This window comes from Anoplopoma fimbria, chromosome 9 (assembly GCF_027596085.1).
Source record: "Anoplopoma fimbria isolate UVic2021 breed Golden Eagle Sablefish chromosome 9, Afim_UVic_2022, whole genome shotgun sequence".
NCBI lineage: Eukaryota > Metazoa > Chordata > Actinopteri > Perciformes > Anoplopomatidae > Anoplopoma > Anoplopoma fimbria.
In genome coordinates this window covers 26,295,179-26,364,719 of record NC_072457.1, presented here as the reverse complement: position 1 = coordinate 26,364,719, position 69,541 = coordinate 26,295,179, and the positions used below count along the sequence as shown (strand labels likewise).

Sequence of the window (69,541 nt, the reverse complement as noted above, 5' to 3'; positions counted from 1 at the left end):
TATTGGAGTGGTGGCTGCAAAATCTTACAATACATACACAGAGGTAATCTGTAATAGATAATGCAGCAAGGCAACCAACAGTTTTGTTTACCTTTTTTTAATAAATTACTTCAGACATCAAAAAATGCTGTCATGATTTCAAATTTAGATGAATGGATATAAAAATGAAACCATTGAAATTTAACTGAATATCACAAGATGCAGATTCAGCTTCAAAACAACAGTATTAGATGGCAGAGTAGTTGGACAGCTTAACATTTAGATACAGTTTGTCATTCAGTAAACACCGGGCAGTTTGAGGGCAATAACTGCTCTGGCAGCTCAACACACTTAAGTCAATTAATCAATCAGTTTGGGCTTGTGGGCAATACAAAAAAAAAAAGTTCACTCAATATTATGGATATTACAGAGATCGCAGACAGAAGGTGAAAGAAAATTTGGTTGTGGAGGGGAAAAGGGGACATGGTTAGATTCAGTCAGTCAGTTCCAGTGTTGAGTTTTAAGGGTGGAAAACAGGAAGGGCACCCTCTCATTTAGGGGTGGGGGTGTAGTTGACTCCTACAAGCGGGGAGAGCTGAATGGGCGAGGAAGCAGTCAAGGAGTCCTCTAGAGGATGAAGGGAATGATGGGTGAGCGAAGAGGAGGGTAGTCGCGGAACTCCTTCAGGTAGCTGCGGTGTTTCCCCTTTGCCCACACAGTCATCTGGATGAAACCCACCAAGGTGAAGAAGGCCACCGGCAGGCACTGGGTCATCAGTGTGAAGCCAAGCCAGGCGCCCAGCTGAAAGAGGAGGAAGAGGGATGTTACACACAGATTCATACCACAAGAGGGCAGCAGTAGGAAAAAAAGGTGCAGTGCAATAATACAATAAAGAACCCGAGACATCAGACAATGTAATCAGGTGGATGGATTCCCTCAAAGATTAAAAATCCCAAGCTGTTTAATAAGTGTTCATGCAGAGAAATCCCGGCCATCACTTATTTAACTTGAATTACAGCCTTGTAGTTGTATGCCTCTGCCAAACAGTCATGTTGCAGTTTACATCCATGTCCGTCCAAAATGTCACACATCCATCATTCTATCGATAGACCTATGAAATCTGTTTAGTTTTTTCCCAAATTCCGTTTTATAGCGTCTACATTTTTCTTAATTCTGTGTTTTAAGCCTTTAAGCACATTTTGTCATAAGAAAAGAATGTCTCATCATGTGGGTTTCATGGTATATAATGTTGTATACTAGAATTACCGCCTTGCGGTTGTCTGCCTCTGCTGTCAGTTTACATCCATTTCTATCATCACTTCATCAGTTTATCCTATTATACATTTGTGTAAAAATGGTCATAATTGGCATATGAATTCTTGTTGTTTTTTGAGGCCACATTGATCTTTGACCTTCAAATTATAATCAGTTCATCCTTAAGTGCAAGTGAATGTGCTATATTTGAAGAAATTGGCTCAAGGCGTTCCCTGAGATATTGCGTTCTAGAGAATGGGACAGATGTGAGGTCACAATGACTTTGACCTCACGTATGTATGTATGTATGTATGTATGTATGTATGTATGTATGTATGTATGTATGTATGTATGTATGTATGTATGTATGTATGTACACAGACGGAAAAAACAAAAACATAATGCCTACAACCGCGGCTGGCGCTGGAGTGGAGGCTTAATTAAACATGTTACCTCATAGGTGTAGTTGGGGCAGGAGACCAGCAGGAAGATCCAGGTAAAGGGGTTCTTGGTTGGATAGGGAATCTTCCTGGTCTTAGACCCTGGACGAAGGAAGCAAAAATAAAGGGGATGTCAAAGAGATTTATTATATTTCAAACCATCTACTCGTTCCCATATTTACATTTTCGCCCAATTTCAAAACTAAACAATTCAAAATTGACATTAAATGCTTTGAAGACCAATGATCTTAATTATCTTTAGGGGCTTTCCTTGAAACTAAATTTGGCTGGGGCATGTTTAGTCATACATATTTACTGTTATAGGGGCAAAGATGTGAAATATTGTTTTCTTTAATTGAAAAGCATTCGAATATATTTTAATACAAACTGATTTGAATCCTACTTTGTAGTTCACAAGCCATGTGCAGACAACCCAAGAACTACGTTACAAGATCAAATCGTGTATTCTTTAAATACATTAAATAGTAAAGTATTGATGTTTATGTACCTGGTGGACGGAGGTTCCGAAGAGCAATGTGGATGGAGAAGTTGCCGATCTGACAGAACTAAGGAAAAAAACACAAGTGAATTAATTGAGAGAGTTTGTAGAGCAAGAGAATGAACATTTTAATTCAGGGCCTGTCTCTGAAATAACATTTTTATTGTACAATTCTATTAAGCAAGATTAATTACAGAACTAAGTGTCAAGGTAGAAAGGTTCTTACCAGGAACATGATGAGGGCTAGTCTGATTTGTTGCTCGCCGTAGACTTCAACATGAAAAAAGAAACAGGAGTAATTATGAAAAAGAGTTCCATTGACACATTGGTAAATCGGTGTAGAGTGTATGGTGCATGCATACTCACTGGGTGGTGTGTACAGCGGGTGGTTGATGTAATAGGCCATCCATGCTGCAAAGCCCCAGTAGTAGGTACAGTTCTGAAACGGTGAATAAGACCAGAACATTGTCACTTTGAGACGTCATTCTGGTGGTTGAGATCCACTTTTTTGATGACTAATTGAAAATCATTCACCTTTAATCCATAAAAAAAATCTATGTGACACCTTTGCCTATGTTAATGTAAGGAGGAATAGGTCAGAGCATGAGTGGTACAGTGCATCTCACCTTGAAGATGTTGCGTAACGGCATTGTGCCATGAGAGAAGCGGTGGACAAACAGCGTCTCCAGCAGCCTCTTGACGAAGTGGAAAGAGTGACACATGCAGGCGAGACTGGAAAAAGCACAAACGCTTGTGTTAGCTTTTCTATACGACTCAGGTACATCTCTCCCAATGAGAACAAAGCACTGACAGATTTATCATCTCGTCCCAAAGCTCTGTCAAGATAGGACTTTAAGGGTCATTTTACACATTGATATGGAAAGAGCATTGTTTAAAGGAATAGTTAGGGTTAAGGAAAAATGCTAATTCGCATTCTTGCTGAGAGTTAAATAATCAGAACGATACTACTCTTGTGTCTGTACGGGAAACATGAAGCTACAGCTAGCAGCCGATTAGCTTACCTCCACTTAAGACCGGAAACTTTTGTTTTATGCTACTTTATATTCCTACTCTACTACATTTACTGGAAAATTATAGTTATTAGTTACTTTGAATGTTAAGATATTTCATTTTAGTCATTTTATTTATTTTCCTCAATAAAATTAAAAAAAATCTAATGCAGCAACTTGCCTCATCTAAACATATAAAGCTTGTGAAGGCATGCTGGAGACACTCACTGTACGACCCAGTGTTTACTGGTGGTAAAGTCATATTTGGCTGCGTAGATGAAGGGAACTCTGAAGTAGAACATCAGATAGAGGACCAGAGGACCGGTATACTCCGTCAGAAAGACCTGAAAAAATAAAGAAGGACAGGTTAAATAAGAGACTTAGAAAATCAGTTCCATAGTAGCCATATTATTGATGTATCCGTTTGGTGCTGTGTTAAAAGATAAATATATAATCTATACTGGCCTTGTTCTGTCTCTCACACACCTGCCTCTCCCAGCACACACACAGCCCACCCACAAACACACACACACACAATCTTTTTACCCAGTGGGAAATCTCAATATAGCTGCGCTTGATCCCACTTGTAATCTGGTGCATGTTGGCTCGTCAGGACCGTTAGACTGACAGCACGACGTGTCCCTGTCTTTGGACGGCGTCGGGTTGTACTCACCGTGACCCAGCTGATCTGGGCTCCCAGGTCTCTGAAGTAGAAGGTTGCCGTGGTTCCCACAGGGAGATGCTGCAGAACATCCTCATCCTTCAGAGACTTCCCCTCTGAAACACACACACTTTTACTTAATGGGATGTACAGTAAAGTATGTGTTGCTTGTAGAGGGAAGTAGTACTACATTCAATTTAAGTATACTGGTAGGCGATCACACTTACTGGGGTCGAGGCGAATGGACTGTCTGGCTGGGTACCACTGAGGATCTGAAACAGATAAAAACACCACAGACATCTCAGACATAAAGTGAGTATTTCTATGTGCAGCTTGAAGATTTGCTTGATGTTGAATCACAATTTATGAGGCTTTAGTTGCATGCAGAGAGATGGCACTCACGGCTCTTGTGGAACATAGACTTGATCTCTCCGATAGTGGCATTTGGCTCGACCTACAATAAATAACACCACAATAAATAAGTGGAGGGACATGTACACACACACACACACACACACACACACACACACACACACACACACACACACACACACACACACACACACACACACACACACACACACACACACACACACACACACACACACACACACACACACACACACAGGAACATTTAAACCCTGTTTTCCATTCATGATGGTGATTAGTGGTAAATTTAGATCACATACTCCATGGACGTGGTTTATTTAACAGCTGGTACTAGGGTTTTAAAGAGCCACACACACACACACACACACACACACACACACACACACACACACACACACACACACACACACACACACACACACACACACACACACACACACACACACACACACACACACACACACACACACAGCCAAAGTACACGACCTTGTGCCAGGCTGCCAGCAATGGACCCAAACAACTACCCCAAATATAAACACGACAACAAAACAGACACATGACGAGCACACAGAGGCAAATCTGGACACGCAGTTGTTAGCGGCAACATGATGGAGCAGTGAAACCTCCTGTTCTGAGGCGGAGTAAGGTAACTTAAAGCCATCACCACATTCAAAATATCTGATCAAACAGCTTTACCTGTTTGGAGTTGAGGCAGCTTTCACACTACATACTATCATGGACTAAGAAAGGTGGAGGATCTCCACCTTGAAATGTTGTACATCTGAGCACTGAGATTTGGCCTGTATACTGAGAATGGTGAGCTGTCCGTCTACAGGCAGCACTGTGAAATGAAGTTATCCTCTTTGAGGATTCAGCTCAGTGACTCTAGGGATGCATGAATGAGGGTGCTGACCTCATTAAGCATATCATGTGTCGGCCGTGATGTGACTGATCCAAATTAAATACAGTTTATTTGTCGTTGTCATTAGAAAATTCAATGTTCGATTCAATCAGTCACAGGGGGCCACAGGCTCGGTTTCAAGAGTAAATTAATCTTACATTAAAAACATTGTAATTAGCTCCATGCAGTCAGGTATGCAGCTTTTTCATTTGAAAAAAAAAGACAAAAAACAAACAAAAAGTGATATTGGATCAGTACGGTATTGGCACATATCCTGAGTTCATCATTCCATTCATCATGTTTTTGCACATTTAAGCCCATTAACTACATATGGTAGTAGTGACTTTATATTGATTTTTAGATTTGTAAATGCCAACTTATCATACAACCACTGACATCAATTCATTTTGTAAGGTTATTGAAACAAACCTTAAGTGAGACTTAAATATGCTTGAAAGAGGTGAATATTACATATTGTCTATCTTATACACGTTTTAAGTCAAGTTATTGAACTGAAATAACTGGAAAAACTGGAAACAAATCAGACAATTCCTTTATGGTAGGAAACAGATTCAGCAATACGATCTGCACATTACATCATTATAACATCTCAGCCATCCACATTAAGTTTCTCTCTGACATTTATTTGAAGTTGGTGACAGGCTTTTCAAAACTTTTGAGCAGTAATACCATATTTCCCTGTTGGCCTGGAATAGGGGACGGAGATGCTTTTGTGAAATGTATACGTGTATGCAATCCCACTGTCCAAGCAAAGGTGTGGCCAACGCAAGAAACAATGAAAGCATATTCTTCTTCATGTGTGCGACTCTGTGGCTAAGCTCCCTCAAGATGAGCTTATTAAAAAGCCGTTATGTAGCTGTTTGAAAGCCAAGATAGCACTGAACAAAATAATATAGATCGTAAACCTTCAGTTTGTGTCACAAACATGCGATTGCAAATTACGATCAAGTGCTTAAACCTTTGAACTGCATAGGAACTTGAGCCACAAGGACACATAGAGTAAATGTTTTAAGTTTTATGTTTGTTGGAGACCAGTTGAGTTTAGCTGTAACGATCTAAGGCCAAGAGATATATCTGATTACCTAGGCCAGCATTGTTCAGCATAAACAGTGTGGTAGTGCTAGATTATATTAGCAACTCTAGAATTTAAAGAACTAGTATTTTCTGTGAGGAAAATAAGTTGCTCAAGGATCATGTGACCCATCTGAAGCAGACTGAAGAGGTATCCTGCTGCTGTAATAGACTTGGCTTCTAGAGGACCACAGGCCATTTTCAGCAGGATGACATCACTCAGAAACAACCCTCTCTGTGACCCTGCTGCTGCCCCCTCTTTCTACAGGCTACACCCGGTCTGTCCTATAAACCCTGACATGATACATAAACCAGTCCCCCAAAGGGCCCTCTGTCCTGATCCACATCTATATCTGTCAAACCTGAGAAACTTCCTCTCCAAAGGTGTTAAGATTCTGCATGCTATCGCCATGGAAACTCTGCTAAACCGACAACAGGGTATAATCCAACAAGGATAGCACTTTATACTCTGTGGTCGTGAGGAGGAGCCTTTGATAAGATGAGTCTGGCCGGCTAACAGACTAACACCACTGTAAACTTGGCTAATGCACACACCAACAATACACTAAACCCTCCTAATGCGTAATGTAACAAATGAAAGCCATCTAACGCAATAACAACAAAGTACAGGCCGGTACAAATTAAAATAAATATAGAATTTTTAACTGATAAAACAATGAACCTAATCGTCCCATCAAAATACAACAGTTGGAATCCTAAATGCAAAACTTGTTGTCACATTTTTTACTCTTTACTCTATTTCCAAAACAGAGAATAAAACATTAGTTACATAACAAAGATAAATTCTCTCTAGTACTGCTATGAGGGACTTGTAATGACAAAAACATCTGATTGTTTTGCCTGACAAAGACCTTGCTGGTTAAAAAGTTGCCAGCTGAAAAGTTGTACAGTTGACATTATATTGTGTGCTGCTTTTGTCCTGCACCTGCAACTAAATCGGGTTGATTCTTTGCAATAGCCAAATTTGCTCCTGGTAATGGAATTATTATTGATATAATATGGATATATTGCCCTAATGTAAAGTGATGTACCTTCAGTCTTTCAGGTGAACAGTATAATTCGTGTTTGACTTGAAACTGTCTACAATATTTGCTGCATTGTTTACATGATGTATTTTACACAGGGATTTTCATAAATAATATATTATGGATGATATAATGCCACATATTATACAAGATCGGGAACATTATGTAGAACTTTTTGTCTTATGTAAGGTGAACTGTACTCAGTATACTAGTGTTTATGATGTTGTCTTCCTCCCTGTATGTGTGCGCTCAAAAAAAACCTTCATTACCCAGATAACAGATCACAGAAATGGGTGTTGCCTGCTTGAAGGGGGCTCCTGTGTGTGTGTGTGTGTGTGTGTGTGTGTGTGTGTGTGTGTGTGTGTGTGTGTGTGTGTGTGTGTGTGTGTGTGTGTGTGTGTGTGTGTGTGTGTTTGTGTGTGTGTGTGTCTCATTTACACACACCCACTGACTGACAGCCAGGAATACAGCCGCTCGACAATGTTCTAGAAAGAGCCTGTCTCACATACACACAGGCTTTTTACAAAAAAATAGGACCGGACATACTGCACCTGTTGCATTTAGTAAACATCTAGACACAAGAACAGTTGCATGTGCACATACAGTAATTAAAAAATACTTTTTGCAGAGATGATGTTAGAAAAATGTCAACTTAAACTGAAACTAAGATGAAACTAATAGAAATACATGAAGAAAATAAATGTGTTCTCACCTTGTCCAGGAAGCAGAGCTTGTCCTTGGTCTTGGCATCCAGAATCTCCACCTCAAAGAAAACAACAGCCTTTTTAGCTTTTTTAGTAGGTTTGCGTTTGACGGGGGCTTGAGCCAGAACCGGGACGGCAACTGCTACCGCCCCGTTTGCCGGCTTTTTGGTGCTGGTGGCCTCTAGTGCTAGGGCATCCATGTCCACAGTCCTCCTCCTGCACTCGGTTTATTTTTCGTTGTTTCCTCCTCACTCTTCCTCTCGGTTCTCTTGTCACTCCTCACCCCTCAGCTGTCTATCCAAGATCCACGCCAAACCATAGAGGAGAGGGGCCGCACTCAGCTGTGGAAATAAATCTGTCTCTCCCCTGCTCCTCCACCCCTCCCTCCTATACCTCATTCTCTCGTTCTCCCTCCCCTCTTTGCCTCTCTCTCATTCCTTCACTTCTGGTGCGTTGCTTTATTTAACTGCTAACCGACCCCTGCAGCGTGGACATACAACACATGTGTGTGCACAGTTGCATACACAGGAATGCCCAGCATCCCCCTGGCAAACTGTCTGCAGTAGATCATCTGTGTATATCTCATGAGGGAAACTTATAGAGCGGGGAGAGCTATATTTCAGTGCTGCATTGACTTGGTTTTGAAACATAACTCCTCCCTAAAAAAGGACACCTGATGGCCCCCGACACCTCTCAACCCGTGGCTAAGTGGGAAGACGGAGGAGAGATATTATGACAAACAGCCACACTCCTTTCCTAGTTTGTCCCCCTCTCTTCCTCTCCAGAGCTAAATATAAATGTCTACTGCTAATTCTGCGTGACCAACCCTCTCCCTACAGACCCCACCCGTCTACGCCTATGTGATGATGTCATGGGATCGTTGTTTAGGACTATTTATTTGCAGTACTGTCCATCTGTCCAGGCCCAATGTACATCACCAACCTTTGATCAAACACCAAAATGAACCAGTTCAGGGTCTCAAGCACAGAAAGCAAACCACATGACATTTTAAAGAGTGTATACCTTGAAACCAAACTCAGCAGGCAGATCTCTCAGACACTCGCATGGGGAGTCACTTTTTCCTGCCACGAGGGGTGATAATACTCCAGATTCAGAGGGATTAGTCGGGGCATTCCCCTTGGTGAAGACCACTCCTCACCCTTCCACTCTCTAATGATGCTAGTCGGGTTTCCATAAAGAGTGAAAGACATATAGTCACAAGTGGCAACATGAAAGTTCAGGCCGGACATATTAAACATTTTCTGTCATCTAAAAAAGGTCACCCTAGCCTCCATCAACTTAACTCATACACCCAATTTAGACAGGAGCCTGGACCATGTACAACTGCCACAAATGTGGATGTTTTTTACATGCATGTCGTACGGCTCACAAATCTGAGACTAAAGGTAAAAAGGGGCTCTCTGATGATTTGTTTTTGGGGCCTGGGATGCACACACATTTTGCCAATTTCCTTATTTGTGTGTTTCAGGCTTGAATTTGTTTTTGCCCAAGCAACTTGCCTTCCTAAAACATGAATCAGGGCTTTGTAGAAGAATACATTTAGCTGCCTTGTTACTGTACAAACTAAACACTCACGTATGCTTAAACGAAGCAGGACACATGACACTGCCGTTGAGACTTCGGGGAAATAACCCCATCTCACTCGTCCCCCTGCCAGGCAAACCCTCTGCCACTGTACCTCCCCCATCTCATCTATATAAAGCTTCTGTCTTGCAGTGACTTTCTGTACTGGTAGGGCACTCTGGGGTGAGGGTGAAGCAGGGAGAAATAGGCTTTATATATGACAGTGGACTTTTGCGGTTCTTTACTGGTTAGCCTGTACCTCCTATCGCAAGGTAAGAAACCATTTCTGAAATCTGGAACGATTGTCTGTTTAGGCAGATAAACAGACAATTTGGTTATTTTTCTTTACACCATACGTGTTTTTGTACACAATTCCAGATACCGGTTAGTTTATAAGTAACACAGATCACTGTTAAAGTGAAGCAGCTCTCTGGTGACTAATGACTATCAATCTAATGACACAAATGGACAACATTTACAGTTTGATTTATGTCCCAGGATATTGTGGACACATTGTAACAAAGAAAAGTAACAATCAGCTGTTTTAGTTTGTTCAAGTACTTCTGTTTAGCTTTAGATTGCTAGTTGGTGCCATGTAAAGCATGCACAAAGTAAATAATAAAATCCACTGTGATTGAATCCATAAACTTGCTTTTAAATGTTTTACTTTATTTGTTAAAAACATTAAAGGAACATATATATAAAATAATTAACTCAAAGAGCACCTGCACTGGTGTTGGCATTTATCTTTGAACATGTGGACTGGTTATGGTGTCAGTTATAGTCCACGCCCAGCAATGCCCATGTTTGTGACTTAAGTAAGCATAGCTGTTGCACAGTAGATAATATTGTAACAATGCCAACTTATTGGCCTTCAGTTTCATTGGCCACATACACAAAAACCTTTGCACCCACATGGTTGCATACTGGTGTAACACCACATTTTGTGACCTGTCAAATTCTCTGACCTGAGTATGTCAGGTGTATGGCAACTGCAAAACTTTGTAGGCTCGCCATGGGCGTGGCTGATAACTCAAGAAACCTCCTGCAAGAAAGCCTAATTACTGCCTTATCATACTGTTTCAATGGCTACGGCCATGAAAGGATTAGTCAAGCAGAGGGATTGGGATCACAGGAGTGGCCTATTACTGACACACCGGCCAGTGACAATGAACGCTTACGCCTATGCAACCACTGAATGAAAACATGGCACACACACACAGTTGTCAAAAAAAATATCTTTCATAACTTAAGTGTTTTCACCCCTCATAGGTTGCAACAGCCTCATCTGTGATCAACATAAGGAAGGAGAACCGGAGCAGCCACTGGTTGGGTCAGTTTCTGTTGAGACTACTTCAAATCCAGTCTGATGGGTTTTTTTTACATTTAGAGAAGCTTCCAGTGGCTGCAGCAGCAGGCTTAAGACCATGGTTAAACTGCATTGGAAACCTTTCACATTAATGATAAAAGAGTTAAACAGTCTGTGTTAAGAGTATGGAGTTGTTTCTGTTTTTCTTTTCTTTCTTCTTTCTTTCTTTAAACTTAGGCTCTAGCTAATGGGACGTCAAAAAACCCTCATATCCCATTAAGGGATATGAGGGTTAATCTCTTAACAAGCCTTGCACGCTTGACTGTTCACATGCATTATTGGGTAATAACAAGATAAGAAGCGTCATGCGTCATCCCAGCCACAGAGGGCGATGATCCCAAACAGACTGCGTGATAAGATGCACCGAAATCTCGACAAATACACAACACAGGTTTAATTCATCATACATGTGGGCGCAGCTGGACTTTTATGAACGACATCAACCGAGTGGACCATTCATTTCCGTGCACGAAAGGCCTCATATGGCCGGTCATAGCAGCCCATGACAGGCAGCGGTGCACAGTGTGCGCTGCTTACTGTGTACAGCTCTACATGTGACTGTTTCTGGTGCAGTTCATCCTTATAGAAACCACAGAAGAAGTCCAAATGAGTCTGATTAATACAATGCTGGCCCCATTAATCGCTCCGTTGATGGTTTACAGTTTAACAAACACTACTTACCTCGTAGTGCTTCATCTTGGCAGTCTGCACCCCTTTCCTTGATATCCCAGATGAGTGACAGCGCTGTCTCCAATCAGAGGAGTAATCTGCGACTGCTGAGGCCACGGTGGGCGGGACCAACCTCCGTGCCGCAGCCAATCAAAACTGACGGCGCTCAGCAATCACGTGGACACTATCAGCGACGGGAGCCAATGAGATTTGAGCAGATGGCTAACCTTCTTATGCACAGGCTGTGATGTTAACATAATTGGATTTAGCTTTAGGATGTATTGCTCTTTGAGTAGCAGCTCTGTCTGCTTGTAGGCAGGCTTACTGATCCAACCAGAAACTACAGACAGAAAACAATTTCTTAATCTGGTGGTTTTTCCCAATTTAATTGCTAAATGCTATTATTTTCCAATTCATTTTTGTAGTTTCTTTCTAAATGTTATGCTCCTACATTATTTATTTCCCTCCCCCACCACTGCACAATTTATAATCTCTTTATTTGCTTTCTCTTGTTTAAATTACTTTATGTGCAGATTGTGTTTTCCTTGTGTATAAATTGTCCAAAATAAAGTTTGCCATTTGCCTGGTATGTTGTCATTTTAATTTCAAACCAAAGTCAACACTTATTCTAAGGGAAACTGTCAAGCTATGAAATGCTTATGTTGGTCAGGCACACTGACCCAAAATCATCACCAGCACCATTATTGTACCGTTGTATCGTTGTCCAGTACGCTGACATACACAGGGACATGTGTAAGTAAATACTTTGAATTGACAAGCTAAAATATGCAAAAGCAGGGGGCATAACTTGGAATAATAGCCTTTCCAAAAAAGGGCCATAATTCTGAGTTATGTTGTGAACTTAAAAAACCTACTGTAGTTTCTGTGGGTCTGTGGAACTGTTAACACCTGCAGAGATATTTCAAATTTAAACTGGCAACGCCCCTGAAAAACTGGTTTTGCTTCACTTGACAGACAGAGACTGGGCTGTAGTCACTATTTTAACAGCTAACTTCAACTTTGTACTGCAATTTACTGATTCATTTGAAAATATCCTAAATTACCAGAATTGTTGTAAAATGAAACACAGGACTACTGAAGAAAGCCTACTGGGGTTTATTGGTACATCCAAATGCTTCATATGTTAACGCTGAACATATTTTCTGAAAACATGCCATTACCCAAAGAGTGTACAAAGATGTGTGATTGATGCATTATTGTGTTTTTTTCAGTAACTTAATAGGCACATTGTTACGATCCCCAACAAATCTCAGCGTGTCACTTCTGAAGCCTGTAGTCTACGTGAGTTGAATCTGAAATGCTGCCTTCAAGTACTACTCGTGCTCTTGTCACTTTTTGTAAGGCATGCAAAGCCGTACAGGACATGAATCAAAGTAAATGGGAATTTTGTACAATAAAACCTATTTCAATTTTTTTTTTTGAAAGTATCACCCATACTGTGCTTTAAACGTGTTTTCTCCTGAGTCTTAATTTGGTAATATTATGTCATACTGCATTAATTAAATCAGCTCGTAAAATAAGTTCAAACAGGGGGACTTCAAGCCTGTAGGCCCAAAGCACAGTAGTGTCAGACTTAGTGTCCTCTAAGTTCTACCAAGTTCAAGGGCTGTTTGTAATTCAATCAGAGATGATAGCTATCTTTTGTTCTATGTAACCTATTGGAAGCAGGTAAGATAAGGTAAAGTGCCACAATATTTAATTTTGTTATGAGAGGGGAGTATTTTTTACTATTATTTAAAATTAGCAAAAAGACTTGCAGGAGTATTTCTATTGTTGTTGTTTATCCATTGTGCATGGGGTTAGCTGGGACTACTTGTGATATGATCTGCCAACTCGTTGATGTAGATGCACATGTACATTTAGGAATGAAATCGTTGATATACTTGTACTTAACTTGAGTATTTCCATTTTAGTTGACTTTATATTATTACTCCACAACTTCTCAGAGAGAAATTTTGCACTTTTTACTCCGCGAAAGTTATTAGACAGATATAGTTATTCATTACTTTATATATTAAGATTTCACATAAAAAACACATGATCAATTCCTATAATAAAATACATTGTTGAAGATTAAAACAGTAGTTTTCAACCTTGTAACGCCTAATAATAGGGGTGGGAGTTATTAGCAGTTCCACCAAAGAGGGATTTTCACTCTAAACACTGGACATTGTTAAACTAACAAACTGTATATAAAATAGTTAAAACTAGCTGCAACGCTATCAACTATCTATTAATGTCCTATTAAATAATACATCAGCCAGTGGGGCAAAACAAGTAGCTGCATTTGGCTGATAATACATCTGTACTTTTACTCACGTAGGATTTTAAATGACGGACGTTTACTTGTACTGCAGCACTTTCACTCTGTAGTTCTGTTACTTTTACGGTACCAGTCAAAAGTTTGGACACACCTTCTCATTCAATGGTTTTTCTTTATTTTCATTTTTGTCTACATTGTAGATTAATATTGAAGACATCCAAACTATGAAGGAACACATATGAAATGATGTGGTAAACAAACAAATGCTCAACAAACCAGAATATGTTTTATATTTTAGATTCTTCAAAGTAGCTGAATGGTGTGTCAAAACTTTTGACTGGTAAGTAAAAAGATTAAAAAACTTATTCCACCAATGTTCATAGACATGGAGCCCTACATAGGCAAGCGGGTTGGTTTGGGGAGACTGATAAGGCATGGTATGTTACAGTTCATGAATGTTTCCGACAGCCCCTGAATGCAGCACGACGCGACGTCCTGGTGGGCGTGTCCTGGCTTAACTCCGTCTGAGCTTGTTCGGGCTGTGTATGGAAAACTCTGGAAGTTTCCAGGCGGTTTATAAAGAAAACACCGAGCAGACCTTTACGCACAGCTGTCACACTCACCCAACAGGCTTCTAGGTCTTCTAGATGGTCAAAATGGGCAAAGACTACTACGACATCCTGGGAATTAAGAAAGGAGCGTCCGAGGACGATATAAAGAAAGCGTACCGCAAACAGGCGCTCCGCTTCCATCCCGACAAAAACAAGTCACCGGGAGCCGAGGACAAATTCAAAGAAATCGCCGAGGCTTACGACGTGTTGAGCGACCCGAAGAAGAAGGACATTTATGATCGTTTTGGTGAAGAAGGTAAGACATGACTTGTGAATCACTAGACAGGTAATTGACTCTGACGCGCTCAATAAAGACGCACGAACAGGTAGCGGACGAGTGATGGCGCACACTTGTTGTTTCTGAGCCAGGAAAGAAAGGGCGTTACTGTGAACCCAGGAAAAAAATCCCACATTTACATGTTTCCACAAGAACTGACAAGTATAATAAAGAAAAACACGCGAACGTGATGACGGGAGAGGAGCGGGGAGGTCGGGGTGTGACGTCAGGAGGGGGCGGGGCTTAGCTGCTGCGTGGATGTTTGGATGGTGGTGTCAGAGTTGGTTTTGGTGCATGGAAACCAGGGAGGTGGGGCAGCGTGACAGAAATACTTTTATCTTGATTGCTCTTAATTGTTTAGTAACCGTGGTCACTTTAGGAATGACGTAGACCTGTAGATGAATGTAATCAAACCGTGATTTGTAAAAGTCTTCATACAAAATTTCAAAATTGAACTTGAGATCATAATTTAAGGCTGGAGATGATAAGGTCATTTCTTGGGTCCGTTGTTGTTGTTGTTTTTTTTAGGTTTAATATGTGTTTGCACACCCTCTTGTTCTTATATGGGGCAGCAATCAGTTATCACCCACACATATACTTATAGTATCCAGTTTTTGTTTGGATAAAATAAGATAATCCTTTATTAGTCCCGCAGAAATACTTTTATCTTGATTGCTCTTACCTGTTTAGTAACCGTGGTCACTTTAGGAATGACGTAGACCTGTAGATGAATGTAATCAAACCGTGATTTGTAAAAGTTTTACAAACTGCAATTTCAAAATTGAACTTGAGATCATAATTTAAGGCTGGAGATGATAAGGTCACTGTCATTTCTTGGGTCCTGTTTTTTTAGGTTTAATATGTGTTTGCACACCCTCTTGTTCTTATATGGGGCAGCAATCAGTTATCACCCACACATATACTTATAGTATCCAGTTTTTGTTTGGATAAAATAAGATAATCCTTTATTAGTCCCGCAGCAGGGAAATTTACAGGATTACAGCAGCATAGATATAGTGCAAACGAGGTACGTAGTAGAAAAAACAAACAAGTATTTAAATAAGTAAGTATGGGAAAAAAAATCCACAATAACTAAAAAAAAATCTTATAAATACAGACAGAATAATTATAGTCATAGTATTGCACATAAGTGGTTGACTCTCCGGCTAATAGGGAATAGATCTATTTTATGTGTGTTTTATTATGTCAATGAATTTACAGAGCACCTCACAGTAAACTCTGATGCCCGTGTTGTCAGTCTTTAAGTTTGTAGCATGTTTGCAGATTAAAAACTGATAAATAAATAACAATATCTAACGAGTAATTTCTTAAAAAAACAAAACATTGTCTTTATATCAGTGAGCTACTGTAGTTTATAACATAAAATATGCCATAGTGAGAATTGCAATACTTTTGTTGTAATAGCATTGTAGTGATCTCAGTCTTTTTTTTGTGATAAATGTATTAATTGATTGTGTATCTCACTCAGGTCTGAAAGGCGGAGCCCCCCCAGGTGGTGGTGGTGGTGGTGGTTGTCCTGGTAACTTCAGCTACAGCTTCCAGGGCGACCCTCATGCCATTTTTGAAGAGTTCTTCGGTGGACGTAAACCCTTCGAACAGTTCTTTGGTGGCCGCAACGGAGGCATGGATGAGGATATGGAAACTGACGACCCTTTTGCCCGCTTTGGGATGGGTGGAGGTGGAATGGGAGGTTTCCCTCGCTCCTTCAGCTCTGGTATGGGAGGAATGGGCCCTCACAGTAGCGTTGTGAAGAAGAATCAAGACCCCCCAGTGGTTCACGATCTCCACGTGACCTTGGAGGAAGTTCTGTCGGGCTGCTTAAAGAAAATGAAAATCTCTCGTAAAAAGCTGAACCCCGATGGGCGAACAACAAGGACAGAGGATAAGATCCTGGAGGTGCAGATAAAGAAGGGGTGGAAAGAGGGAACGAAAATCACGTTTCCCAAAGAGGGGGACGAGACTCCAACTAACATTCCAGCGGACGTGGTCTTTGTGTTGAAGGACAAGACGCATGCGAAATTCAAACGTGAAGGCTCGGACATCGTTTACACAGCAACAGTTTCACTCAGAGATGTAAGTTAAGATTACATATAACTGAGAATTATTTAGTCACCTATTGTTCTTTAAAGACTTTGTAAAAGTGCTTGAAGACGAACCAAAAACTTTTGATCAACTGAAATCTAGGAGTAGAATAAAGTTTCCATTGCTGCCTTTTCATGATCTTCAGTCATTCTTATTTTTCTCTGTTGTTTTCTCTTCTGTCCCATCAGGCCTTGTGTGGCTGTACAATCAACGCACCCACACTGGAAGGCAAAACAGTGAGCGTGTCAACAACAGATATCGTGAAGCCAGGGATGAAGCGGCGCATCAATGGCGAGGGACTGCCTTATCCAAAACGCCCTGATCGTCGAGGCGACCTATTAGTGGAGTATGAGGTCAAGTTCCCAGAACGGCTCAGCCAGAGTGCCCGGGACACCATCGCCCAGGTCCTCCCACAATCTTAAACAAGATCAACGGACAAACAGGACTTTAAAATTATCACACTAAGCTGCCAACTTTTTTTTGTCGGTCATCGCATTGACATTAATGTGGCGTTATAAATCACATGAGACCATAAAGGACAGACTCGTGAGACAGATGAGTGTAAACTGTTACCCAGAGTGTAAAAACACCTTGGGAAAACGCCTTTTGTGAATGAATGCAACATTTCACAGGGTAAAATGTAAATATGACCAATGTCGTTTGGTGTTTGATACTGAATAAGATTATATTTTGATGGCAATAAGTACAATGTGTGCTGTATTATATGATGAAAAATGTATGTGAATATATATTCTGTTGGAACGGTTTTGTTGGTATTAAAGGTTTTCCTTAAAAAAATAAGGATTGAATGGTTTACTAACTTATGATGGAACGCTTATGAAGCATGATGAAGGATTATATTTCTGGACTGAGAAACCAACTTTTCAATTAAAAGTTGTTTGTTTGTTTGAATGACCAGCATTGCAGCTCATGCAGTGCAAAAAATACAACTTTGCTTTCAAATAAAAATGTGTTTAGTGACGGATGTTACAACAACAGGCAGTACTTATTGTTGGACTGAATTTTCAAGCATCTTTATGAAAGAAGAAATGAAAACCGGTGCTGGAAAGATTAATCATGTTAACACATCAACTTGTGCATAAAGGACCGTGATTGACTTCCAAACTGGTTGTGATGTCTCAAAACATAAAACGACACAAGATAAATGCCTCTCTCATATCTGTATCAAAGAAACAAGATCTAATGCGTTAATTAGTGAGCTTCAAAGATGCTCATAGGCAGATTTTTTTTTAACCTTTGAATAAAGCCATGCTAGCCGTGTCCCCCTGCACTCAGTCGTAATTTTAAGGTAACAATCTTAGCTAAAGCTTGGTAACAATTTTATCATCTAAATCTCTACCAGAAATCTACCAAGACCTTGAACCTGTCCTGTCAGCTGAGCACAGAGAAACCTCCCCTTCAGTTGCTGAATGTGAAAACTTCTTTCTGGTGTTCTTCTGCACCAAGAAGGTCAAACATACAAGTGAAGCAACAAGGAGAAAACATATTAATAATGCTGAGAAAATTCAGTCCTAACGCAAATGATTGTCCCACAGTCCCTGAGGACAAAACTGTCTGGCTGATATATTGTCTGAGGTCAAGCTACATACTAGCCTGACTGGAGTGATGGGGTTTCCATGGCAGCTTAGAGCAAACTAAACATTTTTGGAAAATAACCCTGAGCTGCTGCAGCTGCCCTCAGGCTCTGATCCCCGTGACACAGTCAATAGATATGTAACTTGTTTGATTCCCTCCAGCTTCATGTGCTGTGGTTGCACTGAGGCGCACACACACAGCCAGCTGCTAGAGAACAATAAATGTAAACACGTATGTTTAAAGAAAAAAAGAGGCAAAACACAACTACACAATCACAGCTTTGTTGCTTCTCTAGATCTTTAAGGAGCTTGATTTGTATGGCCCTTAATCAGATGACAAATTTGGAGCAGACTGCTTTTCCTACTTTTGCCTCTTTCTCTGAAAACTGCTAGATACAATTTTTCATTTACTTGGTTTTTACCCTGGATAAAGAATGAAGATTCTTTATGTCCTCGTGTTTTGCTGCTTCTCGGGTGAGTTTTGATTTATCTTCATATTAACATTTTTATCGGCAGGTTTTGTTTATGTTCTTAATTTACTATTAACTTACATGTGAATGAGATGAAATCTTCAACCTCACATGGTTTATTTGTTATTGCTACATAACTTTGTGTATTTGTAATTGCACCGACAATAATCAGTTTTCTTTTTTAGATGAAAATTGGTCTTTCTAATTTTGGGGGTTGTCACCAACAATTGCCTTATTGACAGAAAACAACAAGTCACCATTCTATTTAGTTAAACAAGTTGGCTATGATGTTTAAGAATGTATTGATTTAAAGTGCCTTTTTTTGCGTAGTAGTATTAGTGGCTGCATATTTTTTCAATTTGTAATAACCTACACTGAGAGTTGTAGCCAATCAAAATAAAAGTTGTAGCCGACTCAGACTGGGGCTGGATACATGTCATCCTCCTCTCTCCATGCATTTCCTGTCTGTATCTCTACTATTCTAAATCAAGGCAAAATGCCAAAAATGTCTAAAAAAACAACACATTGAGACAATTTGAAGAACAAACAAAGGAGCATAATTGTGGAATTGATAATTTGTATAAACTGCTCATTGCACATACTAAATCAGGTAATTTGAAATAGGTCAAGAATATTGGGTGAACCCAAAGGTGGAAAGCCACAATTCAAATCAACCAAGAAGGATGAAGAGTGTGAACCCAGGAGATACGATATGTACTGTGTGCATCCCTTCACAGAAACATACGTAATACATTTGCAAGCAGACGAACAGTAGTAATGTGTTAATTCCTTTTAATCTGCTTCCCTGTCAAGCAGTTCATCCACATTTCACCCTTGATTTCAGTAGATACTGTAGTCCACAGCTGTAACCAGGGACTTTGCTTTATGCTGCAGTTGTGTGTTCAGAGGCTTCGGCAGTGCTGGAAGTGACCGGCCATGTTGGAGCAGAGGTCTCCATCCTCTGTTCTGGTAGCTGGACCACAAACAACAGCTCCGAACACCACAACATGTACTTCTGCAAAGGAGTCTGCTCCAAAGAAAACATTCTCGTTCAAACTGAGAGCAAGATGCTGGCCATCACACGGCAAGGGAGATACCGCATGGAGGTCACCGGAGGAGATGGCGCCTTCAGGGTGACCATAAAGAGGCTGAAGAGCACGGACGCAGGGACATATCACTGTAGAGTGGAGGGAACTCTTAGTGTGTTGCACCAGGAGGTCAATCTCATAGTTGTAGATGGTGAGTTTATGGTTAGATGCTTTCAAGTTCCTGCAGGTAATGGGACGTTTAGAGATAACAATGAACAATACATCTTCTATTTAGGATTTTGTATGAAACTAATCTCAAAATGTTGACTGTAGGTTCCCCTAAAATTATTGAGTCATGTTGTTGCTGAAAATATGAAATGTACTGTGTATCTTGTGATTCAACAATGTCACATGAGCACACATAATTTATTGCCACTCAAATTTGTCCTGTTATTCCAAAGCTTCCACTGTTCCTCTCGGATCTCCTTCCTCCACCACCACCCGTCAGACCGAGGCAGAAACTCTGCCCCAAGGCAGCTTTGCATCTGGCACTGAGTCATCACCAGCAGCATCAACCCTGCCCGCTACAGAGGACAAGACAAACCAGCCAGCAGCAACCATCCTCAAAGGTATTTACAGTCAGCAGTTGTTCACTTCTAGCAAGCCAAGGACATGGCAAAAAACGAATCATTAATTATAATTAGTAATGGCTTGATCAGTTTGGAAAATAACTTAAATTGTTACTTTACTTTTACTGACAACAGAGGGCTGTTTTTCCAATTGATTTGCTGAAGGTGGAATCTTAAATTTTAAGATTTGATTATTTTTAGATGTATGCCTGGAAGCCAATGTGTAATGTGGAAGCTTTCCACATCACACATTTCTCACATTTCCATTTGTAGAAGAGGCAGAGTTTCCGTGAAAAAAAGTTGCTAGATATGTTGTGAGTAAGGGGCAAACAATTTATTTCCACAACTGTAAAAAAATATGTTGTTGTCTTGCTCTCACCCTAACCCACATGTTCACTGAACTCAGTATAAGAAATCATATTTCTATGCAGAAAATCAGCTGAAAATGAGTCAAAACTGTTAAGAATATAATTATCAAGGACTATTTTGCCATTTTGTTTGGGTGACCTGCAGACACCATGGTGGTCATCATTGTTTCGGTGAGCCTGGCTCTACTGGTGTGTGCCATCATCCCTCTAATATTCTACAGACATTGGTGGAGTAATGCAGGTGAGGTGACACATACACACATACACACATGCGGACACACACTGTTTTCATTCCATATTGTGATCTTAAGCCAAAACAGATTATTCACATGTGATTTAATGAATCCTGTTGCTTGTTTGTTTCAGAGGGTCAGACCAAGGGCGAGGTGAGTGATCATTCTGTCATTAACCAGCTTTAATTTTGATTACAATGTTCATCTCTTATGACTGTTTCAAGCAATAAGTTTAAAGCTCAGATAAAATCCTTCTTAATGACAATTCTTATTTATTTACAGTCTGAATACCCAGAGGAAAATGCAGATGTGGCCTCTACTCAGGCTGCAGTGAGGCTGCAGCCTATAGATGCTGATCCAGAGTCCAGTATTCACAATTCCTCCCAGTACGCTTCAGTCTACCAGGCACTCAATCCCAAACCTCTGGACTGAACAGGGTTTATTCTGTCAATGAGCTAACAGCTAAACTCAAGTTCTTCTCTGTATTATGAATCAAATAAAGGACGATTCTTTGTATATCTGTGCATATATTTCCTTTGGATGTCTGTAAAGTTAATTCTCAATGATAAGCATCAGTGACGTCATCTTACAGAATAGGAATAAGGTCAGTTAGATTTTAACATATTGAATACTTCTCAGTTAGACACATCTGGTGCTGCCGGATGAAAGTGAATAATGCGTCGTTAACGGGGCCAGTAGATTTGCAGGACGAGGCTGGTATGTGGCGCACGCAGGTAGGGAAGATTTAGAATGTCTATATTATAACAAATTAGAAAAAATAAGTGGAATACAATATATACATTTAATGTATCATAATATGATGAAAAACATATGTAAAATGACAATAATTTAGCTTTTTGTCCTTATAAATGTCTTTCATTGTGTCATGAACATTCTACGCTGAACGAATGGAAGAGGTGTTATGCATTACATTGTAGACCAGCAGAGGGCAGCCTAAAGGTGCGAGGGTCCTATCTTTTGGAAAATAAAATAAATAGGAAATGCATATTACAATGCCTATAGTAAATAAGATAATGGTACAAAACAGAAAAATAAAAAAATTAAGCACACTGCACAGAAAACACTACTGGACTTGCGACATACGTACATTTGTGCTGTTGGCAGAGTTTGGGATTCTGAGTTTCATCAAACTCAAAGCAGTGGTGCAGTTAGACCTGCAGAGGGTGCGATGCACATTTGATCTCACTTTGGAATTGGACCTCATAGGAGGCATTTAAAAGCAACCATAAATATAAAATGATTTGGTGTTGAAAATGTCTTGCTTTCATCAGATCCACCAGTGTCTGTTTAGAAGATCTATTTTCATGTTTAAATGAAGGCTGTGAGTTTACGGAGTGACATTAATAATTATTTATCACACCTCTATTTTCTTGCACATGCCTGCAGAATGATGTTGCTTTTGTAGTGTCACTCTGAGTCACTAACTTTCCAAGGAGGGAGTGAGAAGGTCAGAGAGATTATATCAACACCTCCACCTAACCGTGGATAACACATCAAGCTCAAGTCTTCTTGCTACAAAATTAAAGTCTCCACGTCTGTCACCTGTTCTTTAAATAACATTAGAGTCTGCCTTTCACACTTAGCCTTCTTGTAACTGAAGGCCCACTCGGTGAGTGTTTTGGCCATAAACAACTATAGACACAGCATCAAAAACATGAACGACTCACTTTTAGATGTCCTCAGATGCACTATAATAGAACTTGTGATTTTGTGGTATCCTTTTATTTACATTTAGATCAACTTTAGATCAATACTTATAATTGTTTGTAGGTGTTTTAAGTTTAGTGAATTAACTACTAAAGCAGTAGTTTAGGATATATGCTTTATGGCAGAGAGTTGCTGTGTGTAAGGCTACGGCCAGTTAGCTTATCATATAGACAGGAACCAGGGAGCAACAGCTTACAGTCTCTGTTTGAATGAACAAAATCCACCTAACAGCACCTATAAAATGAATAACTACAGTACCAGTCAAAAGTTTGGACACACCTTCTCATTCAACTAGGGGCTCTGTTTGAATGGTAGTTCTCCAATCAGAGGGTCGGTCCCTTGGGCAAGACACTTAACCCCAAGTTAACAGCACCTGTGGACTAAATGTTAGTTAGAATCTGATGGTGGCACCTTGCATGGTAGCCTGTCATCAGTGTGAATGGGTGAATGATATGTAATATACTACTGACCTTCTCAAATGACTTAAATGTAATGTAATGTAACTACTTTGAAGAATCTAAAATATAAAACATATTCTGGTTTGTTGAGCATTTGTTTGTTTATCACATAATTCCATATGTGTTCCTTCATAGTTTGGATGTCTTCAATATTAATCTACAATGTAGAAAAAAATAAAGATAAAAATAAAGAAAAAACATTGAATGAGAAGGTGTGTCCAAACTTTTGACTGGTACTGTAAAGACTGACTGGAGCTTCATATTTAACAGAGAGTTATGTGTATCAACCACCTTGTCTTTTTCTGTAAGCACAGCGAAATGTTTAATTCCTTGCCAAATACTGACTTTTCTTTATTTAAAAAATATATATAATTTACAGTCTGTCACCAATTGTATACATCCTTAAAGAAACAGTGTGGAGGATAAAGTGGCATCTAGCAATTTTGTTGCAGATTGCAATCAACTAAACATTATTCTGTCTCTTTTAGCTCTGTTTTGTTCTCTACAAACAGTAAGTTGCTAAACGCTCCACTATGTTCACCAGCTAATTGCAGGTAGTTTACATCCGGTTTTTAGAGCCTTTTCCGCTGATTACAGGTGCCTGCTGCGGCTAAAAATGACGCTATCAGAGGTGTGAGCGTGATCCAAAACAGTAATGGGCTGGACAGCTGAACAACTAGCCGAAACTCACTATAAAGCTCCATAAAGCTGAGCGGAGCAGCAGCTTCAGGTGATAACTCTGTACTGGGTTCATCATTACGAGTGAGCCCTTTCACAGTGTCATTTAATATATTGTTTTATGTAAATTATAGCCTCTTTAAAACAGCTGTGCCAATGCAACTGCAACTTTTTACAGTAGCAAGCCTACTGTCATACCAAATGGAACTGAATGTTTTTATTTTTACTTACATATGCTTAATTTGAATTGTTTGTTAACGTTTTAGTAGTAGATACGAAGAAAAAAAGCGTCTGTACTGTGTTTCAGTTCTTTGCTTTCAGTTCTTTTGCTGTATTGAAAAACAGGTTACACATGATACCAGAAATTGATAGCACTGAAACTAAGTGTGGGCTTGAAAGTATCTTCTCACTTCACCTATGCCCACGCATGTTTCTCTTCTCTTGGGTTAACGTCAGTCCACACCTCTTGTCTTCCGCTCTCATACAGTCAAAACCACAGGAAGGAGGTGGATAGTTGAGAGCTTACCTAGATGTTATTTAATTTGCACAAGGTTGTGCAGTGGTAGAGCATGATGTAACGGTCATCTACACTTTAGATTTTTAAAGAGACAGCTTTTAAACCAATGTGCAGAGCCTGGAGGTACTAATAAGAAACTACTACACAGCCGGCACATTATTTATCAGAATGAAGACCATTTCTGTCTTCTGCTGTCTTCTCTATGGTAAGTGTGTTAATTAAACACATACAAGCAATGTAAACAACTCAAAGATGCTGTAACTCTTGTCACATGATTACATTTTGGCAGCTGCTGGGATTCAGGGTGCAGACATCAAAGTTGAGGGATTCGAGGGGGGAGAAGTCTCATTCCAGTGTTCACACAAATTGGCGTCGACAGCACAAAAGTACTTCTGCAAGGATCCATGTAAAAACAGAGAAGATAGACGGGTAACTGTAGAAGCTGGTGGACGAGCGTCGTCAGAGAGGATAACTCTGGTGGACTCGGGGGACGGAGTCTTCACTGTGACCTTCAGTCACCTCAAGCTGTCAGACTCGGGGAAATTCTGGTGTGCAGTGGAAAGGATTGGTTTCAATACGTACACTGAAGTACAGGTCACTGTAAAAGAAGGTACGTGCATGATCTTTTCACTCTTACCTTCTTATAAGATGTATCTTTACACTGAGTGCTTTTATTTTTGTTTCAGCATTCATGATTACAAATTGCCCGATCAGCGGTGGAATGTAACATTACTTACATCAGTACATTAAATCAAGAAATACTGTAGTTTTAACTATTTTTTTTTTGTATAACATGCCAGTTCCCCATTTTGGGGGGTTTTCAACACTTTAGAAAAAAAAGCAGTGTTTTGTTAGAGTTCCACCAAAGAACGATTTCCTCTTTAAACTTCTTCGAATACTTTATTGAAATAACTGTTAAAGGCTCAAAGATGTGAGACTGTAATAACATTTGGTAAAAAAAATTATAACAAATTTGTGTTTGTTTTTTTCTTCTTTCCATCCCCATTAATGATCTCATGAACCTCAGATCCAACTGCACTAAACTACCTCACTGTATAAAAAGTAATTTAAACCAGTTCCACCTCGACCTGCTGCGACAGTAAAATACTCTTTACACAATTATGAATAAAAATGTAATAAAACTAATAATGTTATTTATTTTATTACATTTGTAAAGTTTATAATACTTTAACCTTAAAGGACTGGTGTGTAGGATTTAGTGAATTCTAGCAATGAGGTTGCGGATTGCATCAGAGTGAATACCACTCAACCATCTCTCAATCTCAAGGGGTATGTTAGGCGTTATTCTGAATGCTGCCGCTATCCTCGGCAAGACCTGCCCTGCGTAGCTGGTTGAGGCAAGGACGACTGGTTAAGGTTAGAAATTAACCTCAAGTAGTAAGAGTCAGTATAGGAGTCATGTATAGAAAAACAGTGGGATTCATAATAATGCTTGTTAGAGAACTACCGTGACCTTCATGTCAAGTGAAAACATGAAAGCTCTCTTTAAAGCCAGCGTTTGTTTTTGTTTTTTTATCGGCCCATGCAGAGACATGGCAGACCCGGGGAAGATATACATATGAAGGGTTAATTCTAATGTAGCAAAATTATTCAGTTAATTATCACTAATGACTGCTGAAAGCTCCCCCTAAATATTACACACTGGTCCTTTAAGTAGGTTTTTGACTTTTACATTTTTTGAATAGTTGTATTGGTCCTTTTATTTAAGTAAAGGCTCTAAATACTTCTTTCACCACTGTTCCCTTAAAGCTGTTGCCAATGAGACAACCACCACCGCACTTGAACTTTCTTCCACATGGATATATCCAAATATTTCGAACTCAACAGAAATAACATCTAGAATGGATGCCAGTAGGCATGCAAACCTTTTGACAGGTAGGAAGAAAATACCATCAAATTTGAAACCTTTGATTAGACAGATATAAATGATAGATTATAAATGAACAAGTAATATTCTATCCAACCTCACAGCTTCTAACAGCACCAATGGAGGAAAACAGAAGAGCAGCACGGGTGAGCTTCTATCTTATCATTTGAAGTGTCCATGAAAATCAGTCGCTTGTGGATATGTAAAATTGTTGAGCCATATCTCTTGTTTTTGGTCAGGCACCGTGGTGTACGCTACAGTCGGGGCTGTTTCCATGCTCACTGTTGTGATTCTGGCAATAATCGTCGGGAAACGCAGAGTAAACTTAAAACCTCAACCTCAAGTTTGCTCCAAAAGCACAGACCTCGTCAGTGCAGATGAACGAGAGGTATGAGACACAAACTGGAGCTCGACACGACACGTCTCTTCACAACACTCAACTGTCTTCCTAGAGAAACATGACGATTCATTTGGCAGCGAATCAAATGAAGCTGACGACTATTAAGTTTCCTTTCCTGGTTTCAGAGGATGTACAAAGAGGGTTTTTCCAAAAGTTCCCCACAACTAATCAGTGTTGCCATTTGAAATAGTAAATTTAGGAACTATGCTTAGATGCCAGTCTCGTTTCTTTTTGTTAAATATGACACCTTCAGGTTCAAGGATTTTGTACCTTTTTTATATTTGAGTCTGCAGTTCATACTAACAATGCAAATTTTAAATGAGGCTTATAATTTTAAACTACATCAGTAAACTTAATGTAGTATCTATATATTTTAACTGAGTAGATTCAGTTCAGATGGACGTTTAAATTCAGCTCAGTGAAATGAAGAGCATACTTGAACTTTTTTTTTTCCTTTGCCACTTTTCAACAGGCTGACTGCGAGTATGACGACGTTGGCGTGGACAAGAAGTCGATGAAAAAATTACCTGAGCGTATCTCTTGTTCTCACGACCCAAAGCAGAATCCACCGGCGGCTGTGTCCACAGCCGTCGAATCTAGCGTACCCATCCACATTTATGAAAACATCTGTTGCTCCAAAGACAGTAAACATTCAAGACACTCAGCTGCAAATGTCCAAGACGGACATGACATCAGCTCTGGGATCTACATCAAACCTTTGCCGCATATATCTGAAAGAACTGGCAAGAGCTGTATTGGAGAAAACACAAATAAGCCTACAGAAACTAATGTGACAAGCAAACCTACAGAGAGCTGTACAGGCAATGCATCCAACTGTCACATGAGTTCTTGCAGTGATTCCACAGAAGTGAGGCCCAGATCACTTTGGTTTGGTTTGGATATTTCAGGAATAAAGTGAGTTAAGCCACAAAGTATGATTGGTGAGACTTTTATCAACACTGATACAACTGAACTGTACCTTCTACAAAACGTCTTCAGTTAAACCGACGTTTAATCATTTACTTTAACTATATATTTTGTATCCTTCACAAAGATATGCTGAAGGTTGTATACAGGTTCTGTCTTTGCATTGATTTTATCTGTGTGCCAACAGAGAGACAATCTTACTTTTAACTGTTAAAAGCAAACAAAGGAATATGTTTTCTGTTATTTTACGTACTTTGAATATTTATTACTTGATAGTACACGATTGAGTAGAGCGAGAAAGCACGGATGGGTGAGGGCGCTGACAGTTCGATCTCAGATAGATTAATAAAATGAAATCTGATACTACATTCCTAGAATTTATTAATAAAAAGTTGAAACTACTATTGTTAAAAGATTTGAGAGTCTTTAAAGATTGTAACTGGAACATGACAGTGTTGTTGTATGGATTTATGTCTACCTGTATACAAAAAAGAAACGTCTATGACCGTGTCAACAGTAAGTTATCTTAGTGGTACTTGTAGCACTGCTATTCCACAATGTACAGCCTTACAAAGGCCGAGGGCAATAATTACAGAAACAGTGATATTGAGAAGAAAGGTGTTTGAAGTTTGAAGGCTCTTAGCCAAACTAAGCAACATATATGATTGGTAAAACCTTTGTGTCTTTTTAGGATGATTATTAATCATCCCTGATTTCAGATTAAAAAGGAGGGTTTAAATACCAACCAATCTAAAAAGGCAGCAAGAAAACACAGTATGTACAAACAAAATATCTCCTTGTTTCTTCAGCTTTCTTGTTCTTTTGAATTTACAAGCTACATGAATATTAATAACTCTTTACTAAAATACACGGTGATTTAAAGGCTCAACCAGTTACTGCTACTATGCAAATTTAGATATAGTTTTTTCTAAATGATATCAGACTGACTGTTAAGCGACAAGATGAGTGTCTTGCATGCAGGGGGTGCTGTGGCTGAATGTCTAACAAGCTGCACAGCTGCAACGATAACTTTATTGAATCCATCTGTAAGTGCAATACAGGCATCTGAGTCCCCAGCCCACCTGTCAGGGAGAGATAGCAGCCACGATGTAGCATGACTTAACGTGGACACATGCAGCCATTTTCTCAGTAAATCTCCACCGCATCAATTGGTTTAGCTATGAGGTATTCAGCTGTGTGTCTGTCTGGCATAATTTTGATAATCAATGTTATTTGAGCTACTGCAATGCAAGCCCAGCACCGTGTGTGGCGGTGAGTATGAAGTTAACAGCAGCTTTATGAATGTAGCAGTGCTGAGTCTGTACAGTTCATTTGATGGTGAATAAATGCTACAACTCTTCAAGACCCAAGCCAAGTTCCTGTGTCTTGCTTTCCACACCTGATGATTCAAATGAAGGTGGTTAGCCACTTAATGTCCCTCTGTGTGTGTGTGTGTGTGTGTGTGTGTGTGTGTGTGTGTGTGTGTGTGTGTGTGTGTGTGTGTGTGTGTGTGTGTGTGTGTGTGTGTGTGTGTGTGTGTGTGTGTGTGTGTGTGTGTGTGAATCTCACTTACCTCCTAACTGAGGACTAAAAGTTGATCAACACAAGGTCAACTAACGACCATTTTAAGGTTAACACTTGTTCTTTGGTTAATGTTGTGCTAAACGTTGGGGTAAAGTTGTAACCAAGCACAAGGCTGTGGCCACAAACCAATACCAACAACCCCACTCCCTTCTGGGTAAAAAGGGAGACACTATGGGTACATGCCAAGTCTCTTAAATTGCCTCCTCGATTCCCTCACTTGCGTCGTTTCCTTGCGTCTTAGGAAACCAGGCGAGGAGAGAGGAAACGAGGACATGTGTTTTAAGAGACATGAGACGTCCTTTCCTCTGTAGAGTCACGTGAAGCGACGTCTGTTTCTGATGACGACTGACAGCTGATCACAGCTGATCAGCTGTCAGTCTGCTTTAACAGCTGGAGAGACTTTTGATTTTATGTCTGCACACATGATCACTGTCATAATATTAATAGTGAAACACAGTAATCATCACTGTACTAATATTAATAGTGAAACACAGTAATCATCACTGTACTAATATTAATAATGAAACACAGTAATCATCACTGTACTAATATTAATAGTGAAACACAGTAATCATCACTGTACTAATATTAATAATGAAACACAGTAATCATCACTGTACTAATATTAATAATGAAACACAGTAATCATCACTGTACTAATATTAATAATGAAACACAGTAATCATCACTGTACTAATATTAATAGTGAAACACAGTAATCATCACTGTACTAATATTAATAATGAAACAAAGTAATCATCACTGTACTAATATTAATAATGAAACACAGTAATCATCACTGTACTAATATTAATAATGTGTAATCATCACTGTACTAATATTAATAATGAAACACAGTAATCATCACTGTACTAATATTAATAATGAAACACAGTAATCATCACTGTATTTATACTGTGTTCTTAGTATTTATACTGTGTTCTGTGTATTTATACTGTGTTCTGTGTATTTATACTGTGTTCTTAGTATTTATACTGTGTATTTATACTGTGTTCTGTGTATTTATACTGTGTTCTTAATATTTATACTGTGTTCTGTGTGTTCATACTGTGTTCTGTGTATTTATACTGAAACTGTGTATTTATACTGTGTTCTGTGTATTTATACTGTTCTGTGTATTTATACTGTGTTCTGTATTTCTATCTGTATTTATACTGTGTTCTGTAGTATTTATACTGTGTTCTGTGTATTTATACTGTGTTCTGTGTATTTATACTGTGTTCTGTGTATTTATACTGTGTTCTGTGTATTTATACTGTGTTCTGTGTATTTATACTGTGTTCTGAGTATTTACACTGTGTTCTGTGTATTTATACTGTGTTCTGTGTATTTATACTGTGTTCTGTGTATTTATACTGTGTTCTGTGTATTTATACTGTGTTCTGTGTATTTATACTGTGTTCTGTGTCTGTGTATTTATTCTGTGTATTTATACTGTGTTCTGTGTATTTATACTATGTTCTGTGTATTTATACTGTGTTCTTAGTGTTCTGTGTGTTCATACTGTGTTCTGTGTATTTATACTGTGTTCTGTGTATTTATACTGTGTTCTGTGTATTTATACTGTGTTCTGTGTATTTATACTGTGTTCTGTGTCCTGCTCATAAGCGCACCGATTTCTACCGGCGAAATGCGTTTGTCTTATTTATGAATTATTAACGTCTGTATGTTTTGAAATTGGGATTGTGATGTCATCATTAAATAATCCAGAATATGATTATGTTTTCTCCTAAACACTGGAATTAATTTATTAGGCTCAATGTTTCGGGGTAAATTGGAATTACATAACTCATCAACCTGACACTCAGGAATGATCAGCCTCATATGAATGAATGGAAATGAAGATAAATGATGTAAAAGTGTTTCTACTGACAAACAGACTCTCCAACTCTTTAACTCTCTCTAACTTTAATCCATTCAGTGTGTGATCTGTCATCACTCTGGTATTAATCTCCAGTGATGATGATCTATTAAAATAGTTTTTTTTTCTGTCTGTAAATATTATATTTCAGTTATTGTGTTTTTCTACTGTTTTTATTGCTTATTTATAATACCTTTTTTTCATTTTTTTTATCTTGTCTTTCTTTACTATGTCTCTTGTGTGCACTTTAACTCTATGCTGCTGTAATCCTGCAAATTTAATAAAGGATTATCTTATCTTATCTTATCTTATCTTATCTTATCTTATCTTATCTTATCTTATATCAGATCAGTACGATCGGCTGCAGCGTCCAATCAGGTAACAGATGAACAATAAGGGGGCGTGTCGGCCCTTGACACGCCCCCTTTATAATATTAAATATAATTCCAGGTCCTGCAGTGAGGTAGCGTGAATGTTGCCCAACATCAAACACAACGATATGAATTTAAAAGCAAGATCATTTATTTACATTCCGGATCACCAACATACGGTTTAAAAACAGTCAACATCAATATAAAACACTGTTTCACTGTTGCAGCAGCAAACCCAATAAAAGAGATGCACCTCTATTCAGAAACAGACAAAGGCAAAGGGGACAGCACGGGCAAGAGGTCACAATAAATAGTGAAAACATGCAAATAAATAAAGTTAAAATCAAGCAGATGGAGTTAAAACATGCAGATAAAAACATTTAAATGTATAATTAAACAATAAAAAGTTATGAGTTTTGGGTAAGACACTTATCCAGTAGAGCTGAGTCAACATACATGTAGCGTTCACCAGCGACAAAAGCAAGTGTGTGTTTGTGTGACTGTGTGTGGCTGATGATGTCAGGACACAAATACATATATTAATGTGTTTGCAGTTAGTTAAAGCGTGTGAGTATAGATAGGGGGCTTTAACGTTTTATAAGTCAGTGGAAGTATAACGATTTGTCAGTGCCTTAAAATAAACATGAATGTAGTATGTGTAGTATGTTAAAGCTTCTGACTTTGGCGACTCCTAGTGGTCATATTAATAAAGACACTGAAACCTAAAAATTGACACAACCCACCAAATGATAGTTTCCAGCACATTACTCTAAAACTTTTAAACTTATTATTTTAAGTGCACAATGGGGCAATATCAAATGGATGAATAATTAAAGAAAGGATGTTTAAGGCTTACTTGCATGAATAATATAACAAAAGACAGACTTGCTCTTTGAATTTCATTTGATACAACAGTAGGGAGAAGGTAGGACATTTGTCAATGGATACATACATAATATGTTTTATGGCATCAGCCTTGAACTTTTCTTTCATGTTTCATTTTTTAACATACTTTAATTTAATATCACTCTTTATGACCTTTTCAGTGGAAGGTTAAAACAAGAAGTGCGGCCTGTTGTTGATACACAGATCAATGTTATTTATAATAGTACATGTCAACATATAGATGACGGCAAAGAATAACAGGTGGCCCTTTTTAATAAAGCTACTTTATAAATGACTTACACAATGCAACTTTTATTGTTGTTTTTTGGGTCACTTAAGGGAACAATCTGTGTGGCGAAGGTTTTCAGCTGTTTACATACACATCCAGCAAACACAGAGAAAAACTATCTTTAAGTTGTAATTGTGTTTGTGTCCAATATTCCAATATTCACTTTATTTCAGCCCTTTTTTTTTTTTATCTCACGAACTGTGTCTGTTTGCATGTTGAGTGCTCGGCAGTTAGAGAACAGTTGGGTTATTAAAGAGAACTGAAACAGATTCCTGCGGCTTCTCGAAACAAATCTCATGAGAGCAGTGGGAATAATTGGCAACAGTTATGGGTCGTAAAACCAAAACAAACAGCTTAGATGCTCCATTGTTGTTGTTAACTGCAGTCTGGTGATATTTCTCTGTGGGACCGTCACTACGAATAAAACCATTCAAGTCATGAGTAATCATTTGATCCACTATTAATATAAAACTATTGATTGGTGCAGTTTTAATTCTCATCATTAATTTATGAATCTTTTATACAGAAATAACAAAATCTGGGTTAGCACACCGTGATAAATCTATTTAACTGTTGTTGAACCTCATCACACCTACTTAAAGGAAGTGGTACAAGTCCAGGTACAGATACTGGAGCCAAGCACAAATACACTTTGTGATGACTCAACAGGATTACAGAGGACTATGGGATTGCCTTCAGGGATGCAGTGAATTCAACCTGAATTATTTTCCTAATTTAAGAAAAAACTGTGATCTCTGGAAGTGCTGGTATAAAAAAAAAATCTTTGTGACTACACATTAAGGAAACTTCACAAAGTCACCTCAGCCCCCATGATTTCACTTTCATACGTTGAAGGTGATATGTGGACTGGTTTGCTCATGAAAGAGGAAGAGGTTTAAACACATTGACATGAAAGCACCTGATTGAGCACACGGACACAGTCTTTCGTCCAGGTTGCTGCCTCATTGTGCAGTTGGGGAGGAATCAGCTTGTTTGTTAACTGAAGGTAAACTGGGAGAGATGGGAGCAACCTGGATCTCATGGAGAACCACTACAACTGTCATCATTACTATACTACAAATCCAAGGTGGGCGGGATGCTATGCATTAAAGCTGACGTAATATATTTATCTTGAGTTAAACTATTTATTAAAACACATGATTTTGTGATAATGCAACTAACACAGCGTTTTTCTGAATGACAGCTCTGATCAGTGTCAAAACCACAGCTTTTACCCGTGTGGAAGGCCAGGACTTTGAATTCAGATGCGAATATAAAGACGGCCAGCAGAACAATACTAAGTACTTCTGCTATGATGACAATGATGACAAAATGTCCTTCGTCTCCCTGATACGGACACAAAAGCACAACCACTGGGATAAAAGTGGACGTTTCACTCTGTACGACAACACCACCGGCGCCTTCTTTGTCGTCAGGGTGGACAGCCTCACCTCAGAGGACAGCGGGATGTACCGGTGTGGGGTGGATGTTAGCAGTAACCCTGATCATGTCAGTTTCATACAACTGAATGTTTCCCGAGGTAAAGTATGTCAAGTCACAGCACGGGATATTTATGTTGACTGTTTATGGGTGGCACAAAATCTGGTTCCTGGTTGGTGCCCTTACAGCTAAATAATAAGCTTACGAGATAAATGCTGAATAGTTTCTGTCCATCTGGTGATTTTGATCTAAACATGTCAGGCCTCTAATACTATAAATAAGAACTGAGTAGTGTTACAGTGTCAGTTGTGTTTTCGCATACATGTTCCTCTTTTCTGAACTTTCAATTTGTATGAAAATGCTAGTCAATTTTTGAGTGTCTGTAAGTTTTTGTAAATTAATAAACTAATTATTTTTTGTAACTGTGCTTTACAGTTACTGAATCACCCATCATCATTCTGGAGGACCCCACAGTTGACAGTGAGTGATATGTGTGTGTGTGTGTGTGTGTGTGTGTGTGTGTGTGTGTGTGTGTGTGTGTGTGTGTGTGTGTGTGTGTGTGTGTGTGTGTGTGTGTGTGTGTTTTTATAGTATTCATAATTCTATGTGATTGTGAGTGAATCCTCAGCCAGGTAAACTTCACTTACTGTTCTCTCCTGCAGAACTCCACCTGTCGCTGTTCATGACTGCAGCGATGTGTACGGCAGCAATGCTGTTTATATGTCTGTTCACGCTTTGTCTTCTGCTGGCTGTTAAACACCGTAGACCTGTCCCACGGCAGAATAGAGAGGTTAGTACAAACCTTTAGCCACACTAGCAGCAAGGCCACAACAATGTTGGTCAGACCTCCATTGTTGTCAAGAAGGAAATATCTCAGCTTATTGGATGGATAAACATGAATTTTGGCACAGTCATTCACATTTTCCCATCACGATGATCTGCAATACGTTTGGTGATTCTCTGACTTTTCTAGCACCATCATCAGGTCAAAATGTAAATTTGTCCAATACTTTAGTTGATGACTAAAGACCATTTTGAGCTTGTTAGCATGCTGATGTTAGCATTTAGCTCAATGTGCCTTAGTCACAGTGATGCTAGCATGTCTGTAGACTCTTAGTCTTGTTAGCCGACTGGAAGTACCACTTTATCTAGTAAACACGGACACATTTGCACAGAGAATCACATGATATCCTGGGGAGAAGCAGTTCAATGTCAGTAGATTTCTTCTCATCCCACAGCCTTCATCCGACTATGAGACAATGATGCCTGGTGTAAGAATTGAACCTGAACTGCGCTCCAGCTCTTCGGCTCCAGACTGCGCTGATCTTTCTGCTTTATCACTGCCACCACCACCTGACCTCTGCTCTCACTTCACATCTAAGCATCGGGAGTCCACTGTCACTCTCGGCCTCGGTGAATATGTTGATGTGGATGTACCAAAGCACATCAACCAGTACCAACATCTGGATCTCGGCCAGCTAGAGGAGCACGTCTATCACAGCCTCAATGGACTCAGCCATCCCAAAGATGGACGTCTGGGAGTCAAAGAGCAGATCGACTGTTGATAGTGTTGAAGGATAATTCCAGGTTAATTACGAGCGAAGGAAAGTCAGTAACTTAATTGTAAAATTGAAAACTATGTTTTCTTGTTGCTGTTTTCCCAGATCTTGGTGAGATATGTGTTGATACTATTGATGAGAATGAGGATTAAAACGGCAACATCAAGGCTGTAATAAACCAAAATTATCTTTCATTGTGAGTTGAAGGGGTGTTGGGCAATTTGAAAGTTCGCGATGAAGGATCTTTAGTAGGTCAAGTAGTTATAGTGTTAATTATTACTGTGTTTAATTAGTGCTAGAGGAAATAGTTTTTGACGGTGCATACAGGTATAAAAGACTGAAAAGAAATACGATTTTCTCTAAACTCAAGTTGTCAAGAGTTGAAGAATTCCACGAAGAGGAGAATACTGGTAGCTTTAAATGCTGTCTCTCGCTTTGCTTTCTTATATATTACATCAAAATAAACCAAGTGGTATTATCTAAAGGGTGTCCTTGTGTTAATTATTTACTGGCCTCATTGATCTGAAATGTTCATTTTAAGACTAGCAAGAAATAGGAAGGGATGTTGTGGTGCTTCTCATAAGTGCAGTCAGGGAGATGAGGAAGCGGGCTTAACATAGGAAGTGCAACAACAAAGAGGAACCTGTGACAAATGCAGAGTTGTCATTCATTTGGAGACGAATACAAAGAAGTGAAATCAGGTAGAGTTAAGAAAAGGCAAAGGACGTTCGAATTGTGTGTGAAAATGATTTTCCTTATTTTACTTCTGGGAGGTAAGTTTACAAAGGTTAATTTGTTTGTTGCTCTCTCTTTCTCTGTTCCTCTATCTGAATGTTCAGTGTCTTTGTGGTTGTGAGCTTTCTCAGATGGATCTTTTTATTTTATTTTAAATGGCCTTCCTGATTTTGTTGGAGGGCCCAGCTGCTTCCAGTAATTCCTTACTGATGTTTTTGAGTCTTTATCGTAAACGTTGTTGACTTTTGAAACATTTTAATAAAGCTGGAGCAAATGTGTCAGTTTTTGTTGAGAGCTGTATCAAGATTAGGGAGTGTACTTTTAGAGCAGCATTTACCAAACCCATAGGGGCTTCTCAAATGATTGCCAGGGTTAAAAAATACAAATGCTCTAATATCTCCTTTTGTTCTTGTCAATTACTGCATAGTTTAACCTATCAGACCTCTAAGAATATTTAAATTAAACAATCAAACCAGAATAAACAGCCTCTAACTCATTCTGTAGACATGCAACTTGTGTCAGGGGCCAGAAAACAAAAGGGCCAGAAGCTGTAAAAGTTTGAGAACTTTAAAACAGCAGGATAGGACTTTTCTGGTTTGTGATATACAGCTTAACTTTAAAATGAAGATCTGACTTTGTTGCTGTCTGTGTGTTTTGTGCAGGGTTATTGGAGACTGAAGCTATGTCAGTAACAGGAATGGGGGGAACGGATGTCACAATAAAATGTTCTCACACGAACGCATTTTCCAACGTCAAATATTTCTGCAAGGGAGCGTGTGATGAAAAAGACGTCCTAATCACAAGCAGGACAAGTAAGGATACAAAGACAGATAAATACCACATTGCAGATAAAGGAAACACATTCAACGTGACCATCTTACATCTGACAATGCAAGACTCAGGAACTTACTGGTGTGGAATAGAGAGACTTGGTGTGGACACATATAATGAAGTAGTCCTCACGGTCATAAAGGGTGAGTTGATTCAGCACTGTATATGAATAGCTTTCATGACGTTGTTATTCTTTATCACTTCAAAGATGAAAACCTTTGTTCCATTTCCTTTTGACTAGAAAATGATCAATATTTCACAACAGTCTGTCTCAAACTGATCTTCCTATTTTTTCGCAACAGACAGTTATAAAAGGAAAGAAATGAGACGCCATCACAGCACATACAATTTGACTGAGAGACAAGGAACAAAATTAATATATTTCTTTCTTATTTCTTTCAGAAAGCACACAGGATCCTAACAACTTGCTGCAATTAAATACTACTAGTAAGCAACTATCTGGATGTTTGTGCGTGTGAGATAAGATAAGATAAGATAATCCTTTATTAGTCCCGCAGCGGGGAAATTTGCAGGCTTACAGCAGCATAGAGTTAAAGTGCACACAAGAGACATAGTAAAGAAAGACAAGATAAAAATAAAAAATGAAAATAAAAAAATAAAAATAAAATAAAAAAACAAGTATTATAAATAAGCAATAAAAACAGTAGAAAAACACAATAACTGAAATATAATATTTACAGACAGAAAAAAAAACTATATTAACTATTATTGCACAGTGTTTTTATTGTCATGTGTCATGTGGTCTGCCGGGAGCAGAGCTGGTTGTGCAACCTGACAGCAGCAGGAAGGAAGGACCTGCGGTACCTCTCCTTCACACACCGGGGGTGAAGCAGCCGGTGGTGAAGGAGCTGCACAGAGCTGCCAGGGCGTCCTGCATGGGGTGGGAGGTGTTGTTCATCAGGGATGACAGCTTGGCCATCACCCTCCTGTCTCCCACCACCTCCACCGTATCCAATGGACACCCCAGCACACTGCTGGCCTTCCTGACAAGCTTGTTCAGTCTCTTCTTGTCTGCTGCTGAGATGCTGCTGCTCCAGCAGACCACTCCATAAAAGATGGCTGATGCCACCACGGAGTTGAAAAAAGTCCTCAGGAGTGCTCCCTGCACTCCAAAGGACCTCAGTCTCCTCAGCAGATAGAGTCTGCTCTGACCCTTTTTATACAGTGCATTTGAATGATTAGTCCAGTCCAGTTTATTGTTCAAGTGAACACCCAGGTACTTATAAGATTGCAAGAGAGAGACAAAGATGTGAGTGATATGTCATCACTGATATGTCATATGTTGTCTGTTTTTCAGATAAGCTGGTGTACATTGGAGCAGGTCTCGGGGTGGTTGTGCTGGCACTGGCGATGGTCCTTTTAGTATTTTTCAGACATCGAAAAAGAGACATCCAAGCATCTTCTGGTATAAAACAGACTCATATGAGAATATTTTCAGAACATGATGGCCATTTGAAACACCCATTGTAGAAAACAGATTAACCTGAACAACTATCCCAAACAACCAAGCAATACCAAGGCCCGAACACTATAACAAGCACCGAGCTACCACCTCACATTATCTAGAAACTTTCTTGAATAACCGTTCAGTGATCCATAGCAACTGCCACAAACAACCATTTATACCAGACTCAAATACGGCGCCCAATCACTTGAATTAAAGTTGCAGAGTGCATAAGGCTAAAGACTTTTCTGGCTTCAGGGTTTGCCACAACGTTGTGTGGTCCAGTGTTGATTTTGTTGAAGAGAACTATGAGTAGATATGTTCGTCAACAACAACAACTTTAAAAAAAAGCTGAAGTAAAATGTAGTTTAAAAAAAACATTGCCAAAACCTATATTTACTTTTGCTGACAAAAAAGAGGAGCAAAATATAAGACTTTTTTTTTCGGCTACCGCTGTAGTCCTCAGCTCACAATGAGAACAGTCAGGAGGACTCAGAGTTACTTACTTAAGTTAAAGTTGACAATGACAACAACAGGGCTGGGGATAAAGTAACAGGGTGATGTTTTGTTTAGACTACATTGACTTAAAAAAGGTTTGCTATAATCTGATGACTTAAACAAAAAGTAAAACGTTGACAGTTTTCATTGACTAAAACTTCTTAAATAATTCCAATGTTCTTTGACAAGGATAACATTCAAAAGCCCTGACTCTTAGTCAACTTAATCTAAAATAACTGGATGAGGTTGACTAAATACGATCAAAACTATGAAATAAATTCATGGTATCTAATGTGTAGGCGACTAGCTAGCAACAAGAGGGACACAATTCTTCGATTTGTAATTTTCAAAAGGCATATTATTGCAATTTCCACTATATTTAGTCATATGTCTATCATGGTAAAGGTCTCTCCTCTACTGCTCTCCCTGGGTTTCTTCAAGAAAAGGACAGCAATTTCTTATACATTTTTATAATTTTTTTTGCTGCTTTTAATGCAGCATTTTTTCAGGGAGTGAAAGTAATCTAACACTTTGTAAATCATCACTCTCCATGCAGGAAAGAACCATGACACGGTCTATTCAACAGTTTCCCGTGGGAAACAAGATGGACACCACACCACTACTTCCTCTTCAACAGCCAATGAGGATCAAGAAACAGACGGCAGGACTACCAGCATCTTAAGCTCGTCGACTGTTCAACACCAAGGAGATCGCTCAAACAATATTTACTCCAACGTATCTGTTTCATCCGCCTCTCAGATCCAACCAGACGGCCTCCTCTATACCACAGTTAGCTTCAACAAACACACAGAAGCCAGCACCGACACACCTGGCACTGCAGAGCTTACATACTCCACCATTAACCACGAAGCAACAGATAAATCAGCAGTTTAGAAATGTCTAAACTCAGTGCTTATAATCTCAAGTGCAGTATTTTTTCTCTATTATAAAAGTCTGTGTGATGCTTAAATGAAAATACCCACTATTCACACATATCTGTAAAAGTAAATTCACAGGTTGTTGTAAATCAATTATTCGAATAATTCTGAATTCATTTATTGTTTAACATTCATGCATGACAGATCCTACCATAGCAAATATATAGATAACTAAACATTTCTAATCATGTTCAGTAGATTAACCTAATAAAATGAACATTATCAAATCAATATAAATCATTTCATCTCTGTATTATTTTTTCATTGAGATGTTCACCCCTACCACCAATACACACAAACTCACACAGCTTTAAAGAAACAGAAACTGAGAAGGTGGTATGAGAAAAGGAATAGGCTATAGTGGACAAGTGTCACACCTATAGCTTTAACTTAACGTCCCCATGCTTTGTCAATAACCTCAAGATTTCCTGTTTCATTGTGGGGCTCCAGTAGTGTTTCCAGAAATGAATGAAAGCCTTTGATTGAATTTAGATTCAGTGTATTTTAAATGGCAATAGAGTGCTGCAGGAATGAGTCCTAAAACCAGTGAATGAGTTTGCATTTTTGCACTTCTGGTTTCCATTCAAGTGGTGTTCATTTTTGAATATTATCTTGCAGAACAAAACGTGTAAGTAGTGTTTATCACACAGCTTGTTTTCTGCAATTATCAAAACATCCTAAGAAAAAAAAAAATCACATTGGCTTTTTGTTGAGGGAACCAGAGTGATGATAACTTCAAGGTTGGCCATCAAAAATGTGTTATATAGCCTTTACAAAAAGTAATCTACTGTGCTTACTTTTTCATTTGAAGCAGTCAAAAACCAACAATCAACAAAGGAGGGAGGACTAGTTAACATCTCCTGCCAATATGACCCTGGGAATAAAAAATGTCCTAAGTTTCTCTATTATGGTCAAAAAATGATTCTCATTAAAACCAAGTTTAAATGTTTAAGGAGAGGACGCACAGATGGATAAAGAAAAATAAACATCCTGACCCTGAATGATGCCAAAACATACTGGTGTGAAATAGATACATACACGTTTGATTCTGAAACATAAATCAAGCTAAAAGTTTACAAAGGTAAGTCAAAGTTATCTATTTTTCTTTCATATTACTGCACTTTCTTTGACAGCTCCTGCACCTCTCAAACTGTATGCTGTGTGTTTTCTGGTGGCTCCTTTTACTTGGTGACAGAGGGCCATAGTACTTCAATAGTACAAGACTGTGGTTCACAACACATGCTGATGTGCATACAGGTAACACGTCACACACAACAAATTATACAGGAAATCTGAGGTGCATGGTAATAAAAAAATGCCAAGGATGTGTTCTTATTGTTGGGGATATCCTTATATAGTCTTTTTTGTTGCCAATCACACAAGTTTTAATAAAAGTTTTATACAAGGTCTATATCATCAGGAAATTGGTTCCATCCGTGTGCAGCATGCTGTTATATCACCTCTTTCTTTTTCATGGGTTTGTATTTGACAGGTTTTAAAAAGGGAAATTTTAAGATAGTTTGTTATTCAAATACTAAATGTATTTTACAAGTTTATTTTTGTACGAAGTAAAAGTAAGAATTAGCAGTTGTGATCAATTTAAGAGGGCTTGGTTTTTTGTCCTGGAAATAAACATTTCTGTCAAGTAAAACTCAACAGGTAAACAGATAAGAGATAACTGTAGGCTCAACTCTTTATATATTGAATTACATTTTTTGTCTTTTTACAGTATAAAGTACTCTAATGTGGTATTTCCCTTCGCTCTAGTGTTATGACCACAGGCAGGAAAGGAGCTGTACTTTTGTTGTGGTTGCTGCTGCGCTGCTGCTGAGTCTGTACACTACACTGAGGAAACACACAGGATACAGCAATAGCTAAGTGACCTTAATTTAACTTGCAAGTCTCTGCAACATTATTATTTACACAATGATTCTGTGACCACAAACCAGGTTGTCTGGGTCCAGACCTTGAACACGGAGGCAGCGGCCCCGGCCCTGGAGAAAGATTAGATCAGCTGTTTGACCCGCTTTTATATCCTGATTTGTTTGTGTTTGTTCGCTTGTCAATCATCCATCCATGCAGTTTGATGGAGGGTTTGATAAATATGGTTACAATGTGTTATTTTGCTCGTTCACTAGAGTTTTAAATTGAATTTCTTCCACCATGTTATATACACTGTGCTACATTCTTTCTCCAATAAGCCATATAACTTTTACACCATATTTAAAAAAAGTCAGGTTTCATTCATCTCCCCGCTTTATTCCACTCATAATAGTAATAATAATAATACTTAATTTAAGTAAATGTGTTTATGATTGCTTAAATTTTTTTATGATGAATGTTCAACTGAAAAGTGTCAAAGAAGACTGTGTAACTTCTGCTGAACAGTGACAACTGTGGCTACAAGTGGCACTTACAGGATAGTGATAAATGGTAAATGGCAGTGAAGAGTCATCATTAATTCCACAAAGAGACTCAGTAGTGTCAATTCCACAGCGATATCCGTCTAGAGTTGGTAACATTAGCCACCAAAGGCTAATGGTCATACATGACAAAGTAGCAGTCTGTAGCAGAAGAACTTCTGAGTGCATTGACTTGAACAAAGCTATGTTTTCTTGCTTATTCCACTTTCCATTTGTATGAGGAACAATGTGTCAAATTGGCTTTCAAAGTCTCGCTTATAACTCTAGAAAAGTATCCTCCCATTAATGGTTGTTTTGACCATCTAAAAATAATAAAAAATGCAAATACGTTGGAAAGTGATACAATACTTATAATGGTTTAGAGGTTGACTGACTTGGAGGCCTCCCCAGGGGAGAACTGTGAAACAAAGATACTGTGAAAGTAAAAATTAACGCTCATGAATCCACTTAGAAATCACAAAATGGATGCCCCTTATTGGTCCAGAACTTGCCAGAAAATCATCATATTTTAAGTTATCTTTAGTATCAAAGTAATCCAGAGATAGTTGTCTTTGTATTGAAGGGTATACTGCAAACTGGAGCTGTTCATAACCGATTCAGCATACTTTTAATGTTGCCACTTTGCCAAAATGTACACAAATATTAACAGAAAAAATGGGGCACAAGTAGTAGGGATTTTTTATTGTAAATTGAATCTACAATTTATTTAACAACACATTTTATTATTTCATTGAATTTACTTAATTTATAAAGCATCAGATGAATGTTGTCATGAGGCACCTTTTTATGTCACAATAGCATAGATTTCCATGGTGGTGGACATCAAAACATACTGTGTTTTCCAAAACAAAGAACTCTGAAAATGAACTTTAAATAGAATGAAAGTAGTATATGCCAATGGTAGACCATCTAATTGGCTAAGATTCCATTACAATGGACCCTGGGTCTGAATAGTTTAAATCAATTACTTGTTACAGTAGTTTTTGATCCAAAGATGCGAGGGACTTTGTGGACATTGTTCTGTGAAGTACAACCATATTTGGTTTCACGTTTAAACAGATCATGAGATGTAGCAGGTGAAGAATTACTCTGAATATTAGTCAGCACTCTCGCTCTCCATCTGTCTAGTTCTCTACTCCCTTTCTCTCTTTCTGCATAAAAAAAATGCATCCTCATTTTAAAATGCAAATATTTCTAAATACGTTCCAGAAAGCAGAAGCTGTGACACCCTAAATAAACTGCACAGAGAGACAGAAGATGTGACAGAAATACACTGATGCCGTAACAAACGAAGGCAGAGAAAAATTGCTTAATATTTGATAAAGTGGTATTTAATCCATAGTAAGGTGGAAAAAACTGGACTGAGACAATGAGAATATCACTGAAAATCATAATTCACTTGATGACAGGTAATTATATTATACTGCATGTGTTTTTATTTCATGAGCTAAAAACAGTTTTTTGGTAAAAACCTGATGACGTGTTATGAAGAAATAACTTCTTGTTTTCTTTCAATGTTATTAGTTAGTTTGAGATTATCATCTGTCACAGGAAACAGAGGAGAACGTGTCGACATAAACTGTAAGTACAATGAAGAAGTAAAACATCAATAAAAATAGTTATGTAGAGACGTGCTAGCTTGTTGGATGTCAAAATAAAATAACAGCAAAAAAAAACCAAAAACATATACCTGGCAACTGAAAGACTGCTGAGTTACTTTACTTGAAGATCTTTTTTTTTATTAATTTCATGCTACTTTATTCTTATTCTTGACTACAATGCAAAGGGAAATGTACTCCACAGCATGTATCTGACAGTATACTCACTACTTACAGTTAGTCCCTCAATCAGAAGACTTCGGAAGACTAGAAAGGCGCTATACTAGTACAAGTCAATTACCATTTACCATTTATAGATTAAACTATCCAGCTGCATTGTTAAAGTTAGCTTTATCATAATTATATAATAATTATTTAATACACAAATAATAATTATGTATTTATTTTTATTTTCACCCTGAGTGACGGGGTGCTATACCGTTTACACAATGTTTTGGTTGTATCAAATAAGAAATTACTGTGTTTGTGGTATGAAAAATAATCCACTAATTGAACATAAAAATCATATATGTTTTCAGACGGGGATGACATCACACCAGTGGCATTAAACCACCGTATGGGAGAAACTGCCCAAATTGAGTGCACCTATCCAGACAGCCATGAGAACTATGAGAAGTTCCTGTGCAAGGGGGAGAATCCTTCTAACTGTGATCAGCTGATAAGTACAACAGCGGAGGAGAGAAATGTGCTTAAAGGCAGGTTTGATATAAGGGATAATAAAAGAAAGAAGTACTTCTATGTGTACATTAACAATCTGAGCACAGGCGACTCTGGGCCCTACTGGTGTGGCTCCACCAGGACCGGGGAGCATGTTGGGTACACCAAATTCCTCCTTTATGTTGGTGAGTACACTGAGCACTTTTGTCTTTAACTTTAACACACAAGTATAGCTTATTCACTTTGTACCTATGAACCAAATGCAGTACAATTAATTTATCAATACTCACCTGGTCTGCTGTTGATAAAAAGATGTGTAGGAACTTTGCAGGTTATTAATATTCACCTATTTTATAGGGCCGTTCATATTCTTTTTGTCTCACACAACTGCATAATAACTGCAACATTTACACAAGAACTAGAATTAAGTTAATACTTGTACTCTACTTGAGTATATAAATGTTCTGCTAGTTAGTATACTAGTGTACTTCAACTTCACAACATATTTTCACAACTACAGTCACTACATAACTATCAAATTAGGATTGAACATACAAAACACTTGATCAGTTGAAATACTTTTACACATTTTCATAGATGATAAATACTTGTAGAGAGGTTAAAATTAGCTTCCTTTGGACCAGCTGCAACATGAAAGTTGAGCAGCTTCTTCACAGTAGAAGAACAGCTGGTATATCTGTTAACAGCGTAGACAAACAACTCAAGCTGGTATGTGTGTGTGCAATTTGAATCCAGGGAAGGAATGTTGGACTCGCCACTAATGATGAAAAGTACTATATAGAAAGACAGAATGTAAATAATCAAATAGCTTCTGCAGAAAAAAATGCAGACCATAAATATTATCAACAATTAAAGTTGTTTTGATGAAAATCTTAAAAGGTCATAACTTAAAAAATCTTGCTTGCATATGACCACATCTGTAATTAAATTAAAATAATATAATTCATTTATATACTAATATATCACTGACAGGGGACATTCTGCTTCACAGTAACTAAGTTATTTTACTTCACATACTTTAAATTAATTCCGCTTTCCATACTTTGAATGGATTTAAATGCAGGACTTTGTTCCCTTCTGAGTATTTATGAATGAACCTAATGAAGGAGAAACAAACAGATGGTGAAAACAGAGATGGGAGATTGATGGATTGAGACAAGCTTCCTGCATTAAAAACGATGTGTTTTGTGCGTACGTGCGTACGTACGTGCGTGCGTGTGTGTCTGAAGCCTTTTGTCACATCTCGAACTTTCTGGCTTTTTACCCTCACCAGAAGACCAGAAGACCAGAAGATTAGACCTTCCAGCTCTGCAGACAACTGAATCACCTACAACCCGTAAAGTTCTCCACACAGGTGACCTCGTGACCTCCGGTGGCCATTTGCTTCTGCTAACAAACAGCTGCTGTTCACACCTCCCTAAATACGCATAACACTTCTACTGCACAAACCAACACAGACACTACCTCTCCCTTTACGCAATGAAACTCTGCCGGCAGCATGTATTCTTTAACAGCTTCAACTGTTGTCTCTTGGTTGCAGATCTGATTGCCGTTGTGGTAGTGAGTCTGCCGTTGTTACTGATACTTGTGCTTGTGTTTATATTGTGCAAACACAGACTCCCCAGGATTCAAGGTGAGGGTTGGAAATTTGGCAAAAAAAACATGCAAATCCCTTCATACACACATAAACACACACACACACACACACACACACACACACACACACACACACACACACACACACACACACACACACACACTTTTTTTCTTGAATTATCCTTTAATTGGCAAAAGGATTATCGGTAGTGTATCAAAGTTATGGTATTATATTTTCTTACAAACCAGATTGTGTGATTTTAATGCTGAATAACTGAATTAAAGAGGCAAACCTAAATGGAAAGCTTAGCTTTCACATGATTCTAACTGTGATGATTAACATTGAAAGATAAAAATATCTTGTTGTTTCCATCTACTCAAATGTTCTTGTTCCTAGTGTGTTGTTCCGCGGGGGATCATCAGGGCAGAGGACAAACGATGAACATAACACAGAGGTGTGTGTGTGTGTGTGTGTGTGTGTGTGTGTGTGTGTGTGTGTGTGTGTGTGTGTGTGTGTGTGTGTGTGTGTGTTTATGAGTTTGAAAATGCGCACAACAATTACATCTATCTCACTGCCCCCCTTCTTCCTCTGCAGGAAAATCATGGAGACCACCACTATGACGAGATACAGATGCTGAACCAGCAGGCGAGCTTAGGAAACCCACCTCTGTCCGTTTATGCAACCGTCAACCCTCCCGCGGACCAGCTCCACTATGCCAGCATCAATTTCCAGAAGTACTCTGTCAATGTCTTGACAGACAGGAATGCACCTCCTGACACAGATTAAAAATGCTGGTCGGCCTGTGAATACTCCTCTATCAGTAGGTCTCAGGGTGACACCCATCCTGCAGCAGCAGAGCAGACTCTCTGTTCTACAGTCACAAAGTCTGGGGATCAAAAGATGGACCGACTTTCACCTGTTGATGTCAACTGAGAAGTTACAGGCCTGTTGTGAGGGATTTGCATTTGTCCTATGTGGCCTACATACACCCAGAATAAAGAAATGTCATTTTGGAAACATTTTTGAGTGATGGACTTATAATTTGGTACAATGTAGAGTTTACTAGTAAGCTAATTATTATCTGTTCATGGCTATGTAGTGATGTGACATATAAATGTGAATAATAATGTCAATGTGCTCTGAATATGATGATTTATATCACGTTTGCGTCAGTCATTGTGAGTAAATCTCACACGTCACTGATTAAAATTGTTTTAAATTAAATTCTGCTATTTTAAAACCAATTCTTGTGGTTGGTTTTAAAATAGCATTTTTTTTTTTTTTTATTTTTTTTTATTTATGTTTGTTCCTTTGAACAAACATAAATGAAGTGTCCTTATCTTAAAAAGTGTCGACCCTGATTAATCGATTGATGAACAGCCAGTGTACAGCATATTTGTATTAAATACAACACATCTAGTGTAGGAGAACACGTGTCGTTTTTACCTTGTGTTGCTTTACAGCGCCCTCTTCTGGTTGAGCAAGGGACCAGCCAGTGATTAGATTGTGTGACGACTGCCATGCCTCAGCTCTCACAAATATGTTCAACATACACTATAACCTCCACCTGTTACAGAGAAAAACAGTGAGTATTTTTATATTCACACACAATTGGTGTTTTTGAGGCTAGACTATGGAATGTTATACTGAATTGACATTAGCATTATCAGATATTATATTTGTTGGTCTAACTGAGATTGCTGACAGTTCAGACAAACTTCTATATTATTGATCAAAACCAGGACTGTTGATTATCAGTTACAGTGAAATTGCATTTGACAGACATCTTTGTGAGACTTTCTATAACGGGCATCTCTTAAATGCATTATAAACATACTTATAATGTGCTTACATAAAATCAAAGCACTGTTTATTTAAAAGCCTTCATACTAGTTCATATTGCTTGTTTTAACAATAATCATAAGATATTATAAAGCTTTTTTTAATGACTAATATGGTCAAGAATGATAATACTTCATAACTGTTGGTCATTCACATTACCTAAAACAAACAATGACCACTTAGAGTAATTTATAATCTTATTATTATAAAAAAAGATAATAATGTATTACCACTTGAGTATTATGCTATATCATGATCCTAAAGTGACAATTATTAAGTATTATAATACTTGACCTTATAATCATGATATAATGCGTTTGCATGTGTTATGATTGTTGTTATGATGCATTATGAATATTTATGAGTGCTTATAACTATAATTATGCAGCGCTAAAGCCAGATTATAATGCATTATAATGTACATTTTTATTCCTGTTCTATCTTTATGTTGTTGTATAGTATGTGTATTTATTGTCTGTATGTATAGTATGTGTATTTATTGTCTGTGTAGCTATGTGTAGTTGTATAGTATGTGTATTTATTGTCTGTGTCTGTGTAGTTGTATAGTATGTGTATTTATTGTCTGTGTAGTTGTATAGTATGTGTATTTATTGTCTGTGTAGTTGTATAGTATTTATTGTCTGTGTAGTTGTATAGTATGTGTATTTATTGTCTGTGTAGTTGTATAGTATGTGTATGTGTATTTATTGTAGTTGTAGTATGTGTATTTATTGTCTGTGTAGTTGTATAGTATGTGTATTTATTGTCTGTGTAGCTGTATAGTATGTGTATTTATTGTCTGTGTAGTTGTATAGTATGTGTATTTATTGTCTGTGTAGTTGTATAGTATGTGTATTTATTGTCTGTGTAGTTGTATAGTATGTGTATTTATTGTCTGTGTAGTTGTATAGTATGTGTATTTATTGTCTGTGTAGTTGTATAGTATGTGTATTTATTGTCTGTGTAGTTGTATAGTATGTGTATTTATTGTCTGTGTAGTTGTATAGTATGTGTATTTATTGTCTGTGTAGTTGTATAGTATGTGTATTTATTGTCTGTGTAGTTGTATAGTATGTTTTATTGTCTGTGTAGTTGTATAGTATGTGTATTTATTGTCTGTGTCTGTGTAGTTGAGCTGCTGCAACACTCGAATTTCCCCCATGGGGATCAATAAAGGAATATAATAATAATTATAAGTATGTTTATCAGACATGGACGTCATTACACCCTTTAAAGGCCATTACGAACAGGACAAAAATATATAAAATATAAGAAAAAAAGTTTTAAACAAATGTAAGTGTTCATTTGCCAAAACAGCTATAGAAAAACAATGAACGCTTTCAGCTGTTTTGTCATTTCCAGAAACTATGTATTGTATAAAAGAAGACATGTACATTGACAGACGTCCCAGCTGACCAATGAGAGAAGGAAGCGTCGCTGGAGGCGGAGCCACAATCTCCGGCGGAGGCTGGGTGTCGCCTGACCGGATGATGACAGAAGTTTTCGGTCTAATGTTGCTACTTTTATCATGCAGTCACTCACATAATAACCTCGTCAGCGTCTCTGACATCAGTCCGGACTCTTGGCTCCAACCTGCCTCTTTGTTCTGATGAAATAACCGCACAGAGACTGGGGAGACATCTGGGAACTTTTGGGTTTTGAAGAGCGACCCCTCGGCTCTACTTTGACCGGAGAGCAGAGCAGCAGAGCAGCATCGAGGTGCTCTGCTGACCGAGGTGCCGCAATGGGAAACCGGGGGATGGAAGACCTGATCCCCCTCATCAACAAGCTCCAGGACGCATTCAGCTCCATCGGCCAGTCCTGCAACCTGGACCTGCCGCAGATAGCGGTGGTCGGCGGGCAGAGCGCAGGGAAGAGCTCGGTGCTGGAGAACTTCGTGGGGAGGTTGTACAGTTTATATGGATCAATCTGACGATGTCAATGCACTTTATTTGTCCCCTCTGTGACTGTACTTTGTGATAAATGTTGCTTTTTTAACACAAACGCCGAGCTTTTGCGTAAAAGTCGCCAACTAAGCACTTGGTGCCTCCCAGTTCCTAGAAGGGTTTTTCTTTTTTTTCTTTTTTTTTTTTTTTTTTACAGTTTCTTTCCATTTTGGAGTCGAGCTATTCACGATCCACTAGTGCGCATGTTACGCTAAAGAAAACAGCTGTTGATTGAGAGACACAAAATAATAAATGTGTATAAAAGTGATCTCAGTCTAGAGCTCCTCATCGAAGATCTAGACACACATATATATATATATATATACATGTATATCTTTATACTGGCACTGGTCTGTTCAGTCGCTGATTCATATAAAGGCCCAATCTGTCAAACATTTACAAAGGTGGTTTTCCTTGAGACTGCTTGCCTGCAGTTGTAAATACATCTTTATAGGCCTCATATTACAAAGGTCATATCAATGTTTTACTTTCGAGTGTGAGGTAAGGTGAAAAGAAGATTGTTGGCAGGTTTCATGAGGTCGCTGTCAGATAGATAAAGTATTGAAGGAGACAGCACAAATGGAAACGACAGGAAGTATGCACTGCTGAAAATCTGTGTGAGGTTGATGAATGAGTAAAAAGGAATTTGAGTGACTATGTGAAGCCCATTTGATGATAAATATAAGCATACCAACTGTTCTATTAAAGCCATATGCTCAGCTTTTAACAATATAGAAATGAATCACTTAGCCACTTTGTTTGGGCGGTTAAAACAAGCCTTGAGGGAAATCTATTCGTTAGGAAAGAGAAGGGGAAGAAGTCTCCATAGAGGCCTGATCTACTGAAGATATCCGTAGCAGCTCTGTGTTTTTATCTCCCAGGGAAGGTGTCTAGAAAAAGGGAACACTTGAGTCGTCTACATGATTTCACTTGTTGTCCATGAGATTGGGAATGTTGATTAGCCAGCCATGTCTCCATTTTTTCCTGTTGCCTTTTGTCTCCGAGTCCCAAGCAGTGGCTGGGGGAGACAGTAGGGGCATTGATGCGTTTGTGCTGGGGTCATCAGTGATGTCACCAGCTGCACTGTCATGTGTATGTGACACACTGGGTACCAGATACCCACAAAGGGCTTAGCCTAGCTGTTTACGTGTTTTTTAATTAGCTTACTGACATTGGCTCGTGAGATCAGTTTATTCATTTATTTTGACTTGAGTAGGTTTCAGTCAGTAGATGCTGCAGCGAGCTGTTCATTTTGGTTTCCAGACCTGTGGGAAGGGACCCCTCTTATGGGTCACGTGTTAAACTGAGGGGTCACAGGATGATTAATGAGATATAAAAGACAAAAATATGATTATTTCTTTGTTTGGTAAATATTGGATGCATTTAGGCCTCTAAAAGAATCTGAACAATTTGGGTGGTTTTGAGGGGAAAATCCATCTTTGAGCTCACATGTAAGCTGTGACAAGGGGTGGCAAGTAGTCACTGCTTTAATTCGAAAAGTGCCAAAAGCCACACAGGTTGGGAATAGGGTCGCAATTAAAAATTATTTTCATTATTGATTTATCTGTAGATTTTTTTAGTCTCATCAGTTCAAATGCATTTCATTTCAATTGTCTTGTTTTGTCCAACCAACAGTCCAAATGAAAGATTTCAGTGTTCAATGAGAGACTACAAAGAAAATCACCAAATTATCACAGTCAAGAAACTGAAACCAGAAATATTTGGCATTTTTGACTTAAAGAATGAATCAAAACGGCTGCAGGCGAATTGTGATACTAATCGATTAATAACTAATTGTTTCAGCTCTATATGGAAACCAATTATTTAGACTATTAAGTGTGAAAAAAATTAATCACAAAAAGAGCCCCTATCCTCACATTTGAGGAGCTGTAACCAGCAACAGTTTGGTTGGGATGTTTAGCGGATAAATGACAATGATTTCATTGATTAACCTTGTTGGTAAAAGTATTATTCATGTTGTGATTTCATAAGTGACAGGAAGCGATGAGGAAAGAGGATGGGAATCACTGTTGTGCAACTTCCTGACTGCTCGGTCAGCAGTGGACAACAGGCACAGGGTGGCGTGTGTGTGTGTGTGTGTGTGTGCGTGTGCGTGTGTGTGTGTGTGTGTGTGTGTGTGTGTGACCTGCGTACCTTATACTGAAACTCAACTAAGTCATAGCTGCTGACCTGGCAAACACAGAGACAGAAGGACAAACGGACACAGACATATTCTCATCATAGCCTGGAGAGATGTGTAGTCAGTGACCTGGAAATGATCACAACTCTATTGAACACTAGTTTCCATTCTGATGAACGTGTTTGTGATGAGAAGGGGAAACTGAGACATGTTTCTTTCTCTTTGCAACATTTATAATGAACAGGGTTGTAAGTCAATCTTTTCCTTGCATCAATAATGCACACGTGTGTATGCCTGGACACTGGGGATCAATTTAAGAGCCTGTGCTCTTATTTTGGTAGAAGCTGACACATATTTAGTACTTTGACGTGAGAACGTATGAAGACAAAGTGTTAATGGGATGTCTTTCCCCCCAGTTAGTATTCATTTGATGAGTATAATGTTGCTGAATAATTAATCAGAGATCAGTGCGATTGCACTCAATTTCTCTTGCCCTTATTTTAACATTTGATGTGACATATTGTGACATTTTATCCGTTAATATCCTTGTCCCAAAGTAGTCCGTTTGTATTAAACTTTTCTCTCATTTTCTCTTTCAGAGACTTCTTGCCCAGAGGATCTGGCATCGTGACCCGTCGTCCTCTCATCCTCCAGCTGGTCAACAGTAAAGTAGGTAAGTTGTATACACGAGTCAAACAGACCTAAATCCAGGCTTTTCAAGACAGAGTCTGATATGTGCAGCCAAAATGAAAGGTTACATCTAATGGAAAGGACGATCGTCAGCACAACTTATAGACCATGTAGTTGTTTAACCATCCAAATGTACACAAAATGTTTCACACAGGCTTTATCAGAAATGTGTGATACAATTCAGATTATTAAGAGTTTACTACAACATGTTTTATGAAATGAATGATTTGAATTCACTCCCTCAGAGTTCCTGCACTGCCCCTCTTTGTGCAATCTATCTCTGTCCCCTATTTTAACACATCTGTTTCTATATTCATCTCCCATCCATCCATCTCCCTCACTCCTGTCTTAATCTCTCATTGTCTCCATGTAGAGTATGCAGAGTTCCTGCACTGTAAGGGACGTAAATTTGTGGACTTTGACGAGGTCCGTCTGGAGATTGAAGCTGAGACTGACCGGATCACCGGATCCAACAAGGGCATCTCCTCCATCCCCATCAACCTCCGTGTCTACTCTCCTAATGGTAACACACAGACACACACACACACACACACACACACACACACACACACACACACACACACACACACACACACACACACAGACACAGACACACAAACTCTGCCTTCTAGATGGAAGTTTTCAACCTCTAACCCCATCCACATCTCTCAGTGCTGAACCTGACCCTGATCGACCTGCCGGGGATGACCAAAGTGGCCGTGGGAGACCAGCCTCAGGACATCGAGCACCAGATCAGGGACATGCTGATGCAGTTCATCACCAAGGAGAGCTGTCTGATCCTGGCCGTCACCCCGGCCAACATGGACCTGGCCAACTCTGACGCCCTCAAGATTTCCAAGGAGGTGGATCCTCAGGGTAAGGCAAACCTTTGAGACCTTGAGGCCTCAAGTTAGTCTGTTTGTCTTTTGATACCTTTTCTCTGGATATTTTTTGGCTCTGATTTGGTACAAAGCTAATTACTTTTTTTGCTGTATCTTGCAGCCATTATCACTCTTCTTTCTATTAATCTTTGCCTCAGTGCAGGAGCCGACTCGCAGAATTAATTAACAGTTACATTATTAAAAGACTTCCTGGCAGCATAGAGGTATTGAATAAGATTAGTAGAGATATAATTAAATTGAATCATACCCTCCTTTGGCCTTCTTTCATTCAATCCAGAAGATGTTATTAAAAGTACAGGTGTGTAACTGGAGAATGGTTAATAAATACAGCTAAGAAGATTTCCCTTAACTTTTCATCTAATGCCATCATCAGGTAGACAAACTACAATTTGCCTAATACTTTAGTTTATGACCAAATAGCCGGAATAGTCACAACCAGACTCAGCTGTACATTGTGTTTGATGCTAATGCTAAGAAAGGAGTCAATCAACTAATTTTAGCTGGTTTTCCTTCGTTTAAAAAAACTGCATATACACCCTAGTTTTTATAGAAAGAGACGGCAAATTACTGCTCACACACTGTTGTACTATTGTTTTTTTAGAATTTAACTATTTTAATAATATCGTCAAATGATCTGTGTAAATCCTAAAAATCCCTGTTCGACATTTGAATATAAGAACTTCAGTTTTATCAATGACATCTCTGTCTTTAGGTCTACGGACCATTGGTGTCATCACCAAGCTGGACCTGATGGATGAGGGGACAGACGCACGAGACATCCTGGAAAACAAACTACTGCCGCTCCGCAGAGGTGAGACCAAACACACACACACACACACACACACACACACACACACACACACACACACACACACACACACACACACACACACACACACACACACACACACACACACACACACACACACAAAAACTTTAAATTCATGCTCTGCCCGGCCTGTACTGTACCTACTTTCACTCCTAGCTTGCATACTACTCAAGCATATCTATGATTGGGTTGCCTCGACACAGTTTCTCAACATGGCAGCTAGAAGCAATTTCTGCTAACAGCGCTAACGATGCAAACAACAGTTCTGACAGAGCTAACAATGTTTTTAGTCTTAGGCAACAAAGAATCTGCCTTGTCTGTATTTTTCTTCAGGTTACATCGGGGTGGTGAACCGCAGTCAAAAGGACATTGATGGAAAGAAAGACATTCGCGCTGCTTTGGCTGCTGAGAGGAAGTTCTTCCTGTCTCACCCTGGGTACAGACACATTGCTGAACGCATGGGCACACCACACCTGCAGAAGACCCTCAATCAGGTAAGACACAGCCATTTCTGGCATTTTTTCAGTTTTGCTTCAAAGTTTTTTTGTTGTATTGGAGCTGCACTTAAATTAAATTAATTAAATGTATTGAGTAAGTGAGTGTTTTTTAACTTGGATGTTTTTTATCTTTTTTGGAAATTTGTTTATCATATTAATATTTTACTATTAATTAAAATATTAAGTGTGTTTCCCTAAAAAAAGCACATAAAAACACAGGTCTCCTCAGCATTCAATCTTTTTCCTTAAGTCATATTTTAAAATTGGCACAGTGACTTTTTGTATAACTTTGGGAAAAATATATTATTTTTGTGTCTTTCCAGCAACTTACCAACCACATCCGTGACACGTTGCCAGGGTTACGCAGTAAGCTGCAAAGCCAGTTGTTATCACTGGAGAAAGAGGTGGAGGAGTACAAGAACTTCCGCCCTGACGACCCAACACGCAAGACCAAGGCCTTGCTCCAGTCAGTACATGTACCGACACAGACACACTAATACACCATTATAAGAAGTTAAGACAATTCTTAACTACTACTTGCAATTCTTAGGATGGTGCAGCAGTTTGGCGTGGACTTTGAGAAGTGCATCGAGGGATCTGGGGATCAGGTGGACACCTCCAACCTGTCAGGTGGAGCGAAGATCAACCGCATCTTCCATGAGCGCTTTCCCTTTGAACTAGTGAAGGTGACTTTTTCTGTTTTTTATAAATGATCATTTAAAGATTAATTTGTCTGGCTAAAGCTTTTAATTGAGTTTATTATATGTATTAATTTCTGCAGGTTTTGAATTTAACTTAAGTTATAAATACATATTTTTTTACATTTGTCTTTTTATTTGGCGAGGAATTTTGGTTAACAGAAAAACAGACTGTGTCTGATTGTTTCTAACAAGTGGCCCAATCAGTCATAGTTAAGTTAATAATGTGGTTTGACTGTTTTGTATTTACAGTACTGATGTGTCAATCTTGATAAATACCGGTGTTATACTGTAACAATGTTGCTTAAGCTCTCATAAATCCAACGCTAAGAAAAGAAAACAAACGCACAGACCATCCCTTCTGTCTGGCCTCATGGTTTTCTGTGGTGTCAGATTATGCTCGTCAATAAGTAGATTTCATTTTGCAAAGAACAAATCAAATCTGAGTTTTTTCTTTGCTCTGTGTCTTAGATGGAGTTTGATGAGAAGGAGCTGAGGAAAGAGATCAGTTACGCCATCAAGAACATTCACGGAGTCAGGCAAGCCTGCAAACATTCGTCACATTTGGCCCACATTTGACTTTGATGTCTTTATGTCTGCTCTCCTGTCTGCCAGCTTTTCCCCGTTTGTTCTGTCCCATTCCGCTTTATAAATACATACAGTCTTCTCTGTCTTCAGTTGTTTATGTTGCTTTGTTTTTCATGTGTCCATTAAAGGGTAACTTTGGTATTTTTCAACCTGGACCTTATTTTTTCCATTCTTTTGTGTTTAAGTGACTAATGGGGACAACAATTTTTTTAATTGGTCCGGTATTGAGCGACAGCGCAGCAGATGCTAGACGGGCTGCAATGTAAACGTTCAGAGCAACTCTTCACGGTCAGCGTACGTCCACAGTGCTTGTTTTTGCTGAAAGGCTCAGATTGTTATTATAAGTGTCTGGCTTTATGGAAAGGACCCCACAGAGACACAAAACATTTTTCTTTAGCTTTCACTTGATCTAGCCTGTTTTTTATAGTGTGTCCTGCTTGGAAAATCTCGTTCTATAATCTCCTGTTGCATCCACATCAAAGATAAATATTCAGCCATAAAAATAAAAATCTGCCTGCGACCATTGGCACGTGGTAGCTTTATCAATAGCACACTAGTAACAAGTGTGCAAGAGAGTTTCTTGGAAAAGTACCCTCTCATACGCATGCTAAATTAGCTCTTTCACAGCCATTGCCAGTTGTGCGGCATGTTATTTACAGTAGTTTAATTAATTTTTATTCCCTGACCGCATTCCACGAAAACCCACCCTACTCTGCATCATATTGGCTATAACTTGTTGCCTTCTTCAGAGAATCTGAAAGTTAAGACTTGAAGTTGAACAAAAAAGCTGAAAGTTAATTGCTTCAACCAATCTTATAAACAAGATGGTTTAAGGTTGGTAGGGTTAATGATTTCAACCCAGATATGGACGTTTTCATAAGGATAGCGTGTGGTATGGTGTTCTCATATATATTTACAATGTCCTAATTATGGCAGAAAAAAGTTTGTTTTATCTTTCTTTATGGACAAAAAAATGACAGATCTGTTGGAGATTTTGATTTGGTGTCATAATTAAACCTGAAGTTAATCTGACAGGTGCAAGATCTGAGATTGGGAGCATTTTAATTGCCTCTCTCATAGCTAACATTGCAAACTACAGCAAATGTGCTGACATAGCTAACAGTGTTTACATGAAGAGAAACCAGAGGGTTGGTGCTATGCTTCTGAAACGACGCTGTCGGTCGGGACGGCATTAACATCCATATAAGGGCAGTGCAGAGCGGCGGCCATGAGCGAGCCAGTGGGGCACGTTAACGTGCGCTAACGTTGGCTCTCTGCTTTGTAAACAAAGCAAATATAATTTCAGACAACAACAAACACAGAGAGAGAGTGACTTCATTCTTTGCTCAGGTAGACATTGCTCTACTACATCTTTACATAGATAATAGTTGCTTGCTGCTATATTAATGATCTGCATGTTAAAAACAACTCCTTTAATGTTAATATGGTGATTAGCATGTACATTTATAACTAGCACACCATTTCAAAAAGTTTGCCAACATCTGATGTAGTACAAACAATGGCCGAAACAAGCACTTTAAGTGGACGTATAATGACTGTGAGAAATTGCCCCAGGCCATTACATTGCAGCCTGTTTAGCAGCACTGCCGTTCAATAGGGGACCAATTTAAAAAATGTTTTCACCATTATTCACCTTGACACAAAAACATGGGAAAATAGGGTCCAGGTTGAAAAATACCAAAGTGACCATTTAAGTTTGCTGTCTCTTCTGTCTCTCTTTGTTCTCTTTTATCTGTCAGCATCTAATCTTTAGTCTCCCTGTCTGCTTGTTAGCCTTTTGACCGCCTTCAACTCTACTTGTTCTAGTTTTTCTGTTGGTCCTCATCAGTGTGTGTCTGCTCGTCTCTTCCTCCATCTCTGTGCCTCTCTTTTTCTTCCCATGTGTCTCTCTACTCCCCTCTCCTGCTCCACGTCTCCATGTCTGTCTTGTCTGTATGTCCTTCAGGACAGGCCTGTTCACCCCAGACCTGGCGTTTGAGGCCATAGTGAAAAAGCAGATCATTAAGCTGAAAGAGCCCTGTCTGAAATGCATCGACCTGGTCATCCAGGAGCTCATCAACACAGTCAGACAGTGCACTAATAAGGTATCACTGCATGGTCTCCTGCCTGGCTGCCACACCCGTACTACATACACACCACAGAGACCAGACAACTTTAGAGCTGCCAGAGGCTATTTTGGTGCCAAACAGTTGTATAAAGCAGCCGTTTTAGTTTCTCAGCCATGTGCTTTTGGACACGGCATCTTGGAATGAAAAAAGGCGATGAATTCAAAGGAAAGGTTCAGTTTTTACAATCCTGCTTTGAAGTTCACTTGCATGAACATCAGTGGATGTATTTGAATGTCCTGGCTGTACTGCAGTGCACTGGAGTGGTGTCTCTGTGAGGCTATGTGGTTAGAAACAGACGGGCTAATACATGTTGCTGTACAGGTTCATAACTAAACAAGCTGCAGGCTTGGTTTTAGGCTACAGCTTAAACAAAAATACTGGCACGCTGACATGACGATGGTTAGCAGGTATAATATTTATGGTTTTCACCATCTTATGTTAGCACACTAACAACTTCTACTATCAAAGTAAAGTATTGGGTGGGTAACATAAATGTCTATACATAATGACATGGCAATCCTTCCGATAGTTGTTGAGGTATTTTATTCTGGACCAAAGTGGTCGACCGACTGACATTGTCATCCATAGAATCATGATGCTAGCATGGCTTATAAGCTGTAGGCTGACTGTAAACAGACACATGAATAGGTAGCTGAAAATGTGTCAAACACCTGCAGCTTGTTTCTGTTCTGTACATGAAGTAGAACTAACTAAATACTTGTTTTTTTTTCATGTTCCTCAATCTCCATCATCATTCTTTTCATTTTTTAAACTCTTTCTTTTTCCCCCCAAACTATTGCATCCAACTTGGGCTTTCATTTTTTTCCCCTGCCACTGTTCCCTTTTTGCCCTCATCATGGCCCATGCTACACCGCCTCCTCCTTCACCTGCCATTAAACCTCCAACTCCCATGATGCCTCACCACAGGACAGGCCTGTTCACCCCAGACCTGGCGTTTGAGGCCATAGTGAAAAAGCAGGTCATTAAGCTGAAAGACCCCTGTCTGAAATGTGTCGACCTCGTCGTCACCGAGCTTGTCACCCTGATCAGGAAGTGCACGGAAAAGGTAAACAGGAACAGCGGAGCGACAGATGAATACAGATAGAGAGAGAGAGAGAGAGTGAAGGGAAGAAATAAATGTTAGTGATGGAGAGCAGTCAAAGAAAAGAGAGGGGAGTCACCAAAATGTAATCAACTAACTTGTCCCTGTCTATTATTGTTGATCGTTCCCCCTCACCGCTGCTTGAAGGCTTCCCTTGGCACACGTCCCACCCACCTTACCCTGTGGTTCCCTCTCTTATGACGAATCCCCTCTGATCCTGGATCCCTACCAGCCCTCTTACCCAATCAGCACTGTAACTGGTGATTTACGTAACAACCCCTCACCCTGCCTCACTTATCAAATCCAATCCCTGCTGTCACAGAAGGAAATTTGGCTCCTTAGAAATGGCACAACTGTGGCTGTTTTCCACCCTGTCCTGTCAAGGGAGAGGGTGGAAAACAGTTTCTGCACCACTGACACCAACAATGCAACCCCCCACCCATCCCCTACTCCACCAGACCCTACCTAACCCTCATCTCTTTCTGGACTTTAACCTGATCTTTTTTTCCCCACTTCTACCCTGATTTTGACTGAGACTCGCTATCAGCTTGAGATGATGCTACGCTAATGCTCACTGTTTTCTTTCATTTTTAACAGCCTGACTGCGATCACAACATCAATAGTTGGACTCTCAAGCTGGTATCGAGCTCATTAGTGCATGCCTCCACCGTCTTTATGTGCGAATACGCCCTGCCTCATAGTGTGTGTTTGTACTGTATCTTAGCCGTCAGGGGTTTGGGTGTAGCTGCTTTTGAGGATACTGAGTGTTTGCAGTGTTGCGTAAGTCTATGCAGGTGTGTGTCCTGTAATCACGGTGCCTGCAGCAGTGTGTGTGTGTGTTTGTTGTCTGTGTGTGGGTCTACAGCTGGGATCCTACCCTCGACTGAGAGAAGAGACGGAGAGGATCGTCACCACCTACGTCAGAGAGAGAGACAGCAAGACCAAGGACCAGGTGTGTGTGTGTGTGTGTGTGTGTGTGTGTGTGTATTGTTGTTGTATTGTGTGTTTTTTGCGTTTGTATAATTTCACTTACTTGTGTACATAACATGTTTAATGATCTTCCTCTCAGGTGCTGCTGTTGATTGACATTGAGCTCTCCTACATCAACACTAATCATGAGGACTTCATTGGATTTGCCAAGTAAGATACTTACTCAAGATATTTAATTAATGAGTTTCATTAAGATCACAGATGGAGGTCTCTCTTCAAAATATTTAGAGCTTGAACAAGTAGGTTATTAACTGATGAGGTGATTGACAAAAAATGAATATGCAACTTTTAAATTTTCTGTTAATCTTGTTTTTCATGCCAAGATGTCTTGGTTTCATCTCTAATGTGAGGATTTGATTATTTTCTTTGCCATATATGTCACTAAATCTATACGTTTTCCACTGTCAGCTGTATAAAACAAGCAATTTCTATAGTGGATCTAATATATATATATATTTTTTTTGTTTTGTTTTGATAAAAAAATGAATCTGCCTTATTCCTTTCAACATCCAGCCAGTCGAAGCGTGGAGATTGATCAATCAAATGTGAAGACCACTTTGCTTTCCATCTGAAATTATTAAAATGTTTTGTAGTGCTGGAAAGATATATTTGAAAGCTCTTCTCAAAAATATGGCCCAATACATAAAAAATTAATGTTCAATAGTTTGTGCTCATTAGCCTATTAACAACGGCTTTTCTAAAGATATCCACATGTAAAAAATCTCAGTAATTACATTAATTTTAAAGAAGTTTTTGTTTTGTTAAAAGCTGTAATGATCACTCAGTTTATTGTTTCGATAATGGACAGAAAATTATTTGTCTTCCAATATGAGAGATTGAAAAGATTAATAATTTATGCAAACACTCCCCAGTCCCAGTCTCTCACTTGAGTGGATTTGGTGCTTTCATTGGTCATATGTCACAATAAATTGATTGTCTTTAGGTTTAAGACTGTTGAGCGGACAAAACAAGTAATTTGAAGACATCATTTTGGGATTAAAAAAAATTGAGATTGGCATTTTTAACCATTTTTGAAATCATACAGACCAAACTAACTAAGAAAACTACAGGCTGAATAATAAGTTGTAGCCGTAGGTAACCAGGGCTACAGAAATATCCAAATAACAACGTGCTTTTGTTTGGCTACCCCTTCATCCTTGGCTGTTGCACCAGAGTTAATGTTATTGAATCTTTCTCCTGCAGTGCTCAGCAAAGGACTGCTGCTAACGCCACCAAGAAGAGAGTCATGCCCAATCAGGTAACTCGCCTGTTTCCCCAGATAAAATAGATTCACCATGTAAAGCCCTCACACTAGCACCATAGCAGCAGCTTTCTCCTGCTGTTCTTTCATTTCCTGTTCTCTCTGTCGTTTGTTGCTTCACATTTACACACTCTTGTCTGTGCCCCTGTTGTCTTGTCTCTTTATTTCCCTTTCCTCTTTCTCCTCCCCTGTTCCTGCTTTTTTGGGCCGGGGGGGGGGGGGGAATTCTTGTAAAGTACCGTACCCATGAACCTCCACTCGTCACTTCCTCTTTGGGTGGTTGGGGAGTCAACGGTCATTCAGGCCATGTGGAGAAACAAGATTTGGGCTCTTTGATGAATAAGGGGGAAGCAAAAGTGTTTCACTTAAGGACGTATCATTAGAACTGGATACCATGTACAAAAGATGGCAGCCATTCCTTCCAGCTTTTCTCAAAGTTTCTCAACCAGCGAATAGGCCCAAATATTTTTCTTCTCATCCTGTTTTGATCATATGGTGGAACATAAGTTATCCATGTCTCTGATTCTCACACAGTGAAGAATAAATTCATGATATTGCTGACATCTTCAGCCCTCATCAAACTATTCACAGTCAGCCTGCAGACTCAAAATCAAGTGTATATTGATGTGCGATCATTGACTTTGTTTAACTATCAAATGCCGCAGCGAAGTGTTTGTGGACGTTCCCATCTAGAGAGTCCAGCAGTGTGTTATTGTTGTACTCACCTGTCTGATCGGCACCGGGAAGTCCTCCACTCTCTGTATCCCAGTACAACCAGTCCTCTCGGTGGATCCTCCAGTCACCGCTTGAAATGTTAGCATTCAGCATGTTAGCCAGCCGCCGCGTGCCCTTACTGTCAAGGTCACGAGGATCGGGGGTGTGTCACTCAGCGTGCTCGCCAGGTGGCTCATTAAGTCAAAGATACAAGCTTATTTTTCAACCATGCAAAGGTTCAACAACGCTTCTTATAGTGCTTTATTGTCCAAAACATAACATGTGTTTTCCTGGATTTCAATGTGCCTGAAGTGGCCCCGGTCCCTGAACACAACCATTTAAAACGTTTCACTTCCGGGGTGTCACCTCTCTGGACGTGGAGCTCCGCCCCCTTGCGGCCGCAGACACACCTGCAGCTTCTTCTCTGCTGCAGCTGATGATTTATCTACTTTCATGTGAAAAAGTAAAATAACCAAATTACTCAAAAAAGTAGGCAAAATATTAAGTTACAGTAACAACAGTAAATGTAATTCTTCACTTCCACCCCTGATTATCCCTGTGTGCCTGTTCACTTTGTCTTCTTGTCCGTCAGCCTGACAGAGAGAGCAATGCAGAGAAGGTGATTTTCATTGGAGCCTCACATCATTTCTTTCCAGTCTCTACGTTTGTGGTGTATTTATTGGTTGATCTGACTGCACTGTGCTCTTTTTTTATTATGACGAATACTGCTGCACTTGCATGGCTGTTGTGCTGTATATTGATGTACATCAATATGACTATACTTTGTCTTTCATGTGTTTCTATTATTCGGTTTGCTTTCTGTAGATATGTTTTACCCCTCTTGTGGGATGTGTAGTTTCTTCAACTGTTGGGCTCTCACATGCAGGTGATCCGCAGAGGCTGGCTCACCATCAACATCAGCATCATGAAGGGAGGATCCAAGGACTACTGGTTTGTCCTGACTGCCGAGTCTCTCTCCTGGTACAAAGATGAGGAGGTAAGGCTGCTTAAGGGACAGTAAATGCAGGAAAATGTATAGTTTACTCGCCTTATTTTATGTTGAAGAGAGGAAGTGGGATTGTTTTCGCGGACAAAAGTTCCATCATCTGTTAAAGCAAAGAGTTATTACTATAAAGCTACAGGGAATCTGTAGTCATCATGTGTCACAGGATCTTACCTGTTGTACTCACTTGAAGTTGCTCTGGTTAGTTGATGGTTTATTTGTTATAATCTTCCTTCTTTTACATTTGTCGTTGCATCACTGTGTTTTTTCAGGAAAAAGAGAAGAAGTACATGCTGCCTCTGGACAACCTGAAGCTGAGAGACGTGGAGAAGGGCTTCATGTCCAGCAAACATGTCTTTGCCATCTTCAATACTGAACAGAGGTGTGGACGCTATGATCCTCTAAAACAACCATGTTTAAGGTGTTTGTCTACTCTGATATTTGGTTAATGTGCGTGTGTTTGTTTTACAGAAATGTGTATAAAGACCTGCGTCAGATTGAGCTGGCATGTGACACTCAGGAGGATGTTGACAGCTGGAAGGCCTCGTTCCTCAGAGCTGGTGTTTACCCAGAAAAAGACCAGGTACACAAGAGTGTATTAATATTGTAAATATAAGAGGGGGTTAACAAGTTGTATTTACAAAGGATTCCAGCATTTCTTTAAGTGAAGTAAGGTTATTTAAAGATACACAGCACATGTTAATGTTAACCAGAGAGATCCGTCAGCTGTTTGCTTATTTTAGGTTAAGATTAGTTTGTGAACAAAGTTTTAAACTACATTTTTCATCATATTTGTTTTTCTTTAAATTAAAATGCTTCCGGAGTAGGTTTGCAGAGCACAATTTTTTTTAAGCACTACCCTGTCCTACAACCATCTTTTATTATTGATAAAAAATACTGGTGTAGAATGGATGATAGGCTAAAACCAAGAAAAAACATAATGTGGCTTAAACTGTGTTTGCATTACTGTGGAAATCCAATCCAACATTCATAGTTTGGAAAAAAAAATAATTTTTAGTTACTATTTTTTTAAATTTAATTTAAGAACTCTAATCGGCTTCATCAGCGCTGTGTTGTTGTGCTTTGATCAGATTACATTTGACAGTGGCAAAACAACCCACCAGCTGTCATCAGATGCTGAATCAAATATTGATTCATCCTGATTGATGCTCAGAAGTGTGAGACATCAATTTTTTTATTTCAAACCAGAACAGAGTGCACAGACAAAAACTGATTACTCACATGTGAAAAAAAAAAATGTCTAACCTGGGCAGACAATAGTGTGTCCATGGAGGAACCCATCATTCAAAGCAATCTGAGAGATAAAATATATTGCAAGGGATCAAACAAACAAAACATCTCTGCTCCTGCCTCCCTCACATCACCGTCTCTTGTCTTGGCATTTTCCAGCCTGAGAGCGAAGATGCGATGAATCCCAGCGACACCGTGTCCATGGACCCGCAGCTGGAGCGGCAGGTGGAGACCATCCGCAACCTGGTGGACTCGTACATCGGCATCGTCAACAAGTCCATCAGAGACCTCATGCCCAAGACCATCATGCACCTCATGATCAACAGTGTACGTGTTCTGTCTCTTTTACCACCACTCAAACTCCAGACCTAGACAGGTTTGAGATGGAAGGTCATTTATCAATAACATAGGTCGCTCTCTCTTGCCTCGCTGTCTAGTTATATTAACTTCCCTCTTTTGTCTCCCATCTCCAGGCGAAGGACTTCATCCACTCTGAGCTGCTAGCCTACCTGTACTCGGCCGGGGACCAGGGCAGTTTGATGGAGGAGTCGCCGGAGCAGGCTCAGAGGAGAGATGAGATGCTGAGGATGTATCATGCTTTGAAGGAGGCGCTGGTCCTCATAGGAGACATCAGCACCACCACTATTTCTACTCCAGTGCCTCCACCAGTAGACGACACCTGGATACCCAAGGAACCAAGGTGACAAACATGAATCAACACAAATACATTGGCCGATGATAGCTTATTGCAGATATATTGGTATCTGTGTAAATAACAAGAAGTGCCAGTGCAGACATGCCGCAAGAGGTTTGAGGTATTTTAGAAACAGAGTCACCATAACATACTTTGGCCACAGGAGGCCACTGTTGATTTTCCGATTGTACAATGTCCTGATTGTTATGTATCCAAAAATCTAAAGAACAAAGATTGCTGTGATGTGTTTACGTAAAAAACAAAATCACCATCGGACCAAAAAATGTGGAATCAGTCCAGCTTTAACGGAGATGCACAAAACTGTGTCACATTCAGTCAACAGCTTGCAGACTTCTATTCCTTAGTCAGCATCACTTTTTTTCTCCACGTATTTACACATCCACACCGAAATAGCTTCAAGTTCATGCTCAGAAACCACTCTCAAATAATATGCACTTGTATGTAATCATTTACCCCTTATTATAATTCTCATCTTTGCATAAGTCGCAAATCAAAAATATGCATTATTTATAACAAATCAACATACAATATAAAATAATATAGAATGTGACTCCTCACTCCTCTCTCTGTGTCAGTCCTCCACCGGCGTCCCGCCCCGCCTCGGCAACAGCGGCCCCTCCCAGCCGTCCCCCAGGGGTGAGGGGGCCCACCCCGGGCCCTCCACCCCCTCTCAACCCCTCACCAGCATTCGGAGCCCCGCCCGTGCCGTCGCGGCCACCGGGCCAAACAGGCTACGCAGGCGATCCTAACTCTGGTGTTGTGCCTCTTGTCCCTTCCAGGCCGGCCCGCGTGCCTCCCGCACTGCCGCCCGGGATTCCCAGGTACAGTGTTGAACACACACACAAACACACAATGTGAAGCCTTTCTTGACTTTGGTATTGGTGGAAGTTGTAGGGACTATTGGGACTGCTGGTGAAGGGTTTTATGCTCTGGCTTTTGGTGTTTGGGGAATCCTTGGTGCATGTCTGATGATTTTATTCCTTGCATGTGTCTTCTTCCCCGTCCCCTCCCCCTCTCCTCCCATCTCTTCCTGCAGCAGAAGACCTCCGGCTGCTCCCAACCGACCCACTGTCATACGTCCTTCAGAGCCCTCCCTGCTTGACTAGAAACACACACACACACACACACACACACACACACACACACAAAAAAAAAACATCTTTCTTTTTGTTTACACTTTTATATTTCTCTTGAGCAGAGATAGTCGTATTTTTTTCATGAGAATTCCTATAACTACAAACTTTGTCCTACTGTAACTGGTAATCTGATGCTGTTTAAGTCTGTGCATTTCAGAAACATTATAAATGTACGTTTGACTTTATGTGTAGGTAGCTTTTTTAACAAGAATACGATGACATTTTCTGCATTCAGTATTTTGAAAAGGGATACATTTGATGATGTGATTGACTTAAAGATTACGAACTAGCAAGTCATCTTTTGCTGTTTCATTTGAAATGAAATGTGTCTTAAAACGATTCATAACTTTTATATAATGGTAAGAACACTATATTAGAAGTAATGTTTTTGTGAGTTGTATACTTGCTAACGTTTTGTCAGTAATCTTACACACTAAGCACCTCATTAAGTAAGCAGCACTTTTCGATAAAGTCTTTTCTTTCTTCAATGTTGGTTGATTTTTAAAGGCTTCAAATGAGCTTATTAAATTCAGACTGACTAATGGAATTTGTATGCTTTGATATTTTGGGCTAATTACTTTATTTGAATATTTTTCAGTTATAGTTTATGGTGTTTCTCTTGTGGACCAATTAAATTAGACACAGGAGGGGGAGGAAGGGTGCTGGGAAAAGCACATTTGTCTTTTTAGTGTATTACTGATAATTATGCAGTAGTTCAGGTAAGACTCCCGACAGTTACCTCCACCTACCGCTCATTCTTAAAGAAATATGTATCCAAGTGCCTTGAGCAAAACATATTTTGTAATCACTCATCACCTTAAAAAAAAGACATTATAAACAAAAGGCTCATGCTAGGAAAAGGGCCTTCAGAAGGTGTATAAAGTGACGGACTGAATAAAGGAATATAAAATAAGGCGTGGTGGCTGGTGCTTGTTCTTGCTGTTATACATTCTTTGCTTCATTTCTTTTCTCAAATTCTCATGAACCACCAAGCCTTTCTTTGTCTGTTTTATTGTTGTTGGATTCATCGTTGTCCGTGCACATGACAGTAAGCATGTAGTACATGTACTCGCTGTCACTGCATGTGACTGTCAGCGTACAGTTCAGTGAGTATTACACAACAGAGTGCAGGTCAGGACCTTTCGACTCGCATGATAGCCAAATGGAGATAGCCATGCAGAACGAGAACGTTTCACGTTTCTGTGCGCAGCCTGGCATGACCTCCCCTCCTTCCTTCCTGACTGTATGATGGAGCTGTGCGTTACCATGGTAACCGCGGTTGCCAATGGCAACACACATTAAAGACAGTGTTACTCATAGCTTTCGGGCTGCTCATAGAGCCAGAGCAGGAATGACTGAAGGTATGCAATCTCTCCTGTTCTCTAGAGATCTTTTCCCTCTCCGTTGTGTCTGTCAGCTGCTTCTAATCCGATTAAGAACAGAAACTGAGCGTAGAAATCTTTGCATGGTCTTCTCACACAGGCGACCTCCACACATCCCATCTCGTCCCAACCACTGGTGAAGGAAACTCAGGATGTCGAGCACTCCGACTTGGACTCAAATCGGGTTCAGTCATCACGAGCTGGAAGCATCTGGCTTAAGAAGTTCAGGTGTACCAAAGTGTTTCTGTTGTCCAGAGCTGTGTCCCATATCCTCATTATGAAACTGTTGATGATTTGTTTTTTAATAGACGTTTAATGAAGGCGAAGATGCAGGAAAATGGTAAAGGATGTGGCTGGATCATCTTCTTTGTGTTAGGCCTGCCTCTCCACAACGTAACTGATAACCTCTGTACATACAGGTGTGTTATTAAGCTTAAACTGCATTTCTAGTATTTAATGTAAACTGTAGTTCAATAAACATCCGTTTTTCTCTTTTAAATATCTTTTAAATTAAAGTACTATTGAAATATTTTGTCTCATAATTCCTTACTTAAAGAGTCTGCCAAATCTGAGGGTGGATGAGTCAACGAGGAAATGGTAGAAAAATATGTGTGTCAAATTAAAACATCAAGAAACCGTATCATGAAATGATTTTTCTTTTGTCTTGTTATTTCTTCCTACAACACTAGAGAGTAATGTAATTAACACTCCTGCAAATGTTTTTTTTCTTAAATTTTGCAAGATACTACTAGGTTCAATCTGTTCATTTATACTATGAACTTAAAATTGAACTCATAAACTCCTCTATCGCAGCCTGTGTCACTTTACAGTTCGATATAAAGCAGAAATGCCACAATGTAGGAACTTGGCAATTTCATCAAACCCTGTGTTTTTCGGATATTACTATTCATCAGCAAGTGCAGTTAATTGATGCTGATTCTTTAAATATCTAATGAAATATACTTGGTATTTAACCTTTATAACAACTTCAACTTAAAGTCAGATAATGTCAAATTTGTTTTTGAAAGTGTTTTTTATAAGTTTTAAAGGTCAGGCGTTAGGGGGAGCTACATCAGCAGAAATAAAGTGTGTTTATACACGTTTGGTCTCTTGATTGCTTCCTCCAAGTGGTTCTGGGGA

At 39.2% G+C, this 69,541-nt stretch overlaps 7 protein-coding genes across 16 annotated transcripts in view; 6 read left to right on the top strand and 1 right to left on the bottom strand.

The window, feature by feature from the left end:
• The window catches only part of tecrb (trans-2,3-enoyl-CoA reductase b), a 12,084-nt gene extending 381 nt beyond the window's left edge, over window positions 1–11,703 (bottom strand). The window contains exons 1-12 of one of the 3 annotated variants that reach the window (XM_054604643.1): window positions 11,611–11,703; window positions 7,985–8,035; window positions 4,246–4,297; window positions 4,071–4,115; window positions 3,856–3,959; window positions 3,411–3,526; window positions 2,799–2,904; window positions 2,539–2,611; window positions 2,399–2,445; window positions 2,182–2,239; window positions 1,687–1,775; window positions 1–780 (exon numbers count right to left, since the gene is read on the bottom strand). The exon at window positions 1–780 is cut by the window's left edge and continues 378 nt beyond it. In XM_054604643.1, coding sequence (XP_054460618.1) covers window positions 607–780; window positions 1,687–1,775; window positions 2,182–2,239; window positions 2,399–2,445; window positions 2,539–2,611; window positions 2,799–2,904; window positions 3,411–3,526; window positions 3,856–3,959; window positions 4,071–4,115; window positions 4,246–4,297; window positions 7,985–8,035; window positions 11,611–11,625 — 930 coding nt within the window. In that variant the 5' untranslated portion in view covers window positions 11,626–11,703 and the 3' untranslated portion in view covers window positions 1–606. Of the gene's footprint in view, window positions 781–1,686; window positions 1,776–2,181; window positions 2,240–2,398; window positions 2,446–2,538; window positions 2,612–2,798; window positions 2,905–3,410; window positions 3,527–3,855; window positions 3,960–4,070; window positions 4,116–4,245; window positions 4,298–7,984; window positions 8,783–11,610 lie in introns of those variants that run through there. The other 2 variants (XM_054604644.1, XM_054604642.1) reach the window with 2 other exon arrangements.
• A 2,628-nt stretch (window positions 11,704–14,331) lies between these two features.
• dnajb1b (DnaJ heat shock protein family (Hsp40) member B1b) lies at window positions 14,332–17,906 on the top strand. Its single transcript, XM_054604489.1, has 3 exons — window positions 14,332–14,749; window positions 16,260–16,864; window positions 17,062–17,906. The coding sequence occupies exons 1-3, from the start codon at window positions 14,530–14,532 to the stop codon at window positions 17,293–17,295; spliced, it is 1,059 nt and encodes a 352-aa protein (XP_054460464.1). The 5' UTR covers window positions 14,332–14,529; the 3' UTR covers window positions 17,296–17,906.
• A 6,720-nt stretch (window positions 17,907–24,626) lies between these two features.
• Window positions 24,627–29,156, top strand: LOC129096212 (CMRF35-like molecule 1). Its single transcript, XM_054604922.1, has 6 exons — window positions 24,627–24,782; window positions 24,867–25,187; window positions 26,348–26,473; window positions 26,570–26,611; window positions 26,705–26,853; window positions 27,338–29,156. Exons 1-6 carry the CDS (start codon window positions 24,746–24,748, stop codon window positions 27,782–27,784), a joined length of 1,122 nt encoding a protein of 373 aa, XP_054460897.1. The 5' UTR covers window positions 24,627–24,745; the 3' UTR covers window positions 27,785–29,156.
• Window positions 29,157–33,758: 4,602 nt separating this feature from the next.
• On the top strand, window positions 33,759–36,258 carry LOC129096390 (uncharacterized). Of its 2 annotated transcripts, none has more exons than XM_054605164.1 (5): window positions 33,759–33,890; window positions 34,008–34,343; window positions 34,679–34,723; window positions 34,906–35,033; window positions 35,482–36,258. In XM_054605164.1, exons 1-5 carry the CDS (start codon window positions 33,824–33,826, stop codon window positions 35,806–35,808), a joined length of 903 nt encoding a protein of 300 aa, XP_054461139.1. In that variant the 5' UTR covers window positions 33,759–33,823; the 3' UTR covers window positions 35,809–36,258. The 2 variants fall into 2 exon arrangements, with proteins under 2 accessions (XP_054461139.1, XP_054461140.1); XM_054605165.1 differs by having other exon boundaries at window positions 33,845–33,920.
• A 228-nt stretch (window positions 36,259–36,486) lies between these two features.
• On the top strand, window positions 36,487–40,479 carry LOC129096119 (uncharacterized). Of its 2 annotated transcripts, XM_054604795.1 has the most exons (5): window positions 36,487–36,575; window positions 37,200–37,511; window positions 37,771–37,815; window positions 38,687–38,794; window positions 39,888–40,479. In XM_054604795.1, the coding sequence occupies exons 1-5, from the start codon at window positions 36,548–36,550 to the stop codon at window positions 40,223–40,225; spliced, it is 831 nt and encodes a 276-aa protein (XP_054460770.1). In that variant the 5' UTR covers window positions 36,487–36,547; the 3' UTR covers window positions 40,226–40,479. The 2 variants fall into 2 exon arrangements, with proteins under 2 accessions (XP_054460770.1, XP_054460772.1); XM_054604797.1 differs by lacking the exon at window positions 37,771–37,815.
• Window positions 40,480–43,835: 3,356 nt separating this feature from the next.
• On the top strand, window positions 43,836–47,804 carry LOC129096143 (CMRF35-like molecule 5). 3 transcript variants are annotated; one of them, XM_054604826.1, is made up of 7 exons: window positions 43,836–44,101; window positions 44,217–44,273; window positions 44,830–45,153; window positions 46,263–46,343; window positions 46,606–46,622; window positions 46,983–47,040; window positions 47,181–47,804. In XM_054604826.1, exons 1-6 carry the CDS (start codon window positions 44,062–44,064, stop codon window positions 47,025–47,027), a joined length of 564 nt encoding a protein of 187 aa, XP_054460801.1. In that variant the 5' UTR covers window positions 43,836–44,061; the 3' UTR covers window positions 47,028–47,040; window positions 47,181–47,804. The 3 variants fall into 3 exon arrangements, with proteins under 3 accessions (XP_054460801.1, XP_054460800.1, XP_054460799.1); XM_054604825.1 differs by having other exon boundaries at window positions 43,842–44,101; window positions 44,244–44,273; window positions 46,530–46,622; XM_054604824.1 differs by having other exon boundaries at window positions 43,843–44,101; window positions 46,530–46,622.
• A 2,037-nt stretch (window positions 47,805–49,841) lies between these two features.
• Window positions 49,842–67,012, top strand: LOC129096333 (dynamin-2-like). Of its 4 annotated transcripts, none has more exons than XM_054605097.1 (20): window positions 49,842–50,333; window positions 53,114–53,187; window positions 53,578–53,727; window positions 53,877–54,080; window positions 54,819–54,917; window positions 55,269–55,429; window positions 55,756–55,898; window positions 55,983–56,118; window positions 56,602–56,669; window positions 59,775–59,913; window positions 60,815–60,901; window positions 61,019–61,089; window positions 62,143–62,197; window positions 63,801–63,911; window positions 64,190–64,299; window positions 64,389–64,500; window positions 65,328–65,495; window positions 65,642–65,868; window positions 66,459–66,704; window positions 66,920–67,012. In XM_054605097.1, the coding sequence occupies exons 1-20, from the start codon at window positions 50,173–50,175 to the stop codon at window positions 66,987–66,989; spliced, it is 2,592 nt and encodes an 863-aa protein (XP_054461072.1). In that variant the 5' UTR covers window positions 49,842–50,172; the 3' UTR covers window positions 66,990–67,012. The 4 variants fall into 4 exon arrangements, with proteins under 4 accessions (XP_054461072.1, XP_054461073.1, XP_054461069.1 ...); XM_054605098.1 differs by having other exon boundaries at window positions 49,843–50,333; window positions 66,923–67,012; XM_054605094.1 differs by lacking the exon at window positions 59,775–59,913 and adding an exon at window positions 58,685–58,823 and having other exon boundaries at window positions 49,844–50,333.
• Window positions 67,013–69,541: the final 2,529 nt, after the last annotated feature.

Coding starts and splice junctions, on each gene's coding strand:
- LOC129096143 (XM_054604824.1), top strand. CDS start 44,062: ATGAGAATATCACTGAAAATCATAATTCACTTGATGACAG. Junction 45,154..46,262: donor CAAATTCCTCCTTTATGTTG/GTGAGTACACTG, acceptor TACCCTCACCAG/AAGACCAGAAGACCAGAAGA. Junction 46,623..46,982: donor CAGACTCCCCAGGATTCAAG/GTGAGGGTTGGA, acceptor TCTTGTTCCTAG/TGTGTTGTTCCGCGGGGGAT.
- LOC129096212 (XM_054604922.1), top strand. CDS start 24,746: ATGAAGACCATTTCTGTCTTCTGCTGTCTTCTCTATG. Junction 26,612..26,704: donor AAAACAGAAGAGCAGCACGG/GTGAGCTTCTAT, acceptor GTTTTTGGTCAG/GCACCGTGGTGTACGCTACA. Junction 26,854..27,337: donor TCAGTGCAGATGAACGAGAG/GTATGAGACACA, acceptor ACTTTTCAACAG/GCTGACTGCGAGTATGACGA.
- LOC129096119 (XM_054604795.1), top strand. CDS start 36,548: ATGATTTTCCTTATTTTACTTCTGGGAG. Junction 36,576..37,199: donor CCTTATTTTACTTCTGGGAG/GTAAGTTTACAA, acceptor TGTTTTGTGCAG/GGTTATTGGAGACTGAAGCT. Junction 37,512..37,770: donor AGTCCTCACGGTCATAAAGG/GTGAGTTGATTC, acceptor TATTTCTTTCAG/AAAGCACACAGGATCCTAAC.
- dnajb1b (XM_054604489.1), top strand. CDS start 14,530: ATGGTCAAAATGGGCAAAGACTACTACGACATCCTGGGAATTAAGAAA. Junction 14,750..16,259: donor TGATCGTTTTGGTGAAGAAG/GTAAGACATGAC, acceptor TATCTCACTCAG/GTCTGAAAGGCGGAGCCCCC. Junction 16,865..17,061: donor CAACAGTTTCACTCAGAGAT/GTAAGTTAAGAT, acceptor CTGTCCCATCAG/GCCTTGTGTGGCTGTACAAT.
- LOC129096333 (XM_054605097.1), top strand. CDS start 50,173: ATGGGAAACCGGGGGATGGAAGACCTGATCCCCCTCATCAACAAGCTC. Junction 50,334..53,113: donor CTGGAGAACTTCGTGGGGAG/GTTGTACAGTTT, acceptor TTTCTCTTTCAG/AGACTTCTTGCCCAGAGGAT. Junction 65,496..65,641: donor TGCACCTCATGATCAACAGT/GTACGTGTTCTG, acceptor TCCCATCTCCAG/GCGAAGGACTTCATCCACTC.
- LOC129096390 (XM_054605164.1), top strand. CDS start 33,824: ATGGGAGCAACCTGGATCTCATGGAGAACCACTACAACTGTCATCATT. Junction 33,891..34,007: donor TACTATACTACAAATCCAAG/GTGGGCGGGATG, acceptor TCTGAATGACAG/CTCTGATCAGTGTCAAAACC. Junction 34,724..34,905: donor GGAGGACCCCACAGTTGACA/GTGAGTGATATG, acceptor TCTCTCCTGCAG/AACTCCACCTGTCGCTGTTC.